Source organism: Girardinichthys multiradiatus, chromosome 10, assembly GCF_021462225.1.
Source record: "Girardinichthys multiradiatus isolate DD_20200921_A chromosome 10, DD_fGirMul_XY1, whole genome shotgun sequence".
Lineage (NCBI taxonomy): Eukaryota > Metazoa > Chordata > Actinopteri > Cyprinodontiformes > Goodeidae > Girardinichthys > Girardinichthys multiradiatus.
The window spans coordinates 3,776,615-3,837,562 of record NC_061803.1 but is presented as its reverse complement, the minus strand read 5'-3'; the positions used below and the strand labels follow the sequence as shown (position 1 = coordinate 3,837,562).

The 60,948-nt window shown below is 40.2% G+C and overlaps 3 protein-coding genes across 3 annotated transcripts in view; 1 reads left to right on the top strand and 2 right to left on the bottom strand.

Moving 5' to 3' along the window:
- Positions 1-1,217: 1,217 nt before the first annotated feature.
- Positions 1,218-10,846, bottom strand: lrrc4bb (leucine rich repeat containing 4Bb). The gene is made up of 3 exons (XM_047377613.1): positions 10,099-10,846; positions 5,451-6,036; positions 1,218-5,346 (listed from the first exon to the last, which is right to left on the bottom strand). The coding sequence occupies exons 2-3, from the start codon at positions 5,691-5,693 to the stop codon at positions 3,370-3,372; spliced, it is 2,220 nt and encodes a 739-aa protein (XP_047233569.1). The 5' UTR covers positions 5,694-6,036; positions 10,099-10,846; the 3' UTR covers positions 1,218-3,369.
- Positions 10,847-26,851: 16,005 nt separating this feature from the next.
- LOC124874879 (heparan sulfate glucosamine 3-O-sulfotransferase 2-like) lies at positions 26,852-36,525 on the top strand. Its single transcript, XM_047376483.1, has 2 exons — positions 26,852-27,686; positions 33,539-36,525. Exons 1-2 carry the CDS (start codon positions 27,184-27,186, stop codon positions 34,155-34,157), a joined length of 1,122 nt encoding a protein of 373 aa, XP_047232439.1. The 5' UTR covers positions 26,852-27,183; the 3' UTR covers positions 34,158-36,525.
- Positions 36,526-60,752: 24,227 nt separating this feature from the next.
- LOC124874970 (ubiquitin carboxyl-terminal hydrolase 31-like) overlaps positions 60,753-60,948 on the bottom strand; it is a 27,969-nt gene continuing 27,773 nt past the window's right edge. Inside the window, exon 16 of the mRNA XM_047376688.1 lies at positions 60,753-60,948. This exon is cut by the window's right edge and continues 2,759 nt beyond it. The gene's annotated coding sequence lies outside the window, so the exon portion shown is untranslated.

Below are 60,948 nucleotides of genomic sequence, written 5' to 3'. Positions count from 1 at the left end.
CGTTGATTATTTGAAGAACATTTGAGTTTTTCCCACTGAATAAAAGCTGTATTTTTCTAAATTTTTCAGTGTGGCATTGTTACTGCACTAAGGATTTATTTAGGCACTTTTGGACATCATTACCAGGAGAACCAAAATAATATGCCCTTGTCTGTACATATTTAGATTAAAGTCAAGCTTCTTAATCAAAAGTGGTCAAATGTTTGTTAACATTGCTTAAATTCTCTCCTTCTCTGTAACATCAAGAATATGGATAAATCTCCATGATACAACACAACAGGTTGTCACCATAATATTAATACCTGTATCGGAAATATATTCAGGTTAGTTGTCCCACAGAAATTTCCCTTAGAAACGAAACAGACAACAAGGCTTCTGGTACGCTCTCTAAAATCAGACACCAGAATCTCGAAATTTAGCACATCAACGGACTGGCCATATGTTGAGTCTTTAGCTGTCATTTATATTCTATTCATGTCTCTTTAGGTCAACACTTAAACCCCACTAACCAGATCTGTTAGTATGAACACACAATTACAGGTGCATATGCGTAAATTAGAATATCATTAAAGAGTTCATTTATTTCAATTAATTCATTCCAAAATGAAACTCAGGGTTTATATGGAATCATTACAGTCAGTGTAATATATTTCAAGTATTTAGCTCTGTTACTCTTCAGAATTATGGCTTCCAGCTAATGAAAACCAAAAATTCAGCTGTTGTTTGAACATCCATTTCCTTCTCCTCTTCTTCCTTCCACTCAACTTTCCATTAAAATGCTTGGATACAATGCTGCGTGAACAGCCGTGTTCATTAGCACTGAGCTTTTGTGCCTACCTTCCTTGTGTAGAGTGACAGTCTGCTGGACAACAATCAGCAGTCTTCCCTATGGTTCTGTAGGCCACAACATGGTCACAGCATAACATTTGTGTAATAAAATCCCTTTTTGTTGTTGGTATTATGTAATATTCACATTTTCTGAAAAGCTATATTTTGGGTTTTCATTAGCTCTCAGCCAAAAGAGTAACCGAAATACATTGAAATATTTTGCTCTGTGTGTAAGTAGCCTACATATGAATTTTGATTTTTGAACTGGCCATCTGAAAAAAATTGCATTTTTGTCGATATTCTGATTTTCTGCACCTGTATATCCACAAGTAAAGGCCAAAAATGTCAAAATCTAACATAAGCAATTAGTTATTTCACAGAAGCACATGGGAATTCACAGATTTTTTTAAAGATATTTTAGAGCAAAGAGTACACTGGCATTGAAGATGTTCCATTCAAAACCTTTGTGGCAGGAAACCCATCACTTATATCAGACATACAAATGTCCCATTTTAGCATCGTCATCATAATCATACTTACTATGACCTTTTGTTTCCTGTAACAGTTAGTACAGTTTCTTTTCCAGATAACATAAAAACTGTAATCTTATGCTTCTGAAATGACATTGTTAGCTAAAAACACTAAATCGGAGGAAGGGGTGCAAAAAAAGCCACAGAATTATTGACGGAGCTCTGGATTGAATGGTCATGAGTTCAATTTGAGCTCAATTGCAACAAACATTTAGTTCCTGTTTAAAAATGTAAGTACATATTTTATTAATACAAATTTTTTCTTCAATCTTGCTTCCATTCATAATCATCAGAACAGCAATCTGAAAAAAATCATCATGGGAGAAGCAAGCTGACTAATTTCAGACTAAACCACCTTCATTAAAACATTTATTTTCCAGAATCAGTAGTGTCTGTGACCCATGTATGGAAGAGTGACTAAAAGCTTGTCTGAACAGCGTTACAAAACAGATGGCCCCTATCATTACCAGGGTGACTAATGGCTAAACCACAAAACCATACATTCAATCCAGGTTTAGCACTGGAGGGACTGCATAATGTCTCACTTCTTACTCGTGTGGTTGCCATATTGACCCGCCACAACCCAGTATATGATTGATTTATTTCACACGTAATGACACATGGCTGGACAACTGTACACATTATATCAAACTAACAAAAATAAAGTAATACATAGTTGAAACGCGAGAAGCGTAAATGGCATTTAACATATGAAAGTTACACTGTAAAAATGTGGATCTTACAATTGTCATACAACCAGACATTATTTATTAATATACTGTACATTTTTTACTCACTCCAATCATCCTAATATGGATGCTTAATCCTTAAATGCTGCTGAAGATCATTATCATAGCAGTATTTTTGCCGCATGACAACAGAGGTCGTATCAAATTCCAGCCTAAAAGCAATTATCCGGCTACTGATCAGATTCAAAAAACACAATGTCGATACTTTATTTTTATCCATAAAGGCCTTTGCATTGGATTAATTTATCATATTGGTGAAACAGCATTTTTACCATCATGACGCTGGCATGTATGTATCAGAATTTATCAGTTCAAATACCATGTAGCTGGCTTTTACAAAATACATAATACACTCTCAAAACACAAAAAGTTCGTAATGATTATTATTACTGAAACAACAGATGAAAGTTTGTCAAACAGAGATCTGCGTTTGCCATTCTACAACCTAAATGGTCACAAAAGCCAATTGAAAGATTCACAATGAGTGTTGCAATTGAGCCCTTATGTTTCTGAGAAGTAGCCAAATTTTAAACAGAACAAACCTCAAACTGTCACCGCCCCTGATTATTCACAAAGAAGAAACAAACTATACCGGCTTATACATCCATCCCAAAATATGTCTGCATTGGAGTCTGCAATGATACATATTTAGATGAAAATATATTTATATTATTTGTGGATTTTTCACAGTAGTTTGTACTGCACTGTACCTTTTTGTCCATCTATTATGCCTACATAATTTTCACCTTGAGGGAGTCTGTTGAGTCACTTGAGAGAATGTGTCTCATGTATATTTTTTTGTGGAAGAAAAATGTCTCTTGTATTTTACTCTGCAACATCTCCATTCTGCAGTGTGGTAAGTGCTGTGCGTATCTTTCATCTCTGCTGGCCAACAACAACTGGGAGACTGAATTACTCTGACAGACTACTTTGTCTCTTTTTTTTCCTACGAGAATACAGCTTGTAGAAACTGCAAAAAACATTTGCTTTGGCACAGATTTACATTGTAGCAATGGTCACTCCTTGATCTCCATGGCCATGGTCGTTTCTACAAACAGTTGGGCCATTGTGGTAATCCTTGGCTCACTACACCGCACGGATAAGTCTATGTGTTTGTGTATTGCCGTGTCAGTCTATCCTCTCTCCTGGTGTAAAGTCAATGCACTCTAGTGTCTTATCATTCCACACGTAAAACCCAACATCAATTCCCTCTCTGTCTTTGAGTCCTGCCCGCTCTCCCTCTCTTCACTCGCTTTTGTTTTTTAGATCTGGGTCTCTTGGACATTTTCCTTGGAGCTCCCCTTGAAGAGCAGTGGCTCCATTTGGGGATTCTGGGTTTGACCCATGAAACCCTTGATCGATCCGTGTAAGCCCATAGTTGGCATGGGGAGAGACATCGGCAGTGGTGGTGACATGGAGCTGGGATTGGTGTTGATACCATTGCCTGATGTTGAAAGCAAATTTGATGTAGAGATTGGGACTGATGTACAGGAGATAGGGTTATCCTGGCCATGCTGGTTCTTGCTGCTGAGGATTCCACCTGGTCCCATCCCTTCATTGATACTGAGACCCATCACATTGTTGTTGAAATGATGTGTCTTGTAATAATGGTTGAGGGTGTCTGTGCGACCAATGTTGGGAAGGTTGACTACTTCCGGATGATGTAATCTTAAGGTTCCCTCTGCACATGTGCCAGAATTTATTGTTGAACCGCCAGAGATGCCGCTTCCAGCCCCAGCTCCAATTTCATCCTCTACGTTGACTATCTCAATTGCTCTGGCCGGGCCATGGTGTTTGTGTAGCTGGTGCTGCTTACGGAGTTTATAGAAGACCACCAACATTACAGCTGCCATAAAAGTAATGGCCACAAAGCAACCAATGATAATCTTAGTTGTTTTCATTACATCGTCCAGGCCTGGAATGTTAGTTACATCCATTAGAGACACCGTCACTGCATTTTCAGTAGCTCTGGGTGACAGTGAGGACAGAGTGGACAGAGATGGTGATATAGTGATGCCAGATAAACCATCTACCCCTCTTTGACCAGGAGGCTTAGGGGAACCAACAAAGGTCTCGTTCACATATTGTCTTGCTGAGTTCTCCTCCTCTCTCGGCTCCACCGATTCAACTGTGACAGTGGTGAAATAACTGTAGCTGTTAATAGGGTCAGAAGCAGACACGTTGAGCACAGCCGTTGCAGTGGTATTTCCAGCAGAGTTGGTTACCATGCAGGTATACTGCCCGGTGTCTTGCACGGTCACATTTGTGAAGTTCAGTGTTCCGTCATGAAGCACTGAAATCCTAACTCGGTATGATCCGTGTGTCATCAGAGTGCCGTTTGGGGTAAACCAGTTCACAGAGGTCATCGAAGTTCCGGTACGACATTTCAGCTCTGCGGCCATGCCTTCAGTCACATTCAGATCAGTGGGTGGCTCCACAATCACTGGAGCATAGCAGACAAAGTGGGTTTGGTCCAGTTCCCCGATGTACTTCCCTTTCAGCCCAGGCGGGGCATGGCAACGAGCACAACATGTGGTGTTGCTGGGAACCGTTTCTTTTAGCCACCAGCTGAGCCACAGGACATCACAGTTGCAAACCCAAGGGTTATGGTTGAGGTGTACCCTCTCCAACTGATGCAAAGGGGTGAAGAGATCATGTGGCAGAGAATGAAGCGAATTGTGGGAGAGGTTAAGCTCCTCTAAGTTCTTGAGGTCGTCAAAAGCATTACGTTCAATGACAGATACTCTGGAGTGCATCAGCCAAAGCTTTCGAAGTGACACCAGTCCCTGAAATGATCCAGGACGGACAATCCCCAGCTGATTACCTGATAGCTCCAACTCCTCAAGTCGTACAAGTGGGGTAAGGTTAGGGATGTCCTTTAAGCCGCACATGCCGAGATTTAAAAAGCGGAGATTTACCAGACCTTCGAAGGCAGCCTCTGAGATGAAATCCAACTTCCTGAGTTCCCCCAGATCCAGACGTCTTAATGAGGGAACGCGGTTAAAAGCAAAAGCCGGCAGGGTCTCAATGGGATTGTTTCGTAGCCATAGTTCTCTTAGTTTGCTGAGGTACTCAAAAGCTTGAGTTGGTACCACTGTAAGACGGTTGTCAAAAAGCTCCAGTGTGTTGAGGTTGGGGAGTCCATTGAAAGCTCCCACCTCAATCTGCCTGATGTGGTTCTTGGAGAGCTGGAGAATTTCAAGATGCCGCAGATGCTTGAATGTGTCAGACTTGATCACCTTGTGTAAACAAAGAAGACAAAAGGGACATATTGTAGCAACATCAGAATCATTGTAATCAGAATGCATTATGCTAATACTTTTGAAGGTCAAACTATGTTTACCTGAACTGAGTTCTCTTGTAGATTGAGGTATCTTGTGTTTTCTGAAATGTTGTCTGGGATTTGATCCAAACTCTTCCTTGTACAGATGACCCGGCTTGCCTGGTTGGAGCAGGTACAAGGGTTGGGGCATGGTGGTGCTGCCTCTGTCAGCTGGGTTCCATGGTGGTGAAACCACAGCAAAAGCTGAACCAACCAGAGGAGGGGGAAAGGGGTGCAGGGGCTGGTCACCATGACAAGACGCATGGCAACTGAGTCATGACCCACCCCTAGTTCTAAAATACTGATTAGTCACCTCCGAGAGAGTAAGTTAAGTGCTTCTTTTGACATTCATGGTCTTATCTGGTTTTTTCTATGTTGAGGAAACACTTCAAAAACTTGAAATATGGGATGCTACACTAACCACTGGCAATTAAAGCTTTCTACTTTACTTTGCTCATATTTTCTATGGAATCAAACCTGTTTTTTTAATATTTCACTGTAAGAAGCCCTGTACTTTTCCTCCCATAACATTCACCAAAGTAGCTGTCAAGATAGGGGGTAGAGTTCCTCAAGAAATGACTGTCAGTGGGGAGGTTGTTGCTTCTTACTGTGGGAATAAAGAGAAACACAGAACAAAAAAACAGGAAGTAAGTGCACAGAACAGTAGATTTAACATTAGTCCAGATGCAATTATTTGAAAAGCCATGCTTAAATCAATACATTTACTTTGTCATCAGGTTTGGCTGATTTGTCTTTGTCTTTTATATAAGTGTCTCTAAATGCTTATCTGGTTTGTAGCCATTTTCTTCATATGTTGAACCTAACATCAGGGTGATAGTTTCTGATTGGTCAGAAATAAAATGAAATGTTGATCTGGATTCCAGGTGTATTCATCAAGCAGAGACGTGCACAGCCTGAGAAATTGCATCCTTCTGACAAAAAGTTTAAAAGCCACTGCAAAACTAAAACTAATTTCGTGACTTAAACACGTAATCCTTGTGTTGTTTGAGGGTGGGGTCATTAGTGAGTAACAGACATTCAAAAAGAAGCATCATGCAGGACAAAAAAAGAAAGCATATTATTAAAAAAATATTTAAACATAAATAAATGTTACACCTCATCAAACATGGTCCTTCTGTGGTCCTCATCCATAAAAAATAGTATGTATTTAAGACTGTCTAGGGTTAGTTAATTCATAAGGTAGCCATTACCACTCCCGATCCTCCCTTGCTGGTGCAACCGCACACTCTCAATCATTGGACCCTAGTATTGCATTATAAACTAGAAAGCACATAAAGTCACATTATGTCTGTATGTCTTCAGATATTAATGTTAAACAAACATGAGAATAACAAGTTGTGAAAAATTAGAGAAGTATTTTTAAAAATGTTGTTTTTTTATATTTGAAATGGGAGGATTTACAAAGGAGCATTGCGTTATTGCTGTCTGTGGTTAGAAGAGAGACGAAAACATTTTCAAACAGAAATGGATGCAGGAGTCAGCAGACTCTCTAAATTTAGAAATCCCTGGGCTGTTTGTGCAGTAATAATTCGATAGATAAAGTGCTCATTGTTTACTCAAACACCTCATGCTTGACACTGTGACTTTAATTGTCACACAGCTGCAGTGTCTGTGGAAAAACAATCAACAAAAAAATATTTGTACCTAACAACCACTCATTTCCATCAGCAATATGCTTTAAAGAAGCATGTTTGTGCAGTTGCTTCTAATTCCTTGAATAAACTGGGGTTCTGTTGTCAGTATCCATACATAGTCAGTTCTCAGCATCTGCTTTCCTGTGCAGCAGCAATGCATGCAGTCCTAGGAACACGGTTGCTGTGGCAACCTGCTCACTCACCATCTTGTGTTTTTACTGTCCGGTCACCCTATTCAACGTTACTGTGTTCAGCCGAGCTTGATGAGAAGAGACCAGCAACAACTAGTTGGTCTAAAACACCAGAAATCTGTCAAAATCCTTATTTGTTATCATGGGAGAGAGAAAAATGAGACTTCTGGTTAAAAGCTGCAGACGAGAAGAGCCTCTAAATCTGATCAGTCTGAACCTTGGCCTTCAATAAGAGCAGAGGAAGCAGATCTGCCATCTCTATGAGGTCTGGGGTTGAAGTCAAGATGAGTCATTATTGAAATTATAGTTCTCAGAAGTGAAAAAGCAACTTTTATAAAAGCTCATATATAAAAGTGGGATAAAAATAGGTCTTTTCAGATGCTGTGCACATCCCACATCCTCTCTTTGACACACACAGAAAGGTACACCCATTCATATGGGTGTATGAAGCTCTATTAAATAGTTTTATTATTATGGTGTTATTTGCATATTTTTCTGCCTACTCTCCTCTCGCAGGCATATGTATTTGGTTCACATTACTGAAAGAAGGCAAATTGGTACAATATCTCTTTAACATCAAGAGATCCAAGATGGCGGTTGAATCATTACATTGACTCATCACAACATTATTAATATTCAACTGGTTAAGAAACACCAGTTCTCTCAGACAAAAAATAGGAGTTTTTCCAACAGTGACAGGGCCGAACATTAGAAAGAGTTTACAGGAGCAGTATCCCAGAGGCCATGAAGTTTTGGGCCCCTACCATTTATATATTTTTAATGAACCCTTCGAGCATGTCAGGCTTAACGTCAAATTTTGGCCACACGCTCCACGCCTACCTTTTTCTGTAATTCAGTGAGTGCGTTACATTGCCACCTACAGGCCTGGCATTGTTAGTGACACTATGTTTCTAAGAAACTTTTTAGTGGGTCAATACAAAGGTCATTCAAGAAATGCTTGATTTTCATGTGGATTTTGATGCATGCCTAACTTTTAGGCGTAATTATATTCATCTCTTCATTGTCTATACCCACGTATCCATGCAGGGTCCTGGGGGTGCCTATCTCCAGCGGTCATTTGGCCAGAGGTGGGGTACACTCTAGATGGTCAGCAGTCCATCACAGAGGCATAAAGGACTAATAACTGCACATGTGCACTCAGTCCTAAGGGAAATTTAGAGAGACCAATTAACCTACCATGCATGTTTCTGGACTGTGGGAGAAAGCTGGAGTACCCAGAGAGAACCTTTGCATTCAGAGGTAGAACATTCAAACTCCAGGCAGAAAGACGCCAGGCTGGGATTCGAACCCAGATCTTTCCTGTTGTAAGGCAACAGCACTAACTAATTTGGTGAGGCACCAAATTTGACTCTAGTCAATGGACCCATAGTCTCCTAAATCCAGCTCTGTATGCTGAAATGTCTGTTCCAAAATCCCCCATCAAGATCAGTTTGGACCAGTTTTAGTTATAAAATAAAATTAAGAATAAAAAGTAATAATAAACATCAATCTTTTTCTTCATAGAAGGTCATTTAATTGGGTTATCTTTCTGTTCTGCAGTCTCTCGATATGGACACCTGTTGACTTGTCCTCCTATCCTCAAAATTTCCGCTGCAGCAGAACATGAGAACAATAGCATACATGTTGATGTTCTTTAATATTTACATCACTCCTCAACTCATCTGAGGACCAAATCTCTCTTTAAAACCTGGCCTTCATCCTCAAATCCCCCCCCCCCATGTTACATATAGCGATTTTCTCCCTATTTTCACTCAGATGCATTCCCCTCCTTGGACTTAACTGTTTTTTAACATGTCAAGAGCAGATTGCAACCATGTAGATATTGATTCTTCGATCTGATTCAAGAGCAAGCGCTGGGTCGTGAAAAGACAAATTAGCTGCAAGCTGCTGACCAACTACTACAAAACCAATCACATAATCATAAGCATCTGGTTGCACTCACATAAGATCTCCTTCAGGTCTGCAAAGAGACAAATGTTCTGTTTGTCATAAAAAGAACAAAACGCAAAGGTTGAGACTTGTACCAATCCCACATCATGTATTTACAAATGATGGAGAAGAGCACAAAGCTGCACAGGTGCAGCAGGGCCAACATCATCTACTGTAACTATGACAACGCTAGATTGATTCAGGACGTGGGAATCGAGGTAGGAAAGGATGCATTTCCACCAGCATCTTGTAAAAGGAGAAAAAACAACATGTACCTCGTCTTTTGATAAGATTTTTTCTCCTTACATGTGAGATATGAAAGATAATCACCCAAAATAATAAAAACTTGACCGTTTTCTCCTGCAGTCCCTATCCTAATCTGCAATCTCACCTCATCATATATCCGCCAGCTTGATATCTCCTTACAATAGAACAGAATGGCCTTATTCATCTATGCAGCTGCGCTCACTACACGGCGCACCTTCTCGGGAACGCAATTGAAATTCTGAATAGGCCTAATTCTGCACATGCTGCATTACAAAATGGCTTGCATCCATTCTCTCTTCGGGGTAATGACAACACGACTGCACCCACTATATACATTTTCCTTGCTTTAAAAAAAAAAAAAAGAAAAACAGGCCCAGTGTGTGTAGGCTTACATAAGAGAGTTTATCATTTGAGTACATTAGATGATCAAATCACATTAATTATTTACCAAAAATGTTATGCATCTTTAACCTTTCGGATATTTTTACCCATCTGATGACTGATTTCAGCGTCCCCACAGATAAACAACAAGTTTGCACAATTCCGCTGTCCATTTTTGCCCCTTTTCTACCTGTACGTCCAATAAAAGCTTAAAACAGTACATACCTTTAATATTCGGCGTCTGCATGCGGCGTAATGTCTGCGTTTCCTCTCTCCCTTTCGTGCCCCCTTTGCGATCGTGCCTTTTCTCCCCCCTCCACAACCTCGCTATCTGTCTCTCCTTGTCTCTCCCCTAAATTGATTCGCTTGTTTCCACGGCTGTGAGCTGGCTCTTGTTCTTGTAAGCTAGATCCGCAGCGCCAACGCAACGCAGGGGGGCTACAGTGCTGGCAGGTTAAAGATGAACACAATCCACACACACACGCAAAGAGGCAAACAGGCGGGGAGGGAGCGAGGAAAAAAAATAGAGAGAGAGAAAGAAAGAAGAGATCAGATTACGGGCCGATGGAGAAAATGATGTTATAATTGTCACATTTAGGGAACGAGGTCGGGGACGAGCGCATCGATGCGTCTTATCCTTGGAGAGGAGCGCAGCGAACACGACGTTGCCCGCTGGGCAGTGGGGTTTGCGTCCGGCATAACCGGCTCTTTACGCACATTCCGTATGTTTCCGACTGAAACCCACTAGGCATAATAGGAGTGAGGATATGTAGCTGCGTTCGTCTGATGCTTTGAGCAATAACCAATGTGTAATACAGTTCGATGATGAGATTTTTATTTAACTGTGCAGGTTGTGTCTCGCATCCCTGCTGAAACATAAGCTCTCTGCATGTAATGAGCAGCTGTATGGTCACATATTTATTAACATGACTCAGCAGCACTGAAATATTAGTGGGACAGTGTGAGTCAGTGTGTTTTCTGCAGATAAGATGAGATTTTAGATTTTAGTTTCGGCCAGTTTTCAGTGTTTATTCTCTGACGTCTTCAGTAAACAATGTTATTTGGTTCTGGTTCGAGTTTTGCATGCTTGTTTCTTTTTCACATTTTTCCATGTTACAACCACAAACTGAATGTTGTTTATGACCAACAAAGATAGCGTTGTGCATTGTGGGATGGAAGGAAAAAACAACACACGGTTTTCATATTTTTTTACAAATACAAATCAGAAAAGTGTGTCATGAATTTGTATTTACCCCTTTTACTCTGAAACCCCTAAATAAAATCCAGTGCAAATGGCTTAAAACAGTTGCTTTGTAAAGTTTGGCTGTATGTTATTTCAGTATAAATACATCTGTTCTGTGAAGGCCTATAATGCAAAATGTATGTGTGGTGGAAAAAGTAACTTCACCCTTAACATACCATCCCCATGGTGCAACATGGCAGCGGCAGCATTATGCAGTCGGAATCCTTTTCTTCAGATAAGCTGTTCAGAGTTGATAAGAAGATGGATAGAGCTCGATTGACAGGGCAGTCCTGGAAGCAAATATTTTAGAAGTTCAAAAAGATACAATGTTTTGCCTAATAAAAATCAAGAGCTTACTGGTATCTCATTTCATTTCAGTATAAATGCAGCTGTTCTGTGACGGCCTATAGTGCAAAATATGTTTGTGTTGTGAAACATAGTGGTGGGAGCATCATGCTGTGAGGATGCTTTTTCAGCAGGGAGAGGGAAGCTGGTCATAGTACGGATATTGGAAAATCCTGTCAAAGACTTGTTAGAGTACAGGTTCTTCCTTCCAGCAGGTTTACCCTCCAGCGGGACAACAACTTTAAAAATGCAGCCACATCTACAGTGGAACACTGAAAGACCTAAATCCAATCGAGAATCTGTGGCAAGACTTGATAATTAGTGTTCAAAGATACGTTCCATACAATCTGACTCAACTTGAACTGTTTTGCAACAAAGAATAGTTAAAAATTTCAGTGTCTAAATGTACATACCTGGTAGAAACATACCACAGAGGACTTGTAGCTGTAGTAGAAGCACAAGGTAGTTCTACAAAGTATTGACTCAAGGGAGCTGAATACTTTAAAAATCATCTATCATCTTTTTTTCCACTTCACCATCATGCAGTACTTTTTGTTGGTCTGTCATATAATCCCAATAAAATACATTTAAGTTTGTGTTGTATGTAATACTTACATTCATAATGAATGCCCAGTGCTAAGACATGCACTTTGGTAACGGCCAGCTAAGATTGAATCTTGCAAACTAATGATGTCTGTTTTCTGCAGACTTTGCATATGTCTCCTTTTGCCCCGAAAGCTTCTACACTACATATAATGCTGTATATAAACAAAGCTGCCTATGCATTTACTTGTTGTCAGCATCCAGACTCGAAAAGTAAAATGTTGGTTGCCCCAGTGAGATTTGCCTATAAAAACCCAATACTTTTAGGCGTTGCAAAACTGCATATAGGAAGTATTTCGTTAGTATATCTCTGATACAACCAGCGGACTGCTGCAGGCTTTAATTAGTGAAAGGACTACCAGCCAATGGAGAAAACTTGAGTCCGTGAAGAGATGCCACTCCTGCGTCAGTAAGTGGCCTCCCTCTATTGATCTTTGTCATGTTTGCATCTACATGTGTGGAGAGCCTTTGCTTCAGGTCTTAGTTCAAAGAAAGAGAAGCTTCTTTTTCTAGCTTTTCATAACAGTTTGTGGGTAAAAATAAATCTGTGCACATCTTTGCTCTGTCTCAGCACACACTAAAGGTCAAAGCACCGAAAAGGCCAGTGATGCTTCAGAAAGACCCCCAAGATATGTACTCTCTCTCCTCTCCATTTCTCCCTCCTTCATATGCCCCGCTCCCTCTCTGTGAATGCCGTAGCGACCATTGTCCTCCATCCACTAGCTTTTGCTGAAAGCTGCACAGCAATGAGGTCTCTGTGCCTTTTTGCCTCTCTCTTCCTCTCCCCTCCCCCCTCGACTGGCTCCCTTTTTCTCTCTCCCTTCTACTTCTCACTCCTTTCCTCTCTCTTTCTCCCTCTATCTCTCCCCCTCTATTAAATTTCCAGTCACACAGTGGTGCAGAGGATATTCCTCCTTTTTCTCTTCTCCCACTCCCCCTCCTCTTTCTTCGTTCTCTCTCAGTCATGCTAAAAATCTTCACCTATATCCAGTCCTCTGGTCCAAACTGCCTTTCAGCGCTTTTTCTGTCACTCATCCTCTGTCTGTACATCTTTTTGCCTTCCACACCATTTAAAATGATTCCATGCCAAATCCACCCTGCGCCTCTTCTCCCCTTCCTTCCCCTCTTTCCACTCTGTGTCCTCTCTGTGTCATTGCACATTGAATCTGATATCCCTCTTATGGATGTATGGCATGCTTGTGTGTGTGTGTTGTGGTGTGTGTGTGTGTGTGTGTGGTGTGTGTGTGTGTGTGTGGTGTGTGTGTGTGGGATCAGTGGATAGGAGCAAGGGAGAAGGGCATGCATTTGTGCACAGTAAATGAACAAACACTCATTGCTGTATTGCTTGTGTCATCAGTACAGCAAGGGTCTTGGAGTAGAAAATACAGGAAAGACAGCAAATCCCACAATCCAGAGGATGAGTGCATTTCATTTCCAATACCAACTCAAACCCTATAAACTCCTAATGCTGTATTAGGACGCCACAGGGAAGGAGAAGAGGAGGGTGATGTGGAATTGGCAGCAACATACTAGCAACAAGACATATGTGGCATGCTGATACCACCAGAGAGGAGCAGCTCACACTGAGGAGAAGCTTTGGAAAGGAGCTGGTACCCATCCATCAATCAGTTTGTTAGCTACACCCCCAATCCAAAACTGGGCGACCGAATGATTGCACCCACTTCAAAGACTACCTCTGTGGCTAATTCTTGAAGGAGATGCTCTTTGGGGGAAGAGGTTTAAGCTCTATTTAATGGCCCTAACCCTCTAATTGGGATTCTTAACTAAGTGAATTTTTTTGGTGGCTATTTTTAGAGTTTCAGTCAAAAACATTAGGTTGACTTATGTCCAAGAGAATAAAAGAGATACAAGAGAGAGCTTGAACTTATTCATGGTGACATCCGTTAGTGTGTGTATGTGTGTGTGACAGAGAGAGAGGAGAGGAGAGAAAATAGAGTGAAGAATCCGAGTGTCACAGTATCTTAGCAACTGCCTCCATCTCCTTGGAGACAAGAACTGACATCATTTCCTGTCTGCGAGAACTCTCTTTTAGTTTATACACGGTGTGGTTCTGCACATGGTTGTATATGCTTGGATGTGTGGGTGTTTGTATGTGTGCCTTGGTTTCCAAGTAAATATGCAGAAGTGTGGCCTTATATGTGCAGAGATGGAGAAACCAAGCTTCCTGGAGTTTAAAATAAAGTACACTAAAGCTGCTCTGTTTCATGTACAGAAAAGTCAAAAATTGTTTTGCTTAATTGTTAACCCTGTAATGTGTTTCCAAGAACTTAGGGCTTAGTCTCTCTTTTATGCTGTTTTGACTCACATGAAATCAAAGGTAATGCATTGGAGGGATCCTTTCTGCATTTGGACTTTCATAACAACAATTCCGCAAAGTTTGTCAATTTCTAAGAATTTCTTGTTTATGCGCAGGTCAGTCAAGACAGCAGTTGCTATGTTTTAACACAGGAAAAGCTCTGACTGCCATCGTGTGAGCAACAAGGGTAACTGCAGCTATGTCTGTAGCATTGTAAGTGTGGAATTGGGACTGTGTGTGTGTGTGTGTGTGTGTGTGTGTGTGTGTGTGTGTGTGTGCGTGTGTGTGTGTGTGTGTGTTTTCCAGGCTCAGAAGAGGAAGACACACTTAATTTAGACACTCACAGTTATCATTCTGAACAGAACAATGGAACCCCGAAAGCAATGCACATTCAGTATGGCCAACACATGCACATTTTCATACGCTTTACATGCATCACACACAAAATACCAATCGACACACTGCCTTTAACTCAATCAGCGCTGATCAAGCCATTCATAAACCACACCAACTTCATACGTTCTTCACACTCCCATATTCACACCTGATGTTCTTCCCCGGGGAGTTTGAACCTGATTTATAGTATTATTGATGTCCCAATTGATCAATTCTCTTACTTTATGTAAGCTCACAAGTTAATTATTTGCTTAACTCACTTTGGTCTTTTTAACAAAATCACATTACTACTTCTGCAGAACACAGATCACCACTGTTCACCATAGAGATCTCAACCTAAAAAAAAGAAAACACTGCAATCAACATTGCAACCTCTAAATCATGTACATGTAAAATTTCAACAGCTGTGGCCTTTCCCAGCGCTTTTTGCCCCCCGGACATCACACAGAGGCACAATTCTCTTACTTCAACTTAAATCCGCCGGCTAATTTTCCTCAAGGTCTCCTACGTACCTTTTCCAACAAGTTTTTATATATATATAAAATATCTGTCTCTTAAACAAGAAGGATTAATTCTTGGAGAGAATCCGTATTAACACCAAGTACTATATGAAAAAAGACTTATGCCTGCCTTGGCACCACGACCCAGCCGGGGGTGCGCACTACTCTTTTTAAGACTGCCTTAGCCAATTCCAACTTTATGTTTTTTGACAGTCCTCCCGCATGCGGGAATTCGTGAAAGCTGTGAGAAGAGAGAAAAAGAGAGAGAGACCAAAGTTTCTATCTACACCCCCTCAGTAAAAGGGGAACCGGGGTGTGCTGAGATTCTTTCAACAAGAAAAGAGACAAGAATTCACCTTCTCCTGTTGTGGGCCCCGAACCACAGCCACCAAGGCCCCTCTCCGGAGGAGTGACCGCAAACCTCTCCCTGTAGACTTGAGTTCCCCATACGGGCCACCAATATTTGGGAGCGAGCGGTCTAATCACTGGGCTAAATAATTAAAACAGTACTCAGGAATATCTCTCAACACACAGCCCTCACGAGAGGGGGAACTTTATTCATCAAAAAGCGCACAGAATCATCTTCATCAAAAATTCCAGAAGTTTCCTTCCCGTTCAGTCTTTACGGGGCGGTTTTTATACAGATACAAAGCATTGGTGTGTATTTGGATTCTCTTGACCAATTGAAATACATCATATTCATTTACGTAATACATCTGGCATCCACAACATTGCTTTCTCTATTTATCCGAGAATACACATTCAGCCAACATCTGGAAAACTTCAGATTGGGCTACGTGACATTTTATAATAACACTCTCATGACTTTATCAGGATGCAAACTCGCAGGACTTTTTGGGATTATCAAAACTTTCCCAGGTGAAAGCTCTTATCATTCCTTATTCCTGTGGTCAACTGGACTGCCTGCAAAAACAAGCTCATTTGTCTTCCCTCTCGCCAAGAACTTTCCTCTAATGTAATCTGTTTTCCAAACATGTCTCCACTCAGAGTGAATTTATCACAGAGTTCATTTTATTATGGTAAAGACAATAATAACACTTTTTTGATCTAGTTAAACAGAGCTTTACGCTTCCACATAAGTTTGCACAAAAAAGCTACATACTGTATTTGCATGAATGCAAAAACTACATATTAGTGTGACATTCCCTGTCCCACCTGAAAAAAGCCTCCCCACAGCATGACACTGCCACCACCATCAAGTGATTTGCTGTGTTAGTTTTCTGACACACATCTAAAGTGTTTGCTGTGTAAAATCTTTTGCATGAATCGCGATTTAACATTGTATGTGTGATTTATTTTATGTGTAATGCTGTTTTGAGTCACTTTTTAAAGATTTATTACAGTATTATTTTGTATTTTGCATTCATAGTAAATATTCTACAGAGTTTATCCATTCCTTGGTGATTTCTTTGACGTTCATGTTTGTGCCCTACAGCTGCTGCTGCTAACATAAACAAAGCCTCGGCTGCCATCTTGTGTGCAACATTGTGAACTGCAGGCTCCCTTGTTTATTTTCAAACAGGCCAAACTGGTATTGCACTGCATGCAACAAATGTAAATAAATTCAAAAATTTCACCTTTTGTCAGCCCTGGTAAAAATCTGGAAAAAAAAGTAACATTGAAAAGGAAAATTTACTTTTATTGCTACAGCAGAATCACACACAACAAAAAACTGCTGCAGTTTTCTGACAGAGAGATTTGGATATTTCTTACCTTTCTCATCAGCTGGTTTGCTGTTTGTGGTAGGTAGCTAATTACAATTTATTACAATATTTGTTTAGGATCATTACCCTCCTTAAAGGCCGATCGACAACCCATTTTCAGTTTTCTGGCAGATGTGATCAGATTTCAGTTTCAAATGTCCTGGTATTTGATTGACCTCATGATGGCATGTTCTTTAAAAAGAACCTTTGGAGCAGAAAAAGGCCCACAGCACCACAGATCCTACAACGTACCTTAACAGTGGATATGAGCTGCTGGGTCACACATTATTGTTTTGCACCAAACCCGTCTGGATTCCAGTGATCATGCTCCCCAGAATAAATAGTGCTTGGTTTCCTCAGGCAGTGTCAGATCCTGTTGTTGCCTCCAGCCTGTTTTGTTGTTTCCCTGAGTTGAGTTACAATTAAAATCAGCCCTCATCATGCACCTCCAGTCCTCATCTCTGTGTTTGGGTCCTCAAACACATTGTTTTTTGAAAATTCAATTTTTTTCTTGACCAAAAAGCAAACATTTTGTCTCATCTAACCAATCCACATGGATCCAGGCTCATGGAATATAGCAAACATGTTTGTTTATTACAGAAAGAGCAAAAACTGTTAATTCCACTAGTAGATTTAGATATTCAAATTATTTTTATACAATCAACAACATGTCTTGCATTGACAAATTTTATTTATCAAGCAATTTGGAAGCCCTATTTCAATTTCATCCTGCAGGTACTTTAAGAACGCTACTTCTTCAGCGGATATGGCCGCCTTGGAAGCCCCAGCTGTAAAAAAAACAAAATAGAAACACAATATTTTAAAAAAAGTATTATAAAAATGTAACATGTACCACTGTAACATTTATATTACATCACAACTTTTGAAGCATCAGAATCTGAAACTGTCATTGATTAATGTGTAAACCCATATGGTCATTTACGTGAGAAATTAGCAATACATTTTCTGCCTGCAGGGGCGCTACTTTAACAGACGACTACTGGACAGATCTATTGAAAAGTATAGACCAGAGGACTGGTTGAAAAGGAAGAATTACTGATCTAGGCAAACTTGAAAGAAGTGCTATACTACTACTACTACAAATAATAATAATAATTATTATTATTAATAATATTATTATTGTGATTATGATCATTATAATAACAATGGTAGCACAATATTTTAAAAGAGAAGTTAATCCATGAGATTACCTTTTTGTAAAGAACCTTCTTTGCCTTTGAATTGCAGGGACATTTTAAAAGTCCTATCTTCTCAAAAAACAGAAACTCTAGCAGACCCCTAACGGCTGTGTTGTCCAAGTTCCTCTTGCCTGGTAAAGTGTAGTTTGGGTCGTAAGTGTGATGCATCGCCACCAGAATCACACTGCTGCTTCCTTCGACATAAAGACAAAGCATGAGTCATGCAGCAAAAAGACATGTGATAATACTGATGCATATTTACCTGGCATGGTGGATAACGCTGACTGAATGTCCGTCTCAAAACGACTAACGATGGGACAGAAGATAATGGTGTAATCACAGTTCTCCCGGTTAGGTTCTATTGTTGCACCTCTTTTCTTGAGTTTTTTTAGTATTTCTTCATGAGAATCTAAGGTGTTCCCAGCAACATATGAGAAAATTTTAACCATTTTCCCTGAAAAAGAGAAAGGCAGTCACATTTAGGTTTTGCTCAACCCAAGCTTTGCTAAGTATAGTTCTGTATGTTTGACCTCTAAGTACTTGATTTTGAAATAAAAAATGACACCTGAAAGGCTCTAATTTTCTTCAAAAACATTGTCCCATGCATGCATTATAGATGGCATTTTAATGAGTTCATTATCAAAATAGTTTCTTGTTCATTTTAAAGAAACAATTTGTGAAAAATTAATTTACTTCTGTAATGACTACCTTTCTTATGAAGTCTGGCAAATGCACTTTGAAAGCCTGAGAATCAGGTTTCAGAACAGAACTGTGGTGTTAGCTTTTTTGGAGAACCTCTAAGTTGTACAAATCTTGATCTAAATCATTTAGTTTAATTATACTCCTGTTAATGTTCTCTTTTTGATGTTATCTCTTGTAATTATGTACATTGATATTTTGTTAGATTTCCTTCCAGTTGTTCATGTTCTTTAGTTGCTGTTGTTCTTATTATTTAAGGTTTATGCTTAATTCTTGTTTTTAGTTATTTATGTTGCTTCCCTGGACTTCTCCATGTCCCTGCTCATCTGTGTTAATTAGCCTCCCTCCTTCAGTTGCTCTGCATTCTCACTGCAACCAGCTGCTCCACACTCCACCTGATAAGATCTTGTAATTTATTGGTCATTTCTCCTCCATGCCTCTGTATTTATGCCTTCTAGTTTTCATTGCTCACCACTGGATCCTCCTGTTTACTACCTGCTTCATTGTACTGCTTGTCATGCCCAGTCTGCCCATGTTTGTGTTCATGCTCCTACTTCTCCTTGCAGGTTACCAGTTTCAGTTATTAAAAAGCTGTACTACTCACTATGCTCTGGTCTGCACATTGGTCTATCAAACCAACAACCCCTGACAGAACAGTGCTGCTTTTTACATGAAGAACCTGAAATAAGCCCGGTTCTCCCTAACATCATTAAACGGGCCTCTAGTTGGGAGAGACTAGAAACCAGACCCGTTTCTATGCAAATGCATAGGGCCTCCCAGGCCACAAGGGGGCCTCAAAGCAAAATGTTCAGCCTATTTTAGGAAGAATTATAACTGCCTATATTTATCACTTATAAGGTTAAAAAAAGTAGGATATAAAAATAATGACACATAAGCTGGGAAAAACACCACACTGATGCAGTAATTCATGTAAAAGGAGCCCAGACTATGTGCTAAGTGCATAAAAATGAACATACTTCTCAGAAGCATTCTGTTTGAAGTGTCTATATGAGTTTTCCTTTTTTTAAATGAGTGACAAGCAATATTAAATCTCTTCATGATATTCTAATTCTTTTAGATGCACCTATATACTGATTGGATTTTATTTAAAAAATTGATGATTGAATGATTAGGACGGTGAATTTAGTTCAGATTGCTTACGTGGTGAATTATGAACATGCATTAATTTGGTTTGAATCGGTGTGAACTGAGCTAACAGGTAGGTTGAACGGGCAACTGAACTGCTCAAAATGATGCTTAAAGTTCCTATTTCACTTTTCTTTGTGATAGAAAAATTATAAATAGAAATAAAAAATTTCTTTTCAGAATTAAATATAATCATGCTGTTTTTCTTAAGATGGTCAACTCCAGAAGTGAACCCTCCACTTCCTTTCCCCGCCTTGATATTGATCAACAGGGACAAGATACGGTCTCCAGCAGACCTGTTTCCAATATTACATCCTTGAAAATTGAGTTTCTCTCATGACTCTGATCTCTCCCTCTTCCCTTTCTGAATACATGTCCATTACGCACTTGTTTATCATTTAAATTTAAATTCAACATATTTAAGCAGGCACTCAAATCTTTCTCATGAGTAATAAAAGGTATTTACCTTTCCTGGGCTTTCTTTCTCCAAACTTATTCCATCTCCCTTTTTGTAAAATATTGAAAAAAAGTCTCGAAAATCAATAAACAGTGATAAAATATTACTATGATTTATCCTTCTTCCTATTAAAAAGTTTGATCTACTAACTGTGAGGCATCTTCTGCCTGGATTCCATATAAGGTTCATTTCTCCGTCTAAATGCACCAAAGAAGCCATCCATATGGAGGATTTGTTTAGCACTCATCTCTGGGCTCTGGTCCAAGATTTTATTCAAGGCTTTATTCAAACCAAACAAAAAGCCTTTGTGCACACCCAGATGAAAAACTAAAACCTGACAGAGAAAACTGAAAGTTTAAAGTCATTCCTCTGGGAACATCTGGCTGAAAGGGACCAGCGTTCGCTCACTAAAACCCATATGGAGCCGGAATACAATGAAGCAGGTCCATAAGGGGGAGGACCACCGAAAGGTGGCAGATGTAACAAAAACGGACAACAAAAAGCTAAAGCATATGAAGAACTCCTACAAGTAAAAACATCAACAGCCTTATTGTTAATGCAGTAAAATTATTATTAAACAGTTATATCAGAATAATATTTTATTGCTCAAGTGTTTCATCTTCCTGATTGATTTAGATTCAAAGCAATCTTTTAAATTTACCAACATGTTTCTCTTGACTGGAAGACATATTAACGTTTTCCTGCGGCCTAGTCAAAGTCCTGACTTTAATTTGATAGAGATCCTGTGGAAGGAGCTAAAATAAAGCAGACCAATAATTATAAGAAGGGTTTGATTGCATAAATGCCAGTAAAGATATTTACATAGATTGCTGAGGAGGCTTTAAATCATTTTTCATATGCCAGTTTTTAATAAAATCTCAAAAGAGCAGATAAAATATATGTTTTAAATCTGATTTTTTATGCTTTATTAAGTTTTGAGAGGTACCTGTACCATTTCTGGATAAAGGGTTTAAACCAACACATGTCTGTATAAATGCTCATTCAGTTAACACAATATCTAAATGTGGAATTTTACTGAAAGTAGATCCATTATAAGAAAATACATTTTGGATGGTTTTCAGTCTTAGCTGATTAAATGTAATTTATGTAATATCCTGCCCAAACATTTTAATTATAATTAGACTGAAAATCTTGATTTCATGTTAAACTTTTGCTGAGCTTTTGAATTCTGAGACAGTTGGTGTGAACGAACAGCATCTCCTAACTGTTGTTATCTGGGAAAAACTTTACCTGCAAACATTTTAGAATAGATTTTAACAGTTTTACCTACTTTTAAATATTAATATTTCAGCCATGTTTTATGACTGTACCACAAAACAATTATTTTTTTTATTTTCTAACATTGAGGTTAAACCAGATGACAGTAAAGGAAACAGAGGAGTTGCTTGTTAGCCAAGGTACTTCTGCTCTGAAGGACCCTGCAGAGATGGATCCTCTGCAAGCATAAGATATGTTTGTGGGCTCTAGTTTATTTTGGTACCAGTCAAATGCACTTGCAGGTCAAAAATCTATGTTTAGGGAGGGCAGTTTGGATCAAAAATGTTGAAATACACTGATTCTTGATGGTCATGGTTCCTACACATTTTTCACGTCAACATTCGACACTTTTTCAAACACAAATTTCTCTGTCAGTTTAATCTATTTCAAAGGAAGCATACAAAGAAGGAAGGAAGGAAGGAAGAAGCCAAAAGAAATAAGGAGAGGATGGAAGGACACAAGCAAGGACAGAAGACAGAAAGAAAGGACAAAAGAAACAAAGTGAAAGGGGAAGGACACTGGGAAGGAAGATTGAAAGCACATAAAGATGGACAGAAGAAAAGAAGGAATGATAAAAAAAAAGGGTAGACAAGGGAAAAGCACATTAGGAAGGACAGAAGGAGGACAAGACAGGAAAGGAAAGGTGGAAACAGCAGGAAGGAGAGAAAGGGAAGGACACAACTAAGCAATAAAGAAAAGAAGAAATGTTGGTACTAAGGACACAAGAAGGAAGCATACAGAAAAGGAAGAGTGGAAGAACACTAGGAACGAAGGGCACAACGTTCAGAAAAGGGGACAGGGAATAAAAATTGTTTTACACACTTTTTCTTTTTCCATACTTATCCGGATCTGGAAATGCTTAAATTCATTACTTTACCACTCTACAAATTTGGAGTAGTATAGGCTATATTTAAAAAAAGTTTAATTTAAATAAGGTATTACGTGTCTTTTATTCTAAATTAATTACATCTCTACTCAGAAACACTTAACAAAATGTATCCAACAAAATGTTTTCAAATTGTTTCACCGGTTTATTGGTTTGTATTTACCAGTTGGTTTTAGCAGTGTACAGGAAGCGTCACAGGAGCTAATTTGGAGCTAATTTTGTGTAAAGATGTGGAATGCAACCTAATCTGTCATTTTAATCATGTTCCCCCAAACCTGCTGTTTTCAAACTTAGCAGAGCTTAGAATTTAAGTTTTTTTTTTTACATGTCTGAAGGAATATTACTCTCTAATTTCGCTGTAAAAAAGGAAACTTACCGTTTGACTATCCGTCTGTTGTACTTTTCTGTCTTTCCCAATGAAAACTTTCGCTTTCACTTAGACGCAAAAATAATCTGACGCATAGTTGTTGAAGTACCACCTCCTGTCCAGCAGGTGGCGGTGCTGCGTCACTATTGATGAGCAAACCCACACAGTGAAACTAGATTTTTTATCATTTTTTTCCAGATAACACGGATAAACGTTTACTTGGAAATGCTTGATCTATTTTTATGATTACTTTTTAAATAAAAAAATATGGATTATGGAATAAAAAAACTTAAATTTCATTGCAAGCATTTGTTTTAAATATATCATTTGTTTTTTTTATTTAAGATTTCCTGTAAAGTTATAATTCCTTTCAAACATAGAAGCTGCCACTGCTTTTTGTCTCCGAGCACTTCTGTGTGTGCACCGTTCTATCTAGGGGGTGTGAACTGAATCCACAGCAGTAATTCCTCATCTATCCGTAATGTAAAGCTGTCTTGATGATCTGGATCTGCCCTCAGTGTCTGATCAGGGCAAGGACAGGCAGACTTCCCCTCCGCAGGCCTCTCTTACTTTGACAAATGGACAGCGTGTCTGATGGAGTGGTCAGTGGGTAAATAAGAACTAAACAAGAGAGTCGACATTGTGAAAGATGTACTGGGGAGAGGCCATGGAGAAAATTGCTGTGTCTTTATTGCCTTTCAAGAAAGGATTACTATTGCTTTGTTAGTTCAAACCACCCTTAATATTCAAATCTGAATGTTATATCTGGTAGAGTTACATTATTCCAAATTGAAGACATTTAGTTTATTGTGTAGTTTTGCGCTGATGGTGCTGAACTGAGAGTTACATGCTGTGCCTGTTATGGTTTATCGAGGTCGAAAAGGTTATGCTTCTCTGTAATAAGGTAAAATAAGACTTATGTTCAGGGAATGAGACAAAAGGCAAACTTATTTTATTATTTTTGTTAGTGACATTGAAAATCCAAGCTGTGGTCTCAGCAGAGAAGTGCGATTATAACATTTAATCACAGAGCCCTATCGCTGAGCTTTGCAGGCTTCTCGCCTCGAGGTTTGATTTACCCGCCCTCTTCCTGAGGAAAAATCTCATTCACTAGACGGATTGCCGAGCAGCTCCCCCTGACTAGCCTCTATAAATCATTCTTTAATCAGAGGCCTGTGAGATTGGGCGCAGACACCCGCAGGAGCTCCACTTTGACATCTCAACTCCTCCCCATGTGTCTTTGCAGTCCTGGGAGTTTTTACCCTCCGCTGTTTTCCACCTTGGGCCTTGTCTGCATTTGTACCAGTCATCAGAAAAAACTAAGAGAGATGACCACCCACCGGTCCTCTAACACTTTCTAGACCAGAAGGAAAGTTGCGCCAGATGAGAACAGTTCAGATCAAAATGAGGGTAACTCTCCAGAAGTGCAAGAGTTCGGGTTAACCTGAATGTTGTAGTCTTATAATGTGTCAATATGTCTATGATGAACGATGGGTTGACCAATAATGCATCAGCAAAACTAAATCACACTATATTGTAAAGATGGTCGTAACTGTTGGTTGACATTGTAGTTCTAGTGAGAAGTTTATGTGCAGGCATGAATCTCATCTTCATCTTGAGGTTTTTAATAGCGTATTAATTTCCAAGATGCATTAATGATGTAACAAACATGTTTAATTGAAAAACAAAAGATTGGTCAATGTCACTGTCCACAGTGAAGTGAACTTTACATCACCATTGACTGAGGGAGATTCCTCTTCCAAAATCAACACCTTCAAGTACAAATTAAATGTACAGCTGCCCAAATGGACAAAAGAAATGTTTAATGGTCACTGATGATGAGACAAAGATTGAGCTATCTGATCAGAGAAACAAGAAGTGTGTTGGAGTAGCTAGATGAGGCGGTGAGATCACTGTACTAACTGTCAAGCATGGTGGTAGTAGCATCATACTGAGGGTCCGACATAAAGTGTTTTTGGAGAAGTCAATGTGATGCTTTCAAACCTAAGGTCACTGTACCAACCACCAAGCACAGTGGTTGTTGAATTATGCTGAGGGTTTGTCTGCCATTGGCACTTTGCACAAAATGAAGATGGACGACCCGCCCCTAAACTGTTTAAGTTCCTCTCAAAGTAACCCCTAGATGGTTAAAACCTGAACATAGTCGGTCACAACCAATTCTCACCACAGGATCCGTTTTAGAGCTCCGCTCTATCAGTGTGAAACTTTGAAAAGTTTCCACAGAACCTGATTGGGCCTAATGTTTACCGCCTAAAATCAGCCTATAATGCAGGCGCAACACAGTAAGTTAGAATATCATTGAAAAGTTGAGTTATTTCAGTGATTTGATTCGAAAAGTGGATCTGATGCGTTTATAGATTTACTACTAATATTGATCATTTCAAATGATTAATTCTGTTTTGTTTATTATGGCTTTCAGTTAGAGAAACCCCCAATCAATGCTTTTTTTAATTAAAAAAATAAATATTACTTAACACCTATAAATTAGGGCTGCACGGTGGTGCAGTTGGTAGCACTGTTGCCTTGCAGCAAGAAGGTCCTGGGTTCAATTCCTGGCCAGGGGTCTTTCTGCATGGAGTTTGCATGTTCTCCCCGTGCATGTGTGGGTTCTCACCAGGTACTCCAGCTTCCTCCCACAGTCCAAAAACATGCCTGTTTGGTTAATTGGTCACTCTAAATTGCCCTTAGGTGTGTGTGTGGTTGTTTGTGTGTTGCCCAGTGATGGACTGGCAACCTGTCCAGGGTGTACCCCACCTCCCGCCCATAGACTGCTGGAGATAAGCACCAGCTCCCTGTGACCCACTATGGAATAAGTGGTAGAAAATGACTGACTGACCTATAAATTAAAGGTTTTAAATACAGAAATTTGATATCGTACAGTTGCGGAGAAGACTGCCGACTTCACAGGTTTTCAGTAAACAGTCATTAACACCCTCCATAAAAGCTAAGCTACAAAAGGTCATTGCTAAAGAAGATGACCATTCACATTGTGCTTTATCCAGGAAAATCAATGGAAAGATTAGTGGAAGGAAATGGTGCTCAAGCAACAGGGAAGCAAAGCCATGTCATTTGCTGGTTTTGGGCCATCCTTTTGGTCCATTGGCCTGCAAACTCTAAACATAGAAAACCTGTGCTTGAGGAAGATGAGGGACACCAAACCTAACAATGCAAATGATCTGAAGGCTGCATGATGTACATAGACATATTTTTTTCAGAAGGATGACATTTCTGTATTCACAATCCTTGTTTTTATTGGTGTGATGTAATATTGTAAGTGTCAGAGACTGGAATTTGGGTTTTCATTAGCTGCAAGCCAAAACCAACCACAGAATTAAACACTTTAAACATATCACTTTGTGTTTATGAATTTTACTTGAATTGAATTAATAAAATAAATTAACTTTTAGATGATTTTGTATGACGCAAACCTTAAAGACGGAAAAAACGTGAAGTAAAACCTTCGGTATTTTTCGACCAGCACGGCTCCAGCTGAGGGTGGGAATGTTGGGTAATAAATTATGGATGGTCATGGTTGCTTTTCAAGCGTTATTTATTGTGTTGTTGCTGTAAATACGCTGGGATGTCTTTTCCATTTTTATAATGTTCGTTTTATTTGTACATCAAAGAGTGACAAACAGGGTTGCGTTTGATTACATTTGCAACAGCTCGGAGCAGCTAACACGGTGGACGCAGATGATTGAGGGGAGACAGTTTATTTGTTTAAAGCATATGTGCTCTGACGTCACAATGTTGAAAGATTTTTGCGCCGCTCGACTGGTTTGGAGCTCCCAGTCCGCGCACGTTTCCCCAGAGCGCGCTTCGCTCCAGCTTCCTCAGTCGTGCGTAATGATCACGGAGACTTCCATGAGTTTTAAAAGAGGATGTCGCCTTCCAAGTCAACTCGAAGCGACCTGACATATTCCCTGGTGATGAACTGAGGAGATGGGAATCTGGATTTATAGACTGTTGGAAAAATAGCCTCCCTCTCCCTCTCTAGGATGATGTTTCTGAGGGTCTGTGTTCATTTGGGATCAGTGGACAGCTCTACAGCTTAAGCAGGTGAACTAGTTAGAAAGGATGGGACGCCTAATCAGTTAGAAAACCATGCACTGTTTGACTGAATGGAGAGATGGCATGCGTGCTCATCTTCGGTCGACTTTTCCCTTTCTCACACCGGCTCAGAGGAACATCAATTTGTCTCTTATCTCTTTTTCTTTCATTTGTGTGCTACTGTGCACTGTTCCCCAGTGGTGTTGTCATGCAAAAGTCAGGTGATCCAACGCCCAGCTGTGTGCAAGCTGGTCGAGCCAAACTGCGCCTACAGAAACCACTCTCCTGTCTTTTTCCGCTGGACGCAAGAAAGAGCAGCGCTGCTGATGATGCATCTCAGCCGCAAACCGACCAAAGACGCCCTGCCGCTGCCCACACCGTCAGGGATAACACGCCCAGTCCTCCGATGAGTCACCTCAAGTTTGGCAATAAAAAGTTACCAAATGCCATCATAGTTGGGGTGAAAAAGGGAGGAACGCGGGCAGTTCTGGAGTTCATTAGGATTCATCCGGACGTCCGAGCGGCTGGGACCGAAACTCATTTCTTTGACAGAAATTATGACAGAGGACTGGAGTGGTACAAGTAAGAACCACTCACACGATAAATAAACATTCTGGGGCATGAAATTAGGGTTTTACCATTATTTACTAAGTTTAAAAAGATCCCAAAAGTGCAGCATAAATAAATATGGTAGGTTATGGTAAGTTACTGGCAAAACTGGTGACTGGAGTTACACTTAAGACATAACAACAAATACTTCAGACTTGACATTAGACTCGTGTCTTAAAGATTGGAGGCTAAAGATGCACGGTGCACCAATCAGATTTTACTGGCCAATACCAATTTTTGATTTTCTAATTTTGATCAATTTTGATTCCATTTTTTTACTCTTAGAACTATAAAGCATAGTAGTTTTGAAAATACATTTTGTTGGTTGATGCATTTATTGGCCTAAAATTGTTGCTGTTCTTAGTTCTCATGCATTTAAAAAATAGGAAAAAATGTCAGATTTTCAGTGTTTGACCTGTTGGTCTAGGAAAAATATGCCAATTCCGATCTCAGGACAATAGATTGGCGTCCATCTGCACCAGATTCAACTCAGATTTCAGGAACTTTACATTATGTAATCAGGTTTGAAAGTAAGTCAAGTTCATTTTTATTTCATGAAACCACTGAAAAAGCACAAAATTAAACATAATTATGCTCCAATATCTTATTCTCTTGCAGTTAAGCAAGCATCATAACAGACATTTCCAGCTATTAAAAAAACAAAAGCACTTCCTGTTATGTTTATTCGTAAATATGATATGCACTAAATACATTGCACATGACTCTTTATTTTGTAATTTACCTTGCACCCAGGAATAAATACAATGCTTAGACTTAACAACAATGCTTTAAAATGTGGATTTAGTACAGAGTTTCCTAGTAATCTGGCCAATCCTTTGAACTTTACTGTAACTATTGTTTTCCTTCAAACATGCGGCAACATGTGCACAAATAGAGTTTTTTTTTTATTATTTGTTGAGCTTGGAGCTCCGACATTTCAACCCCATAAGTACACATGGAGCTCACTGGTATCTTCCACTGGCAACCCTGTTTATTCCTAACTCTGTGATACTCTGGCCCCATACATTGTGCTCCCTTTTTCCTCTATGCCTTTGTGTGTATTTAAATGTAGGAAGTGGGTAAATGAGCTTTATTGCAATTACCTTTAAAGGACTGAGCTGTGTTTGCACTGGCAGAAGACATGCCCTGTTTATTTATAAGTAGAGTAAAGCAGTTTGTCAGATTTTTCTTCATCTTTCAGCTTTTTAGCAGATATATCGATGGCACTTAGAAATATATAAATATACCAACACATCTTTATTAAAGTGTGTTTTGGTTAGATACAATAATTGGCTGATTATTTGCTCTTTAATTATTTATTTAATTTCTCATCATTACAGATTAACGGTTTCTTTTGTTATTAAGAAAAATATGAATGCAGTCATACAACCAAACACTCTTGTTTACTTTTCAATACGCTACTTTAATGATTTGCTGTCTTGTAGTTTGCAGGGGAACTGTGTATACAATAATTATAGGCTGAAAGTATCTCCACTAATTGGCACTCTTCAGGACGCTTGGCAGCTGAAGCCCTTTTATCTCAGAGATGTCTTTCAGAGATGTCATCCCGTTGGCCATTACTGTAGTTTGACTGTCAGCTGTCAAAACTGTTTCAAAGGTCAGATGAGAAAGGTTTTCAAAATAAATCAGCGGTTTCATTAATGAAGTCAGATTTACTGTTGGGAATCTTATCATTCTAAATCTGTAACAGAGGGTGCTGTCTTCGTGTTTTGTTTTAAGCAATATCTAAACAAAAGAACAAAGATTCCAGCAGTGAACTTGCCAAGCATCAGATGGTGGCTTGCCTGGCCAAGTCGCAGCCATGCTAAATGCCGCAGTGCAAAACCTGCTTGGCCAGGTCCTCCTGTGGAGAACAAATAAAAGCACATTTCAAGAAGGTAAACACAGAAATGTATTTCCAGAGTATTTAGTAAAATCTCTCTGTATGCCCTTGATCATCTAGCATTTGTTTCCGGTTGCTTTGATAGTTTTTCTTAAAATTTAAGTCATGTCCTACATACAGTGCATCATTGTAACTGTATGGAAGATTTTATAGCAGTTTCACTGTTTTGTGACAAGAATATCCAACACCAGTCCTCAAGAGCCAATGTCCTGCATGTTTTAGATGTGTCCCTGCTCCAGCACAACTTATTCAAGAGCCTAAATTACTTCCTCAAAGTGTTATCAGGAGCAGAAACCTGTTAATGACTCATTCATTTGATTAGGATGTGTTACACCAGGGAAATGTAAAAAATGCTGGACATAAGCGCTTGAAGACCGACTTTGGACACCTCTTTCGTATGATATTAGGACCATTGGTAATTAGGCATCCTGCACTCTGGAATAAGACTGCACAATGGCTTTGAAAATCTGCCAGAACATTGATGGTCTTAACACTGTCTTGGAGAGATTCTTCTGAAATGCAGTAAACTCCATATTAATAGCTATAACCCATGACATGGATTGCTCATGTCATGCAGGTTAAATGAATAATCTATATTCTCTATGCCTGTATGCCTGAAATTGTTATGCACCTGGCTCCTGACTAAACCACTTCTCCAAATTGCACCTATAGGCTGGTTGCTAAGAGGTCAAGACTGATTAAGCTTTTTAAACAGCAGCTGAAATGTAGACTTTATTTGTCACGCTGGATAAGCAACACAGAGACATGATTGGGGTAGGATGACAGGGAGAGCTGCAGGAAAAAACCCTTTTTGATCTGTAAAAAGAGCCAAGCAGCATCATCACCACCATCTCACTAAAATAAGGTTTTCCATGTGAGCCTCGGTACAGTGATATTCAAACAGACTTGGAGGTGCTGGAGTCCAGCGCTTGCTTCGGTGCTAGGAGGGCCTTCGATAAAAACCTATGTTAAAATATAAAAAAATAGGTGACCAAAGATTTGCCTGCCTTCAACTTAAAATCTACTATAGATTATTAATTAATTAATTGACAACTTTTCACAACTAAAATGCATCAATGTCAATCTAGAAACCCTAGTATGATGATAACATTTAACCTTGCATGAAGTCAGTCTATGCTGGTGTTTGTTTTATTACTGCGTCACATTCAGTGTGTTTTACAGAAATGAGGAAATTGGTTTGACAAACATACAGGGGTTGGACAATGAAACTGAAACACCTGTCATTTTAGTGTGGGAGGTTTCATGGCTAAATTGGACCAGCCTGGTAGCCAGTCTTCATTGATTGCACATTGCACCAGTAAGAGCAGAGTGTGAAGGTTCAATTAGCAGGGTAAGAGCACAGTTTTGCTCAAAATATTGAAATGCACACAACATTATGGGTGACATACCAGAGTTCAAAAGAGGACAAATTGTTGGTGCACATCTTGCTGGCGCATCTGTGACCAAGACAGCAAGTCTTTGTGATGTATCAAGAGCCACGGTATCCAGGGTAATATCAGCATACCACCAAGAAGGACGAACCACATCCAACAGGATTAACTGTGGACGCAAGAGGAAGCTGTCTGAAAGGGATGTTCGGGTGCTAACCCGGATTGTATCCAAATAACATAAAACCACGGCTGCCCAAATCACGGCAGAATTAAATTTGCACCTCAACTCTCCTGTTTCCACCAGAACTGTCCGTCAGGAGCTCCACAGGGTTAATATACACGGCCGGGCTGCTATAGCCAAACCTTTGGTCACTCATGCCAATGCCAAACGTCGGTTTCAATGGTGCAAGGAGCGCAAATCTTGGGCTGTGGACAATGTGAAACATGTATTGTTCTCTGATGAGTCCACCTTTACTGTTTTCCCCACATCCGGGAGAGTTACGGTGTGGAGAAGCCCCAAAGAAGCGGACCTCCCAGACTGTTGCATGCCCAGAGTGAAGCATGGGGGTGGATCAGTGATGGTTTGGGCTGCCATATCATGGCATTCCCTTGGCCCAATACTTGTGCTAGATGGGCGCGTCACTGCCAAGGACTACCGTACCATTCTTGAAGACCATGTGCATCCAATGGTTCAAACATTGTATCCTGAAGGCAGTGCCGTGTATCAGGATGACAATGCACCAATACACACAGCAAGACTGGTGAAAGATTGGTTTGATGAACATGAAAGTGAAGTTGAACATCTCCCATGGCCTGCACAGTCACCAGATCTAAATATTATTGAGCCACTTTGGGGTGTTTTGGAGGAGCGAGTCAGGAAACGTTTTCCTCCACCAGTATCACGTAGTGACCTGGCCACTATCCTGCAAGAAGAATGGCTTAAAATCCCTCTGACTACTGTGCAGGACTTGAATATGTAATTCCCAAGACGAATAGACGCTGTATTGGCCGCAAAAGGAGGCCCTACACCACACTAATAAATTATTGTGGTCTAAAACCAGGTGTTTCAGTTTCATTGTCCAACCCCTGTATATTTTAGAACACATTAGACAAAAGAACTAAACAAAACACAAATTTCTAGAACTAACCAGTTAATGTGTTACCTTAAATGAGAGCCAAATATGGAGTTCCTGACTTTTAATGAGACCATGAGTAAATCTATTCTGTGAAAGATCATTATGAAGTTAAATGTAGCTTCTCAGGCAAGTTAAGGTTTTAAACATCAATTACAATGAGCTATTGTGCAATAAGCTTCACCAACCACAAAGAAGATGAAGATAAACTGTTGAAGAACTTTGAGTTTATTACATCTGTTTGCTAAAAGCAGAAGAAAACTTTAACCGGAGGCACATAAAAAGGGATTTTCAATGTTTCTAATGACAGTGAAAGTTTCTACAGAATAACTACTGCTCTCAAGACATCCAATCTAATCAATACCAATCATTGACCACCAACCTTGCTCACTTGGGTATTTTACATCCTGCTTAAAGTCTAAAGATTTTTTATTACCAAGAACACAATAATTTAATGCTTTTGGTGATAAAGTTTCTAAAGTTTATAGTGACTGATGCATTTGCGCATCCAATGTAAGGCCGTCATTTTGGAGAATTCCTCTGTTCATGTGATTTTGTCACACAGACATGCTTCAGATCATCAGTGCAAACTGAAGAAACTTGTGAGCGGAGCATATACTTTTTGCGTTTGGTTAACAAAGTCAGAGGACTTGTGGAAGTAAGAAAAATCTAAGTAGTGTGTGTAATTTAGTGTTGCTGAAATGAACTTATTATTTGATTGATGAGAATCAATTTGCATATAATAACAAAATGTTTCTGTTTTTTTTTGTCAAAAGTTTATTTTCCTTAGTATAAATAAGAACAAAAATCTGCAAATTTATCTCATTAAAATGATTAACTTTAGACATGAAAAGCAGCTCAGTCTAGACTGCAGAACAGTGTCTGAGTAAATTTACCTGTTCTGACACCTTCTTTCATGCACCACCATGGCCTAGTTTGAAAACCCAGAAGTAACCTCTTTTATATATTTTTATATACGTATACATATATAAATATATATATATAAATACATGTTCGGATGGCATTCAGGGTGATTTATTACTCCAGAACAGTTCTGGGCTGAGGCGCAGGGAAGCTGTCTACGACACAAGTCTCAAGCGACAACAAACCACTATGACTTTGCTTCATTTACATTAAGAAACTGAGTTCATGCTCAAACTAGAGTTAGGTTTGAGTAACTTTATGCCTTTGTTATTCACTCTATGTAATCCTGCCCCAAATATATAATTTATACTGCTTTTACTTGTGTTATTGTTTTTATTTTTGGTGGCGATTTAATCAGCTATGAAAAGGAAGATTGTATTGAAATCAACAGACCAGATAATGTTATTATTTTTATTAGAACCATATATCTTATTAGAGCTCTTGATATGTTCTTTACTTTCTCTTTTGATTCAGAGGTTTAATGCCAAGGACCCTTGAAAGCCAAATAACCATGGAGAAGACACCAAGCTACTTTGTGACCAAAGAGACTCCACACCGGATCTCTGCCATGTCCCAGGAAACTAAGCTCATTGTGGTGGTGCGTGACCCTGTCACTCGAGCAATATCAGATTACACTCAGACTTTATCCAAAACCCCAGACCTGCCGAGCTTCCAGGATCTGGCCTTCAGAAACCAGACCCTGGGCATTGTGGACATGTCCTGGAATGCCATCCGAATTGGCCTGTACGCTCTGCACCTTGAGAACTGGCTGCGGTATTTTCCTCTGACTCAGATTCACTTTGTCAGTGGAGAGCGTCTTATCACGGACCCAGCCGGGGAGCTGTCCCGGGTGCAGGACTTCCTTGGGCTGAAGCGCATCGTAACCGACAAACACTTCTATTTCAATCGCACTAAGGGCTTCCCTTGCCTTAAAAAGCCAGAGAGTAGTGGCTCGCCTCGCTGCCTGGGCAAGTCCAAGGGTAGAACTCACGTCCAGATAGACAGAGATGCCATTGAGCTACTGCGAGACTTCTACAGGCCTTATAATGTCAAGTTCTATGAAATGGTGGGACATGACTTTAAATGGGAGTAGTTGTTTAAGGCATATTTTTACAAGGGACGGGCAGAGTAGATTTAAAAACCCATTATAAAATGTCAGGTTTCTGTGATGTAAATAATGAGACCAAGATAAGTCATGTCAGAACCTTTAATTTGACACACAGTATAACCTGTACAGCCCAGTTAGAAACTAACTAAAATCTTTTTGCGGAAAAAATAAAAATAAAAATTTAAAGCACAAAATCTTATAACTAGAGATGTGAGTTTAAAAAAAACGTCACGTTCAAACTCAAGATTTTATATTTGAGTCACTACACACCTAAAATCCCTCTCAACAAAAAGCCATGAGATCTTCTAAAGCATCAAAAGGTATCAGTCAGTAGAAGGGTAGAAAAGAATGTCCAATGCATTATATACACCTTTGAAGAAAGTCATCATTAAGTGGGGAAAATATGGCACAACACTGACTGACCTTTCATGAACTGGGCATCCCTCCAAAATGAATAAAAGGTGAGAAGAAACATGTTTAGGGAAGCTAGCAAAAGGCCCACAACACTAACGAGGCAGCAGGAATTTACGGCAAGTACTGCCTAGTATGTCTGATTATAAGGTAGGTTGTCAAAGCAGAAACCTTTTCCTACATAGAAAAACAACCTATGGTCTGATGAAACCATTGTTGCACTTGTTGACCATAATTCCTAAAGGTACATTGGGCGTAAAAACATTGCACATCACTAAAAGAACACCATACCAACAGTGACGCATGGTGGTGACAGCATCATGCCTGGGGGCTGTTTCTTTTCAGCTAGTACTGGAGTCTTAGTCAAGATGGAAGGAATTATGAACAGTAAATGCTGGCCCAGAACCTCCAGACCTCTGCTAGAAAGCTGAAAAAGAGGAAGAATTTAATCTTTCACCACAGCAACACCCCAAAGCATGCAAATCAAGTACTGCTTTACCAGAAGAACATATAAGTTTTGCATTGGCCCAGCTGGAGGCCAGAACTTAATCCAAGAATTTGTGGGGTGATCTGAAGAGATCTGTGCACCAGAGAGACCCCCACAATCTGACAGTTTGGGAGGTTTTTGCAAAAATGCTTTAACAAACTATTAGTTTGTTGTTGTTTTTTAAGACGGAAAAGATATTTAAATTGCTTTAATTTTGTTGTACAGGTTAAAGGTCATAATAACGGTGAATGATTACATTGGACCAATTATTTATATCACCAAAGCCTAGCATTTCAACAAGGGTGTGTAGACTTTTATAACAACTATGTATTCTACTTCTGGTTCCTTTGCTCTATGGCTGAAGTGGATGTTTTGGGTCATTTGTTTCCAGACATTTTTCAAGTCATTGCAGTTCTTTTATTCGGAGGGACTCTTATAAACATGGACCTCGTAGTTGCAGCAGTCTGTTACCAGCGTCAGCATCCTGTCTGTTGTTAGACAGAACCCTTTCAGCTTTGGGATCACTTATTTCAGTTAGTGTAGCTGTAGATTCCTGCTGACTAGATTGCTGACTTTCTCACAAAAGAAGAGATTCTGGGAAATAGGATTAGTTCCTCTTTAAGTCAGCTTCCCAGGTTTAAGAGGAGCTAATCAAGGGAGGGCTTGAAAGCAAGACCTTGAAAAATGTCAGCAAAGTCTTTAGGGAGGGAAGCATTAAACTGCTGTACTGTGGTGGGACGTCCAAACCGCAAGGCCATCAGGAATAAACTACCAGAAAGTAATTTGTACTGCAATTATTTTACACAGAGTTTTCCATTCCAGCATGACTCAGATAAGTCGACATATAAGATCAAATCCGTTTTCTTTCCTAATTGTGCTCATATTTTTGTTACAAAAGTTTCAAATCCCTGCAATGTTTGACCCTAAGTTTCATTAAATAAAACAGAATCTCAAATTATGACTATTTTGATGCTGCCATTTTTAAAGGCTTGACCTTGTTACTAAAACACTGAGAAAATCACATTGCTGAAAAACCTCTGAAAACGTTTGGATCTTTGCCATTCCTGGCTTTCCATATGTCTGCTTGGATCACAATTCTTTTGAGGTTTATTGCATTCTGTAAAGTTTGTTGTGAGCTTAGAGGCTGATGATATGTGTATGAGAGGGTGCAGGTGGGAAGAATTTCAATCACTCCTCAAAGACAAAGCAAGGAACATTGAATGGTTGGAGGTTATCAAATAGATTCTGGGAGTGTGTGTCACATTATAGCAGTGAAAAGTTTGTATTTGGTTACGTTCTGTGAATACTAAAGTCCACGGTTGTGTGCTTGTCACAGAGGAATATCATTTACTGATGCATGAGCAAGGCATTTATCTTATGACTTTACGAGGTAGGTTGTGTGTGGGTATGCACTCATGTTGCATATGATGCAAAATACAGGTCCTTCTCAAAATATTAGCATATTGTGATAAAGTTCATTATTTTCCATAATGTCATGATGAAAATTTAACATTAATATATTTTTGATTCATTGCACACTAACTGAAATATTTCAGGTCTTTTATTGTCTTAATACGGATGATTTTGGCATACAGCTCATGAAAACCCAAAATTCCTATCTCACAAAATTAGCATATTTCATCCGACCAATAAAAGAAAAGTGTTTTTAATACAAAAAACGTCAACCTTCAAATAATCATGTACAGTTATGCACACAATACTTGGTCGGGAATCCTTTTGCAGAAATGACTGCTTCAATGCGGCGTGGCATGGAGGCAATCAGCCTGTGGCACTGCTGAGGTCTTATGGAGGCCCAGGATGCTTCGATAGCGGCCTTTAGCTCATCCAGAGTGTTGGGTCTTGAGTCTCTCAACGTTCTCTTCACAATATCCCACAGATTCTCTATGGGGTTCAGGTCAGGAGAGTTGGCAGGCCAATTGAGCACAGTGATACCATGGTCAGTAAACCATTTACCAGTGGTTTTGGCACTGTGAGCAGGTGCCAGGTCGTGCTGAAAAATGAAATCTTCATCTCCATAAAGCTTTTCAGCAGATGGAAGCATGAAGTGCTCCAAAATCTCCTGATAGCTAGCTGCATTGACCCTGCCCTTGATAAAACACAGTGAACCAACACCAGCAGCTGACACGGCACCCCAGACCATCACTGACTGTGGGTACTTGAGACTGGACTTCTGGCATTTTGGCATTTCCTTCTCCCCAGTCTTCCTCCAGACTCTGGCACCTTGATTTCCGAATGACATGCAGAATTTGCTTTCATCCAAAAAAAGTACTGAGCAACAGTCCAGTGCTGCTTCTCTGTAGCCCAGGTCAGGCACTTCTGCCGCTGTTTCTGGTTCAAAAGTGGCTTGACCTGGGGAATGCGGCACCTGTAGCCCATTTCCTGCACACGCCTGTGCACGGTGGCTCTGGATGTTTCTACTCCAGACTCAGTCCACTGCTTCCGCAGGTCCCCCAAGGTCTGGAATCGGCCCTTCTCCACAATCTTCCTCAGGGTCCGGTCACCTCTTCTCGTTGTGCAGCGTTTTCTGACACACTTTTTCCTTCCCACAGACTTCCCACTGAGGTGCCTTGATACAGCACTCTGGGAACAGCCTATTCGTTCAGAAATGTCTTTCTGTGTCTTACCCTCTTGCTTGAGGGTGTCAATAGTGGCCTTCTGGACAGCAGTCAGGTCGGCAGTCTTACCCATGATTGGGGTTTTGAGTGATGAACCAGGCTGGGAGTTTTAAAGGCCTCAGGAATCTTTTGCAGGTGTTTAGAGTTAACTCGTTGATTCAGATGATTAGGTTCATAGCTCGTTTAGAGACCCTTTTAATGATATGCTAATTTTGTGAGATAGGAATTTTGGGTTTTCATGAGCTGTATGCCACAATCATCCGTATTAAGACAATAAAAGACCTGAAATATTTCAGTTAGTGTGCAATGAATCTAAAATATATGAATGTTAAATTTTCATCATGACATTATGGAAAATAATGAACTTTATCACAATATGCTAATATTTTGAGAAGGACCTGTATTACTATGCATATTATTCAATAGACATTTTAAAGCCCTGTGAGTTATTTTGAGCTTGTCTACCATCTAAAGTGTGTGTTGCTTTTGGTATTAGTGAAAAAGGTGCAACATTACAAAGGAACACAAAGGGAAATTGGTATTTTCCTACACTTATTGTTTTCTCAAACTTCTTTCTGAGGAAGGGCATTAAAATAAGGTCAAGTGCTAAAATGATTAAGAGATAGCTAGGATTTTTTTAAACACTGAAATAATATGACCAATTAACATTTTACCAGCAGAGGATAACTCCATTTATTCTAAATCCTGGAGGCTGAAGCTAACTGCTGGTTAGAGAAGGGCTAAGACCAAAACATACTTCCACCTTCTTAAATAACGTCAGTCTCTTAAACAGAAGTATACATTCAAGACTGTGTGAAAAAGTGGAAAAAAGTACTGCCATATAAAAACATAGTTTTTATCTGGAGCACTATTTCATCAGATGATGACTTTTGGTCCCAATATTACTGCAGTTTCTATCTTTACGAGCGACTACAGAAACACCGGCGCCACACTGACAAGATGGGGTGTGTTCTTTCATTTCGGGAGGATGTGCACATTGCCGTTTTTTGTAACTTTCTCCATGCTGCACAAGAGGCACTCAGCAGACAAAAAGGGCTGTGCTGTATACTCAAAGCATGTTCGTTTCCACAGAGCTATGCGTGGTTGAATATAAATACAAAGAAAATATCTATTGCAAAATGTTACATTTTTAGAAATCTCCTAAAAGTAACACTTATAAGGTTACTTTGCAGTTGGAGTTTTAGATCATGAATGCAGGAATCTGGTATGTGTACATTTACCTTGATTTGCAGTAATACAGATAGTTTGAAAAAGGGGAAAATGCAGTGTTTGTACCTTTCCATGGGCTTTTCAGCAATTTTCTTTTTTTGTTCTGACTCTTTTTCCAAGATGAAAAAGGTTCAGACTGACAGAAAATGGTAAATTGTGCCGAGGAATCATATGCTACAATTATTTTTGAGAGAATCTTTATGTATTACTGCTTTGGCACTTTTGTAATTGTACTAGACACTGTAGCAGAGAGGAATAACCTTGGTGTCAATAAATTTGTAAAAACACCCTAAATGTGTTTAGAACTACAGCTTTTAATTTTTAAGTAAAGTTTGAATTCCCAGTAGAACTAAATTATTTATTTTTTTGTAAACAATCTACATTAATAATCTAGATGGACCAAAAAGAGACAGGAAGAGATGGAAATGCAGTAAGTTAATTTAAACAAAGAAAACTGTATATTTGTGTGGCACCCATTCATTTACAGTCTGGACCAGAGGGGGCAGCTCTGACTTCAGCTGGGAGGGGCTGCTGCATGAGGACTGGGTTGCCAGTGAGTGCTTTAAGATGGCAGAGGGGGGCCATAGGGGCCCGCTGCTCGTTGCTTTTTCAAAGGGTTTCCAATAACACCAGAAAAAAGTCATTTCATTTGTTGCTGGTTGCTTTATTGAGAAAGAGTTTCTAGTTGGGTCAGATTTCTCAATAAACACACACTAGTTGGCAATATTGTGTGTTAGCAAGGCTAAGGATGTTCATTATTTGGATTGAGATTTTCTGACAATATTAAAGAACCCATGTAGACACAGATGTTTATGTAAAAAGAGGAAAAAAATATTAATTTAAGAAAATAGCCTTAGCACTTAGCATGCACCAATTTGCAATACAAGTTTCAGGAAGAATGTTTGCTAACCTGCTGCAAACAACCAGTGTTCAGTGTAAATAACCCTAGGTTTTTATGTAAAGAACTCAAATAAGGATCAACACTAAAAAGCTTGGCAAAACAGCAGTTGAGTGAATTAATGGTGCGGTGCTGGTGGTGTAGGGGTTAAGCGCGCGACCATGTGCAGAGGCTATAGTCCTCGATGCAGCTGTCCCTGACCTAGTGACCTTTGCTGAATGTCTCCCCCTGTCTTTGCTCTCTTTCCTGTCTACCTACTGTCAGAAAAATGAAAAAAAATAAAGGCCTTTATTGCTGCAAAAAATATATAAAATAAAAAAAAAAAACAGCAGTGAATTAATAATTGATTTAGATTAAATCTTTGGAACTACTGTATCTTCTCACTGACTAGCTTTTAACTCCACTCTCTCCTAAGAGCCCATCTCTGTTTCTCCTAACTGAGATCAATGAGGTAGTGATCTACATCAGTTAAGATAAAAGGGACTCCATTCAAATAAAGCCAGTCCCTTAAAGCTGATAAATGTTTGATGTTTAAACTCCAAAAATATGTTTTATTGGCTAATAACACTCATTAACACCCATTTTCACTCTGTTCTCTTCATACATCAGAAGCCAAGTATGAGTAATGTTTCAACTCCTTTCTCTGTTTTTTTCATGTGCTGGTAAATGCTTTGAAGATTTCCAATGTTTGACATTTGAAATCCAGGAAATTCAGCTCAGAAAACTTGTTCTTATCTTTGCTCTGTTTAGATTTTGTTATTATCATTTTCCACTCTTCTGCAGTGCATTGTTAAAAGAAAAAGAAAGTCATAAAAGATGCTCCTGTCTTTGTGACCCTTCCTCATCTCAGCCGTCTGCATTATCTTCTCCATCTCCCCTCAGAGTCTCTCTCTGTCCCAACATTCATTAAACCCGCAGGACTTCCAGGTGGAGGGAGTGCACGTTGTGCGGCCACCGCCACCTAGATGGCCTCCTTGTCGTCATTTCTCGGCAGCGACTCATTTCTCCAGCTTTCTGAGCATGCACAGGTGAGTTTGTGCCCAGTCGCAGCGATGATCTGCCACCTCCTCTGTATGGTACACGGGGGTCCTAATTAGGCCTGAGAGCTGGAGAAAAGCAATCCCCTAGAACAAGCACCAGTCGGGCTCTGATTAGGCTCTGCTGGTGGATGGCTCTCCAGAGATTGCTTGCAGGTCAAATCTCTCTTTTTCTTTTTACATTTCTCTCTTAAACACACACACACACACATACTCAGCTTCCTCTTTCAAATATAAATCCCCTCAGGACTTCTGAATTCTTTCGCCTTTCTGAGCACTATCATATGACCTAAATATACTTAAGCTAATAAGGGTCTCATTTTCTGAATGATTATTTGATAATTATTGTATTAATTCATATTTGGTTTTACTATAAAGCAGTTCGACTAATTGGAAAGTCTCAAACAATTTTCCAAACATTCTTTTGTTTACCACGCTAATATGTTTGGATTACATCTGTGATTAAAAAATTTTCCCCTCTGAGAACAAGTTCATCTTTCCTGTTTCCAGAGCATACAATGATAATTAAATATAATCCTGACAGTGGCTGAAGACAGACTTTTTATTGTTCAAATATGACTCTGATGTTCTTGTCAATGATGTAGTTCATCTCCACCATAACCCTGTTTGCTTGATGTAGCCTACAACATTCGCACTTTTAGATTTTTAATGAGCATGGAGGAAAGATGGAGATGAAGGCTTATTTCCAAAAAGGAATCTTCCCTCAAATCAGCAGCACTGGGATAATTTTTACATGTACTTGTTAACAATGTTGTAGCAAGTGTTAATCCACGCCTACAGGAAAACATAAATTACATAGCGCTCTATTTAAGCAGCAGCAAATAATACAAGCACATATATCCACTCGGCTCACCTCTGTCTCTCTCGGCGTCTGCTTGTGATGTTCTCTTGGGATTGCACAAAATTCCCCACTATCTGAATGAGACAGCAGCTGACACTGCAGAGGCAGAGATTCAGCAGTGCACCTCATTCAGTCCTAATGTTTCAGAATAGTTTAGCTTCTGCAGCCGACAGGGTGTCCCAATGGTCGAAATCACCAGTGGCGTAGGAGCCAAATTAAAATGAAGTGCTGACAACTATGGCACAGTCACCAGCATGTAATAGTGCATGCTCTACAACTATTTGCAGACCAGTGTTAGAGCAGCGTTCAGGAGAGAGAACTCTTCACGAGCATGGGCATGTGATGTGGGAAATAAACTTTTGAATGCACCAAAGAAGTTAGGGACTGAAAGTAATTGAACCTTTTTGCGAGAAATAACATTTAAAATGTATTGTTTATTTTATGCTTTTGAAGCTAATTAAATATTTTATTGTGTCATAACTGATACATTAAATGTTTTTGCATTTTTCTTATTTTTCCAGACAAAGAATATGAGTGTTTGCATTAAAAAAAAACCTATGCCAGAAATGCACAAAAAATGCAATTGATGCACTGACATATAAAGCACTAGGGATCCCAGGCTGTATCAGTGATACATGAAACGTAGGTTGTATGCGGAGGCTTGCAGGTAGACGGAGACGAACCGCTGAGGGACTGATCACTGTCTCAATCTCATAAGGTCCGATGAAACGAGGCGAACGTTTTCGGGACATAGACTTCAATGGTACGTCACGTGCTGATAACCAAACCTTTTGGCCGGGCTGATATTCCGGGGCAGGTCGGCATCGTCGATCAGCGAACTGTTTGTTCTGTTCTGTGGTTCGTTGGAGGGTTTGGATGGTGGAATTCCATATGGTCCTGCAGCGACAGATGTGTTGGTGGACCGAAGGAACCGTGATGTCTGTCTCATCGGCAGAAAACAACGGTGGCTGGTAACCTAGGGATGCTTCGAAAGGGGAACGTCCTGAAACATGAGAGTTCAGAGCATATTCAAACCATGGCAGGTATGAGCACCAGTTTGTTGGATTAGTAGACGTGAGACAACGTAGAGTGGATTCAAGTTGTTGATTGAGTCTCTGTTTGTCCGTTGGATTGAGGATGATAGCCTGAGGTCAGTGAAACTCTAGCTCCCAAAGTTAAACAAAACTGCTTCCAGACCCGAGAGATGAATTGCGGACCTCGGTCAGACAGGATGTCATGCCATGTAAACGAAAAACATGTTTGGTGAGAAGTTTGGTGGTTTGCAGACCAGACAGAAGTTTCCTGAGTGGAATGAGATGGCATGTTTTAGAGAATCGGTCAACAATTGTGAGGATAGTGGTCATACCTGAAGATGAGGGTAAACCAGTAACAAAGTCCAAAGCCTTATGCGAACAGGGACGACCAGGGAGACTGAGTGGTTGGAGGAGACCTGCGGGGGGTTGATTGCTGGTTTTGTTTCTGGCACATGTGGAACAAGCCTGAACAAAGTCTTTAACATCCTTGTGGACTGAAGGCCATCAAAAGGTCCTTGTCCTGCTCACTCCGGGATGAGCAGAGAACTTAACTGTGTGCAACCAATCAAACAGAATCAGAATCAGAAAAGCTTTATTGCCAAGTACGTTTTTGGACATATAAGGAATTTGTTTTGGCGTAGTCGGTGCAATACAGTACAAATTAAACAGTATAAACATATCTACAATATAATATAAATATATGTGCACAGTTTTAAGTGAGTGAGAGTAAATATAGAGCAGTATTGGGTGCGAGAGCAGTACAATAGTGCAGATGATCATTGTGCAAGTAAAGCAGGAGTCCAAGCTGAGCGTTAATGTAACTCATAGAGTTGCAGGTTACAGGTGTCCTGTCAGCAAAAAAGGGGGGGTGTGGGGGAAAGGGAGAATGTCAGGGTGGTTTCCGGGCTTTGTTAACCAGGCTGGTGGCAGATGGGAAAAAACTGTTGTTGTGGCATGAGGTTTTGGTCCGGATGGACCGTAGCGTCAGGGAGTCAGAAACGTGCTTCCCCAGCCTCAGGCGCTGCTTCCTGTCAGACAGGAAGTCAGTGATCCACCTACAGGTGGAGTCGGGCACACTGAGTTGGGAGAGCTTCTCCTGGAGCAGAGCTGGGACGATGGTGTTGAAGGCAGAGCTGAAATCCCCAAACAGGATCCTGGCGTAGGTTCCTGTGGAGTCCAGGTGCCGGAGGATGAAGTGAAGGGCTAAGTTGACTGCATCATCTACAGACCTGTTGGCTCTGTAGGCAAACTGCAGGGGGTCCAGGAGGGGGTCGGTGATGTCTTTTAGGTGTGAGAGCACAAGGTGCTCAAAGGACTTCATCACCACAGAGGTCAGGGCGACGAGTCTGAAGTCATTAAGCCCTGTGGTCCTTGGCTTCTTGGGAACAGGGACGATGGTGGAGGACTTGAAGCAGGCTGGCACATGACATGTCTCCAGTGAGGTGTTAAAAATGTCTGTGAAGACTGGAGACAGCTGATCAGCGCAGTGCTTCAGGCTGGCTGGTGAGACAGAATCCAGTCCAGCAGCTTTCCGGGGGTTCTGTCTCCTGAAGAGTTTGTTGACGTCCCTCTCCTGGATGGAAAGAGCCGTCCCCGGCGTGGGTAGGGGGCTGGTGGGGATCTTCGGGGTGGGGGTTGGAGGTGCCAAGGCCCCTCTTGAGGTTGGGGAGGTGGGGGTGGTGGATTGTGGCTGCAGCTGTTGGGGGGTGTCGTGGGGGATGGTTGCAGGACTGTCCCTTTGTCTTTCAAAGCGGCAGTAGAACTCGTTCAGGTCGTTGGCGAAGCGTCGGTCGTTGATGGAGTGGGGGGCTTTCAGCTTGTCGTTGGTGATCTGCCTGAGCCCTTTCCAGACAGATGCAGAGTCGTTGGCTGAGAACTGGTTTTGGAGCTTCTCAGAGTACAGTCATTTGGCCTCAATCACTGCCTTGACAAACTAGTACTTCGCCTCTCTGTATATGTCTTTGTCCCCACTCGTGAAGGCTTTTTCCTTATCCAGTCTTAACCTTCTGAGTTTGGCTGTGAACCAGGGTTTGTTGTTGTTGTAACTCACCCTGGTGCATGATGGTACACAGCTGTCCTCACAGAAGCTGATGTAGGAAGTCACAGCCTCTGTGTACTCATCCAGACTGTTGGTAGTAGTCCTGAACACATCCTAGTCTGTACAGCCTAAACACGCCTGGAGATTCTCCACAGCCTCACTGCTCCACTTCCTTGACATCCTCACAACAGGTTTGCAGAGCTTTAGTTTCTGCCTGTATGCAGGAATCAGGTGGACCATGATGTGGTCGGATTGGCCCAGTGCTGCACGTGGGACGGCGTGATAAGCGTCTCTGATGGTGGTGTGACAGTGATCAGAATGTTGTCTTCTCTGGTCGGACTTTTAATAAACTGTCTATATTTGGGGAGTTCGTGGGTGAGATTACCTTTGTTAAAGTCGCCAACGACGATAACTAAGGAGTCCGGGTTGGTCCGCTCCACACTCCACACAGTATCTGGTCGGCGAGCATGCGCTGTGCGACCTGCACGTTAGCTTGCGGCGGGATGTAAACACCGACCAGGATGAACGAAGCGAACTCACGGGGGGAATAGAAAGACTTACAGTTTATGATGAAGGATTCCAGGTCTGGAAAACAATGCTGCTGAATCACCGTCACGTCGTTGCACCAACCACTGTTGAGGTAAAAACAGATTCCTCCACTTTTCGCTTTGCCGGAGAGTTCCGTGTCTCTGTAGAGCTGGAATCCTGCCAGCTGCAGCGCAGAGTCCGGTATTAATCCACACAGCCACGTCAATGAGTCTATGACGAACTTGAAGTGGGACATAGGTGCGATTGGGTGGTCCTGTGCCAGGGTCGGGTTCCTGTTGTTGTGCTCTGAGGATTATGTCTTCCATCTCCCACCTGAGCGCCCCGACCGTCCAATTGGGCGGTAGAATGGGAGCTGGCTCCTTTATAGAATCATCAACTGCAAACTGTCTGGAGAGTGCATCAGGTTTAGTGTTCTTAGTTCCAGGTCTGAAAGAAATACAAAGATCAAAACGTGAAAAGAACAAAGACCACTGGGACTGACGTGGGTTCAATTTTTTAGCAGACTGTATGTAAGTCAAGTTCTTATGGTCCGTCCAGACTTGAACTGGATGTTCCGTGGCCTCAAGCCAGTGGCGCCATTCCTCAAGAGCTAACTTAATAGCTAGTAGTTCTCTATCCCCAATGTCATAGTTTCTCTCTGCATTGTTCAATCTGCATGAAAAGAAAGCACAAGGATGTAGTCTCCCATCGTCAGAGTTCTGCAATAAAACTGCTCCAACCCCAATATCAGAGGCATCAACCTCTAAAATAAAGTGTTTTGAAGAGTCAGGGTGAATTAAGATGGAAGCTTGAGAGAACTTCCTCTTTAGTGCCTGGAATGCTTCTTCAGCCTCGGGTGGCCATGAAAATGAAACCTTTGAAGAGTTTAAGGCAGTAAGTGGTGCGGTTGTAAAAGTTTGCACATCTGAGGAATCTCTGTAATGCTTTGTGGGTGTCCGGTACAGGCCACTCCAGGACTGCCTTAATCCTCTCGGGGTCAGATCGTACCTTTCCACCCTTGAGAATATATCCTAAAAAGGTGACTGAGGTTTGGTGAAACTCACACTTTTCACCCTTTACAAAGAGACGGTTTTCCAGAAGACGTTGAAGTACTTGGCGAACATGGCGACTCTGCTCCTCAATGTTCTTAGAATAGATCAGAATGTTGTCTAGATACACAAAAACAAAAATGTTCAAAAAATCTCTAAGCACATCGTTAACAAGGGCCTGACAGACAGCAGGAACATTGCATAGACCAAAAGGCATGACCAGGTATTCAAAGTGACCGAGTGGAGTCTTGAAGGCCGTCTTCCACTCATCCCCCTGGCGGATCATAACAAGATGGTAAGCATTTCTCAGATCTAGTTTAGTAAATACTGTGGCACCATGAACTGGTTCAAAAGCTGGGGAAAGTAGTGGAAGAGGATACTTGTTTTTGACGGTGATTTGATTAAGACCCCTATAGTCAATACAGGGTCTCAATTACCCATCCTTCTTCCCTACAAAAAAATATCCGGCCCCAAGAGGTGAAGAAGATGGTCGGATTATACCTGCAGATAAGGATTCACTAATATAATTCTCCATAGATTTCTGTTTGGGATGAGATATTGTATAGTCTGCTAGATAGTAAGGGGCGCCAGGTAGAAGGTCGATAGCGCAGTCATAAGGCCTATGGGGTGGTAAGGACAAAGCCTTGTTCTTACTAAAAACTCCCTTGAGGTCATGATATTCTGGGGGTACATGTGATAGATCAATGTCCTCATGTGTAATTCGCTGTAAGGCCTGTCCATCAAGGGACAACACAGATCGAGGGGAAGCAAGAGGTTCAACCTCAATTCTGGCTTGGCTTACTAATCCTGAATCGATCAAATTCTGTTCACTTCCGGAATCGATCAAAGCGAACATAATCAACGTCTGTTGATTAACTGTGATAGTGGCTGGCAAGCTGAGTCTAGGGACTTTACTTTACTTTAATGAATAGTCCGCCAACCCCCCTTTCCTGGTTAGTGGACCCTGCCTTTTGGCTGCCCAGGACAAACAGGACAGTCAGCTACAAAATGGTCAAGAGAACCATATTAAAAGCACTGCTTGGCTTGTCTGCGTCTCTGTCTCTCTTCTGGAGTTAACCGGGTGCGTCCTATCAACATAGGTTCTGACCCAGTAGCTAAGGTGCTGAGTGGGTTTAGCAATGGGTGAAAGGTTAATCCGTGATCTAATACTAGATCTTTCTGTTCTGGTTTTCCTTCTCTCCCTTATTCTGTTATCCACTTTTGTGGCCAAAGAAATTACTCCATTCAATGTGGTAGGTTCATCAACCAGAGCTAACTTGTCTAAGGCATGAAAAAATGCTGACTTTAAAGCAAAATCATCCCAACTGGAAGCTGCTGCCAAAGTACGAAATTCTATTGAAAACTCAGTGAGGGTTTCAATATTGCGTTGCTTTAATGCCCGCAGCTGCCGTCCAGTGTCTGATCTATCTAATTCTGAGGAAATTGTCTGCTTAAATTCCGAAATAAATTCTTGAAAGGTACAACCAAAATTACAAGAAGCTGAAAATCGGGCCTCGGCACATTGCAAAGCCTTGCCGGTCCATAAACCAATGATGTATGAAATTTTAACATCATTATGCGGGAAGGAACTTGGAGAGCAGTTGAAAACTAGGGTACATTGGAGTAAAAACCCTCTACAATTACCCACCTCTCCAGAAAACTTATCAGGGTTATTGGAAATGACATCACGAGAGTGAGGCGGCTGTGGAGTTACCGGGGATGCAGCAGCGCCATCTACCAGTGTGGTGGACTGGCTACTGAGGGTCTGCTGTAGCATGGAGGTGATCTGCACTAACTGCTGGTTAGATTGACGCTGCTGCTCTGTAAGAAAATGGAGAGATGAATTATGAGAAGGAAGCGGATTTGCATGTTCTGAAAGAGTTATTCGGAGTGTTTCTGCAGGGTCTTGTTGGCCAAAGTGTTCTGTCATTTTCTGTATAGATCTGACCCACATACAGAGAACACTCGGAAGAGAAAGTTTTATGGATTTTATTGTCAACAAAGTAATCTGGGATGAGGACTGGAAACACCAACTGTACGGGAAGGAAGAAGAATGAACTGGTGAACAAACTGGTGAATGATATGAGGTAAGTGATTACTTAGATCTGAGAAATGGCTTACTAAATTGTAGTAGCTTGAACCACCAGGGAGAGAGAGATTCAGAGTCTTAACTTGCGAAGGGAGATCGTTCAGTTATCTTCTTTGTTGTGATCTTGGTGCCAGCCAAATGGAGCTCAGGTGCCGATGTTTGAGATGGAGGAAGGGGCAGGGTATGCTGATGCCTGGGTCCTGGGGTTGGAGGAAATGGGAAGCCGCCAGTTTGGTCCGTGTCTGAAAGGTACAGATGGTAGTGAGAGAAATCCACAGGAAGATAGATCCTTAACTCAGTAGTTGATAATCCAGATGTTCAGAGAAACTCTGGAACGAAGTCGGTACTCAGCAAGGTAAACAAAGCCTCAGGTAAAAACCTGCGTGGGAACAAAATACAAAGTTACATGAATTTCAAGAAACGAAGCAAAGATCAGTAGAGGCTGAGCTTGTTACCACTAAGGCAAACACTCTGGCATCGAAGTGCTGGCAGCCTCCCGCTTAAGTACTCCTCCAAGCAATCAGCAGATAGGAGACACCTGTCATCTAGCGCACCTGAGTACTCCAGCACCAACCGAGAAACACTGAATGGTTATGAAGACAAGTACACCAAACACACACACACACACACACATACAGACTCTGACAAAAGGATGCTGTGAGTGAGGTCCAAACAGCACCCCTCCTTTTCTGTTTTAGCTCAGAGATTAGCTACAAATCCATGTGATGCAGATTTACATGCTAGAAGCATACATGGAGGTGTCATTAATCTCTCCTGTTATGTTCAGAACAAAGTACAACAGAGGGTCACTTTAAAGAAAAACATGAGGAAAAAAATTGTTTTTCGCTGCTCACCCAAAGACAAAAAGAGAATAAAAAGTTGAAATTACCATAAAAATGTTAAAAAATACAGTTGAATTGATGAGGAAAAGTGAAAAAACTAAATAAAAATGAAAACAAAATAAATAAATAAAGTTGAAATGACACTGGTTGAAAGAAATGTCTGTGACACACTTTTCCCACAAATGCAGAAATTGAAAGTAAACATCTTAATATTGAAGGAATTGGGCAGTAGTGACACAAAATAAGCATATTTTGATGTTAAACTTTGCAAGTCCAAAGTTGCCTGGAAATGACGTCAAAGGGGAAGTTGCCGGTCATTCATTGTGCGAGTGTCAATGATAAACCTTTCAGGTAGAAGCCAAGTTGCGTAAAAACAGAGTTAATATGGTGAAACAGTGGATTCCTGGTGGTGGCGGCAACACTACGACAGCAGCCGTTAGTCTGCACTACTTTCATGAAGTGAAGAGTATCAGAGCTGGAAATCTGAGGGATAGATGGGCTGGTACCACCAAGCACAGCCAGGTGTAATCGGAGGACTTCTCAGCAAACTGCTTCGAACAACAAACCTCTGAATTCAACAGAGAAATGATGTCAGAGGTCAGGATATCTGACAGACTAAGGAGAATGTTGAAGCACAGTCTATAGCCTCACTGTTCAGAGCATCTGATGGGAAAAGATCGGCAAATAATCCAAAATTATTAATTATTAATTATTATTAAAAGAAGATAAATTACACACACATACAATATATTTAAATAATTGTTTCTCTATAGATTCTGAAATACAGTTAAAAAATTAACCACCTGGGAGTGTCTTCAGATCTTGAATCATCCATTGTGTCTGCTGCTGCTGCTCCATGCTGCTCAGCTTCACCTTCAGTTGTTTCACTCAGTCCCGTATTTACTGTAACCCTGGATTTACACTGTATCTGCTCTGGTCCGGTCTGGTCCATTGCAGATCACGCAATAAAAGCCGGTGATAAATGCAGTAGCAAGTCCAAAACAAGTCATTCTGTAGAAGTTAAACCAGTTAAGCTGCTTCATTTTTCATTTTATGCATCCAGACATTTTCATGGTTTGTTTTACAATGGGTGAGTTCACTGAGTGCAGCGAAGCTATCTTTGTTGCTTAATTTGGTGCATTTAATGTTTAATTGCTCGGTTTCAGATGTTGAAATTTACCATATATCTCAACAATTGTTTATTTCTGTGGCATGAATTTACTTTTTAAAATGTTTCTTTCCATAAATGTAATTGGATTTATCATGAAAATTTGATGTCACCTGCACTTTAAGCAGGAGGGGACGAAATAGGAATGAGTAGGTAAAACTACGTGTATAAATAAATGAAGGGCCAATTTGACCTGGAGCCACATTAGCAGGAAAAAAGCAATGCTGTAGCTGTTTTGAGCTCGGAGCCATGCAACACTAACCAGGCTATTCAGTTGGTTCCAATCACTTTTTTGTGGCAGCAGCTAAGAACAATGTTCCTTCTTGGTCCAGTCTTATTAGATCTGTAGACATAAAGGGCGGAGAGTTGTTAGCACCACCTGTGAACGTGTTTTTAAAAGAAAAAAGAGAGGGCTAAACGGCGAACAAGCCATATTCTGCTGGACGCTTTCATGTTTCAGGCGTGTGAAATTTAGCAACCTTCTAAAACCAGTGCCAGCTCCTTTTTGCTTCATCTATTTGTCTAACAAGTGAGAGTCTTCTCTGAAGCTACTAAAATGAGATGGAGAGCTGATTAAACTGGAAGAGTAGTCAAACCTCCGTGTCTATCTCACCAGGAGATGTGTTCTAATTAGAGAATGTGCCTCACATCTCACTGAGAACGAATAACATGCTTCATCCCGACGCTGCCTTGAGACAAACCTCAACAGAGAAACACATCTGATGCAGCAGAAACCTCCGGACTTCAGAGCGCACCTGATTGACATGCTGCACAACAGACGTCTGATGCCACTGTGTTATGTGGCAGTAGTCTCCAAACAAGAAGTCTTAAAAAGAAAAAAACATGGATTGACCTCCATGTACTTTCATGGGATTTTATGTGTTTGAGCAACACATAGTAGTGTATTATTGTGAAGGAGCAGGAAAGTTTTAACGAATAAAAATTTTAAATGTGGAACATTTGTATTTAGCCCTTGTGAGTAAATACTTTCTAGAACCACCTCTTGGTGGAGTTACAGCAGCGCGTTTTTTGGGGGGCTATGTCTATAGAAAAGCATTTTTTAAAGACTGGTCTCTCAGTTGGATTTAGGTCTGGAATTTGACTAGGCCATTCTGACAGGTGAAGAAGCTTTGATCTACACCACCCTGCTGTTGCTCTGTCAGAATGTTTAGTGTTGTTGACCTGACTGTCCAGGTCTCAAGTCTTTTGCAGTCTGTAGCAGGTCTTCTTCCAGGATTGTCCCACATGTAGCGCCATTCATCCTCTAAGCAGCTCTGATCACCTTCCCTGTCCCTACTGAAGAAAAGCATCCCCACATCATGATGCTGCCACCACCATGTTACACTTTTGGATGGTGTGCCCAACTAGTAAGGGGCTGCATACAAATGCAAGCCACACCTTTCAGATTTGTAATGTTTAAAAAAAAAAAACTTGGAAAATCTTGTCACTTTCCTTCTACTTTAGAATTACATACTATATTAATTACATTAAAGCCCAATAAAATACACAAAAGCCTCTGGTTGTAACATGAAAAATTGTGGAAAAGTTCAATGACAACAGTAAAAATTGGTGGTCTGTGTTCACTGACAAGACCAACAACAATTGGCTCAACCAGCCAATAACAATGCATTTTACAGGATCTCATACATTCAAAAAGAGTCGGAACATGTTAACTACCAGACGTTTAGTAATCATCAATGACTCATTAAAAGAGATACAAATCATCAGAAGTGGAAATAAGCAAGTGAATCCAACTATCATTATATGTTATATGCTAGGCTGCCGTTATGGACTTTAAAGCTGGGGTTGATGAGAAATCTCAGACAACCTCGAGTTTTGGAGTTGTTCTTCTGGCTAGGTCATCTTTCTCTTGGGATACATTCATACACAGACAGAGTTCATGACGTTTTCCTATTTAAAACATCCATTAAAACGGGAATCATTCCTTTTTCAAGATGGCAAGCTGTCCTGACCTAAAAGCAACAAATCAGAGCCTGTTGGGGTGTGGAATGAGTGATCAGCTCAAATCAACGGTCAGACTCAGAGGAACGACAGAGACCCTTGCTACTCGCAGCGAGGGTAATCACACTGACTACATAGCTGTGATTACCGACAGAGTTTATTTTATACAGCAAAGTAAACAGACATATCAGGTTACAAAATAGGGGAGTGAGACAGGTCAGGCAAAGTTAGAGAGTGGAAAGAGGAACAGCTGGTTCTGCTTTTGGGTGTTGCGAAACCAGCTACACATAGACCAAAATAACAAGTGAGTGCAGAATATTTCAGAACGCTGGGTCACATCTGCATGTGACCTTTTAGAGTAGACAAGAAATATAAGTGAGTGATAATGGTGAACATCAATGTATATACATTCAACCTAACAGAGCCCAACCATGATGCTACCACCACCATGTTTAGCAACTGAGAGGAGGTTCCTATGGTGGTTTTTCAAATCTCGTTTAAAATATTTCAAGTAAACAAGAGATGAAAGGGAATTTACTATTTTTCTCACACACAACCGCTGATGTTAAACAACAGAATATTAAAATGATCTCAGTGCTTATTACTAGTCTTATTTCTCTCTATATAATTTATCAGTCTGTGGACCATAAGGTCACATTCTCCAGAGATACGTTGACATGCTTTACTTGAAAATCTGATTATGTTTCTGTTATACTTATGTAAAAATATACATAGCTCTCAATTTGGACAATAGTGTAATAGCATTTTGACTGAAGGTCACTTTTAATCATAGTCAAAACCTGATTAAGTGCTTTTCATCCAGATATTGGCTTCAGTATTTATCATTGGCTTTTATCTGTGCAGTGCTCTACTTCAGAAATATTTAAATTTCATTCCATCACAGAGTAATGCACAAACTCACTTTGTAGCAGGGTCCAATCTCCTAGGGCAGCTTGTCTCAGATTGGATGTCAGCTGCTGGAGACAGATGCACTCATCACAGCTTTTATGAATGCATCACCTTTTATGTTCATCCAAACATTAATTTATCTCGTTCATGGAATTAAACAGGACAGAACTTCATTCACAAATCCCCGAGAAAATTGGAACTTTCAGGAACTGTGCTGCTTGTAAGACAGATACCTGCAGCCAAAATATCAGCAAATCCTTTAGCTGGCTGCTAGTTCAAGCCTCATCTTCGATGGACTATATTCTCTCATGTTTGTGTACGTGTGCTCTTTGCTTGAACATGCTTTTATTTTTTTGAGCAAATATGGCTTGTGAAAAATATCAAAGGGTGATATTTGCCTCCATGAAACTCCACAACATTAAAGACTCCCCCTCCAGTCCCACAAGAACCAAAGAACCTCGGGTTTTCTACCCGCATGCAGCTTCATCTGTCTTCCATCTCAGCATTGCCCAAACTCAAAAGGCAAAAGCCTCTAATGATATGATTTGCAAGATGGAGAGGCTGCTGCCAATAAAACAAGGAAGGAAGGGGGGAAAAAAGATCAGCAACCAAACAGACTCATTTTGGATGATTGACATCTCTGCATCTCTTTATTATTCCTATGATGTTCGTCCAGAATCGCAGTTCGTCAGAAACTGTGGTCTCACACTTTGGCTGATGCAGCAATCTGGTGTTGTGTGCCTCTCTGCCTGCCAACCACCTGGCTGGAAGATGCATAATCACCCTCCCAGTCAATCACTCCTCACACAGCCAATGTTGTAGGATGGGTGTCGGAGGAAGTACGGCAGACATGCACGGCTGTATGTCCGACTTTGACACTTTACACCTTGCTCTCCCAGCATTCCCGATAAGTCTTCAGTGCTGACAGGGCACCCGTTGTTCCAGCAACGCTCCAATTTGCATTATGCAGGAGAGATGGAGAGAAGGAACATAGCAGCTGGGTCTCAGCTTTCTCGCATGGTTTAGTGAGAATCTCCTCTCAGTTTAACATGACAAAGCTGACTGAATAGCTATGAATCGATTCATTAAATAAAAGCTGTGAGGTGTTAGTAAGGAGATTATTTTCTCATTTATGACACCATACAAATTATTTTGAATACCTTCAGCAAGCTATGTTTCTGATTAACAACTGCACAACCTCATCTGGTTGTTTCCAAGGCACCACTTGAAGTTATGTAACTCAGCCATGGATGTCCTACATGGCTCGTCATGTATATTGCATGAACTTAAAAAGCAGCTCTCCACTTGACTGCACTGAGGGGTTACTTCATCTTTCATCTCTGATTAAAAAAAAGGAGCCAGAGCACTCCACCACTGTGCTCGAGAGTAGAGAAATAATTGAGTCCATCCTAACAAGTAAATCTTTTAATTTGTTTTTCACATAGCAGAAAAACAACTTCTTACACTGAGAATGCATTTGATTACATGCAGCGAGTTATTTATGCTGTTATAATGAACTGATTAGGTGATTTAAATGAAAAAGAGGATTGGTCATTTTGGCGTTGTTTAGAACTGAGGAAAATTGAGAAAAACATTTGAGCGATGTTTTTCAGTGTTATTTCTTACAATAAACAGAATAAAGATGTCTGCTGATTTTAGTATAAAATATATTCCATATTACAGCACAATGAAAAAGTACTTTATTCTGTTTTTTCTTTTTCTTTGCATACTTAAATGTTTTAGATCATCAAAGTTATTTAAAAAGCACCTGTAGATTCAAGAAAACCCTCAAGCAAAACCTGCCTGAATACATGAAGTAGGCTTAAATCTCAAAAGGCAACACATTATTCCCTGATCTAAAGAAATTAAAAAACGGTCAGCTCATCCTTCAGTTCCATGATCTAAATGTGTTCAATATGCCTCACGATCAACTATAAGGTCCAAACACAGAAGGCGTTGAGGACGGCATACAAAACTTTGCTTGCATTTAAAGTACTGAAAGAATCTGAAAAGCCTGAATACGTATCACAATATAAGCTACCCCTTTGAGGATTTCTTCCCCAACACGACTAACACATTGCTCAGATGAATGCTGCGAGTTGTAAACCAAGCCTGTTGGGTTCCATAAACACGGAGCATGATGTGAAAGGACGCAGGATGCTATGATGGGAATGGACAAAGTGGTCCATAATGAGGGGTTCATGGTTGCGAGTTTATTGTGGAACTATGAGCTGAAAAGCCACGTGTTTGAAGGGGAAGTCAGAGTACTGTTGTATAATCTATGATCAGTCTCACTGAGGATAAATAAATCACCGCTGCAGCTTATTATCAAGGCTAAACATGCAGGAGAAAGTCTGGAGATAGCTGTTATTGATTTCTTTATTAGCAGATTCTGTTTTATACTGACAAAGGACACATAAAAGTAACAATTGTAATCACACAACACATTTACAACTTTATGCTCACAAACTAAACCCATGGTTGCCTCAATAGCACCACAGAGCTATCTGTCAACACTGTGGCTTTAACCATATTGTTTTATCCTAGCTTAGGATGTTTTTCCTTAATGCCAAGATTATGCATAGGGCTTAATGCATAATCTTTATTGTTTTCTTTATTGGGATTGTTTTCTACTAAAAACAATCGAGAGTCACAGTCTGCTATAACATTCACTACAACATCATCCATGTATGGTAAGTGCCTTTCTGTTTTAGAGGGTCCAGCAGCTCTTTTTATGTCAAGAATGAAAAAGATCATTGTGATATATTTGGTTTCACACTTTCAGGATTTTTAGGTTTTCTGTCTTTTGCCTTTTAAAAAGCATAAGATAAATCACAATTTACACTGTGTCGGTTAACCCTTTGTAAATATCATTATAGCCATATTAAAGCTATTGGTGAATTAAATTTGAATTTTATTTTATAGATCCCCGCTGTAGACTCACATTCCTCATGTGTTCTTGAAAAGAAAGATATATGATTAAAATGCTAGAGGCTTCAAATATCTTAGATTATAAATAGTACAAGAAAAATTTCCCATAATGGACATGTTGTATTAATGCAGGACAGCTTAACACACAGAGTTGTAATAAATCAATTAAAAATAGAATTTGTGTCCGAGAGGCTCATAATAGGTGCACGGCTCTTTTCTTCTGTTTTTGAATTTTTTGTAACACTTAAATCTTTCAAATTATTAAACTAAGTTTAAGATTAAACAAATAAAACTAGAGTAAACACAAAGAAGCAGTTTTCAAGTAATGATTTAATTTGTTGAGGGCTGATTAACCACTTTTTTCATTCAAGTTCACCAGCTAAACCATGGGTTTACTGCCAGACCTGCATAATCAAGAAATCAGCTAAATAGAACCTGTGTGACAACAGGAAGTAGGCTAAAAGATCACAAAAAGCAACACATCATGTCCCGATTAATTCAAGAACAGATGAGAAACAAAGTCATTGACATTAATCGGTCTGGAAAGGGTTACAAAACCATGTCTAAGCCTTTGAGATTCCAAAGAACAGCAGTGAGAGCTATTAACCACGAATGGGGAAAACATGGAACAGTGGGGAAGCTTCCCAGGAGAGGCCAGCTTAGCAAATTTACTCCAATACAGCACTGGTGACCTATCTAGAAGGTCACAAAAGAACATAAAACAACATTTACAGCACTGCTGACGTCACTTGCCTTACCTCTGAATGGTTAAAAAAAAGGTTTTGAAGTGACCTAGTTAAAGTCTGGACTCACATCTTAAGCCTTTTTTCCACCAGCGCCCACTCAGTGTGGCTCTGCTTACTCGATTGTTAGGGTTTTCCATTAGTAACGGTTACTTGGTAACAGTCCTTTTTTTAGTATCCTTTAGGGCGTGGCTCCAAGCGAGCAAAGTCGTGGTGAAAACGCAACATCCGCAGACTGTCTGTGATTGAATAGGGTGTGGTGTCACTGGAGTGACTCCGTTGATGGCTGCTCACTGGTACCAGTGAACACCAAAACAATGTCTTGGGAAGCTAAAAATGCTGAAAAGCGATTCCCGGACCATCAAGGACCACAACGGCTGGAGTAGCTCTAACCAAAAAACCTGGAATTGTTTCGACCATATAGATGCTATTTAGGGGCACCAAACTTTGAGGAATGGGAGGAAGAGTGGCCTCAACTCGGCCACAGCGTTACCATATTCCATGATGGATGGATAATAGTGAGTGCTTTGTGACTTTACGCATCTTTTATGTTAGTCAGCCCATCGGAGGTGAGCTTAGTTTGTTCTGAAAATAAAGCATGAAGACAATAAATCAATGTGTTCTGCTTGTATTTTTCACTCGCTGTCTCATGTTGCAACTACGTGTTAAGCGTGTACTTAAGTTATGCGTGTTTTTTTGTTCCAGAATCTGGCATCTTGACCATTGACCTCTGGAGATAGGCACCACACAACCCTGCAAGGATAAGCAGGGATAGACAGTAAGTGTGTGACAAAAAAGCATCACTACGATGCTGCACCTTGATGCATCGCAGTTTTTTTGTTTTAAATAGTCTGCACATACATGATTTTTTAGGTTGAATTGTTGCTATTTGTGTGGCTAGTAACTATATATCACCTTTAGCTCTGTTAGCTCTGATCTATTCAAGCAGTGGGTAGAGACAAATTTAGAGATAAAAAGGAAGATCTTGTTCGTTTTCTTCTATCCTTAGCTGAAGAACTTACCTCAGCATCATGAATGGAATTTGGCCCCAAGGGAGATCAAAATTGGACCAGTCAATACAGTTAGATTATTTTTCTACAGAGCATCGAACACATTAATCTGGCAGGAGCAAAACATGTAAACTCATTCAGCAAGTTGGATGCTTTATTCAGAAGTCAAGAAGAGTAATGTCAGGCTTTGTGGGTTAAATATTGAAAGCAGTTGCTGAATTCTCCTCAGAGGTCTTCCTAATGATGCTCTCTTGGAACTGATACAATTGGCAAATGACTATCGATTTCAGGACTGGAGGAGGCTGACTCCCATTCAGAGCAATACTCCGCCAGGTTGCAGTCTGTAGATTTTCTAATTAAATTCAAACATATATGTTATTCTAGAAGTCTCGCATTTTTCTTTATAAATCTCAACAGTCATGCTATTATGTGTTAGAGCAAAGTACCCATGTGAGGAAAAGCATATTGCAGCCCCTTCACACCAAGGGCAAGTTTTAAATTCTCACCACTTTTCTGACTATACAAGAAGTGAGAAAGTGAGAGGGTGAAAATTCAACCCTGGAAACTGATGACGGTTACACAAAATTACAAGAATACAAAGACAAAGAGGCAACATTATCTCTTAAAGCGCTCAGCCTTGGGCCAAACTAATAACGCCACAATTGAATTAGCTCTAAATAAATGATGGTGCTTTAGTTTAATAACTTATCATCTGCGTCTGTGACGGCATTAGATCTGGCACCATAATAAATAATCATCCGGCAAGTTCAAACCAAAGGGCATTTGTGAGAAGCAAAAAGACAGTGAGTCTGTCTTAAAACAAATGGTTTTTTAATTTCTTTTGAGATGCTCAGTTAAAAGAAACCCAAGCAACAGCAAGTGAATGCAATTAGAAGTGTTAAAATGATGCTACAAACCGACTGCTATATTAACCACCCAGTTACCATAAGTCACAAAAAAATCTTATTTAATTACCAATTTTGATATTGTACATTTGAATTACATTAATAAACCACTGTCACCACTACACCCCCCCCCCCACCCCCCGCAAAAAAGAAACACATATAGATATAATGGGAATAATGAATAAAATGATGCAATCCTTTTCATGCATTTGAGTAAAATGGAAATACCTAAAACATTAAGCCAATGGTCTTATTTCTGGGCATAAAAAGGCTTGGTACCTGCTTTAAGTACCCATGTACTTAAATCTTGGTGTAGTAAGATAAGTAGCCACAAAGATTCTCAAATCTTGCATACAATTGAATTTCATTGTATATGTTTTTTTCAAAAACTTTATATTACACTATTCTTCTTTAGTTTTGTTATAAAATGTGACAGATTAGTCGTCTAGGTAACCTCTTGCTGGCAGTATCCTTGCAGGTACGAATTGACACATGGTCAGTACAAAACATCCCGCGGCAGATGGCACCACGTTGAACCTGGAAAAAAGTCGGGAATAAAATGACCAAAATTGCAAAGCCCAGAAATAACCAGCACCCAAAAGGGCTCAGTAAAAGTTGTGACATACATAAGTCAGTTTATAACGTCTACTGCATGTATTGGGTTTTACACCACAGCAACATCACACTGCAGCCACCAGGCACTGGGTTAGGGTTAGGGTTTTAATTTGCTCGGAGTCCCCAGAATCAATTTAAAGCAGTTTTTTGTCTCCCTGTTTGGTCAACTAATATAAACCCTCCTCCTGGAGTGAGACACTTTATAAATCCACAATTCAGTTATTATTGTATCTGTCTGAGATAAGTGTGTCTTCAACGGGTTTCCCCCCTGTTCTCAAGATACCAGTGTCTGTTTATGCTTTTAAAATGTTTTATTGGGATAGACCCAGTTTTTTCTAAGTGGGGATCTGTGGTGTTGTTATGAGCAGTCAGTGTCTTAAATATAGTAGACAGCTCGAGTCAAGTTGACCGCCAGTCTGATCTCAAGACACACAGGTTCAACATTGTTGATGCAATACACACTGTAAAAAGCAACGTTTACATGAAGTGCCATAAAATCTGACTGAATCTATTTTGGACCGCTCCACAGGCTGAGTAGCTGCTCGCTAGTGAGTTTAGATGGAGACCAGCTTGACTCTCCAGTCAGAATCCTACTACATTGTTGCTTTTTACACCACATGACTTTTCCCATCAGACAGTTCCCTGGCCAGGTTACACTCGTTCATAAAACATAAACATAGTTTGCAGTTTATGTTTTACCACAATACCAATAACCACCTATGTAAATAACCCTCCAATATAAAGCACTGTTTGCATGACCTACAATTAAAATTCAAAGGTTGGAGTTGCTTGAAGATTTGTTCTGAAGTGTTTTTTTTGTTCTCCAAATTTATTTATTTTTTTGCTTTTATTTTTCATGTTTTAGGATGTAAGTTAGTTTGTTTCAGGAAGTAATATTAACAATTATAAATTAAGTGTAAAAAATGTATTCTGCAAAAAATCTTTATACAAAAGCTGAAGACAGCCTGGTTAAGTGCTTGTCTTGAGAAGTCCCTGCTTGTCAGAGGAGATCAAGTTAAAAAAATCAAAGCTCTACATTGTTCACTGCAAATCCCAAACTATTAAACCTGAAAAGAGACAGGAGAACTGACTGCAAACTGCTGCATGGTTGTGATGCCAAACTCATGTTGAAGGCGGTGAAAAAGTGCAGCTGTGAGGGACAATATGTGACACAAATGAATACAGAACAGAGAAGATTCATTTGCAAGTGAGCGGATTTACTTTAAGAAGACAAATGAGCAATACTTATCATTCATACAAAACATGTATTACTTTGGAGGAATGTGCAAACAAAGCTTTAATAGAAGATGCCTTCCCATGCTCTCTGATGCAGGCATTTGGAGAACTCTAGTTACAAAGAAAAAACACATCCAAGAGTAGCACTTCTACATA

What these genes read in the sequence shown, in the direction of transcription:
- LOC124874879 (XM_047376483.1), top strand. Translation starts at nt 27,184, where the DNA reads ATGGCATGCGTGCTCATCTTCGGTCGACTTTTCCCTTTCTCACACCGG. An exon ending in AGAGGACTGGAGTGGTACAA is followed by an intron (nt 27,687 to 33,538) that starts GTAAGAACCACT and finishes CTTTTGATTCAG; the next exon opens with AGGTTTAATGCCAAGGACCC.
- lrrc4bb (XM_047377613.1), bottom strand. Translation starts at nt 5,693, where the DNA reads ATGCGTCTTGTCATGGTGACCAGCCCCTGCACCCCTTTCCCCCTCCTC. An exon ending in TACAAGAGAACTCAGTTCAG is followed by an intron (nt 5,347 to 5,450) that starts GTAAACATAGTT and finishes TGTTTACACAAG; the next exon opens with GTGATCAAGTCTGACACATT.